Source organism: Pyrgilauda ruficollis, unplaced genomic scaffold (genome assembly GCF_017590135.1).
Source record: "Pyrgilauda ruficollis isolate IOZ18807 unplaced genomic scaffold, ASM1759013v1 scaffold36, whole genome shotgun sequence".
NCBI lineage: Eukaryota > Metazoa > Chordata > Aves > Passeriformes > Passeridae > Pyrgilauda > Pyrgilauda ruficollis.
In genome coordinates this window covers 6,764,056-6,836,144 of record NW_024525045.1, presented here as the reverse complement: position 1 = coordinate 6,836,144, position 72,089 = coordinate 6,764,056, and the positions used below count along the sequence as shown (strand labels likewise).

Sequence of the window (72,089 nt, the reverse complement as noted above, 5' to 3'; positions counted from 1 at the left end):
TTTTTCCAGTCAAAGTAACATTATTTCAGATGACTTTGTAATTTTCTGATATATGACTTCTAGGGAAGTTAAATATTTGTTTTCCAACCGTAGAAGTTACTTCCTGCAATGTTTCTTTAAAGCTTTTTAACAAAATTAAAGATGTGGCATAAAGTGAGAAAAAAACCCTCCCAGAAAATCCTGGTTCTTTACAAATCTCTGACATTTAAAGTTTGTGCAGATTTTAACTAAGGAAGGAAATAATTCCCATTCCTCCAGTTTTCATCTGTGCTTTCCAGCATGGTCACATGTACTCACAATCAGTAAATCCCACCACAGAAAAGCTGCATGCAAGCTATCACAAAAACATTCTCTTATGCACATGACTTAAACATCCATTTAGTCTGCACATTAATTCTACTGCCATCTATTCCATTAGTACTCTTAAAAGCCAAACAAGCAGAGCTGCTTTTTGTTAAGGTTTGCAAATATTTCTATTATACTATTTTTTCACTGGAGTATAACTTTTGAAACTTCTAGAAGAGAGGGTCAGAGTTGTAAAACCTTCAGGGATTTAGGAACACAGAGAAAAATTGAACCTCTAGTGAATTTGAAGGAATACTCTTTTAATATTCAGCCATATAGCTCCAACCTTATTCTGTATCATATCTAAACTTGTTTTCTGAACTCGGTTAAGTGCCGTATTTGCTGTCTGGTGCTAAACTAATTCACTGCCAAATCATACATGCACTCTTGTCACCAGCAGTTGGCTTTTTCACAAAATGTGTATTGAACAAAAATGAGAAAATAAAAATTAATCAATAAGCATTTGAGTGAACAAATGAAGTTCTATTACTATGCTATTTTTCTTTGATTTAGCAACTACCTCATGATTACACATCTCACCTTGCAGTGCCCACGCAATCAATGTGTTTGTACATTGCACCCAAGAAAAGGCAGTCTTTTACATAGCTTGCCAAACGGATAAATTACCAGTGTAATGTATTTTGTCACTTTACTGGATTAATCTTCCAGGTATTACAGATGTCCTTAAAAATCAGGATTGTATAATATAATCCAGTGTATTCAATAAAGCTATTTTCTAGAAAATGTTCACTTCACCAGAGGGGTTCCAGTCAGAATTTAAAAAGACAGTCCATCCATTTATATTATTCCTATTATTTGACTTCATTTTGTGCTAATTTCATATTAATGAAGTCTTTGAATGGAATATAAAGCAAACCTTACTGTCAAACCCATGAATATAAATCAGAATATCACATACCAGGACCTATAAGCATTCCTATTATGTATGTATGCTCATGAAGATAATTTTGGTGCTGCTGAATATGGAAATATTTAATAGGAATTTGGAGCTGAAGGGGAGGCAGTCTGCAATGGTAAAGTGCCCGTTGGAAGTTCAGCCCCTTCTGACACTGCCAAAATGCAGCAATGGGGAGGAATAGTGGTGCCCTTTCAGGTCTGAGCTACAGCTCTGCCAGTTTAGATTACCATGAGATAAGTACATCCTGAGCTGTCAGTGAGCATCATTAAAAATGTTGTGAAAGAGTTCAATGGAATGTTTAATGAATATGCAAATGTCAGCTAGGAAGAGAACTCATTTTTTAATTTGCTGATTCGGGTGCAAGAATAAATTACTGAAAATAGAGGCAGGAGTAAGCCATCTGTAAATTCACCTGAAAATGTTCTGTTCACTATCTCATTACAGGACAGGATGCCCAGGGCATCTTGCCTGAGGCCAAATCTATTTCTTCATCTATGAGATAAGAAACTTCAGTGTCCTAGTGTGTATGGAAAATGGTTTGGCTCCTTCTGTGTCCTTCCACAGAAAACATTTTGTGCGTTCAGAGCTCACCCAGGAGTGAAGCTGCGAGATGTGTGAACAGGGGAGAAGGGGGTGGGAGGGCTCGACAAAAGCACAGTTTGTGTGCTGCTGGTAGGACGATTTCAGGCTTGGCTGGGTTTGCATGGGAAGAGGTTTCTAAGGAGAGAGTGACTGTCCTTCAGCCACACCCCGGAGGAGGAGGAGGAGACAGTGAATGCCAGCAAACCATGCTGGGTTCAACCACTCCAGCCCAGCACGAGCTGCAAGCCTGTGCACACTCAGGAAACCATCTACAGGTGCCAGGACACTGAATCCCAGTGTTAACTGAACCCCAGAATTAAGGTTTGGCAAAGTTAATTAAACCCTTCAGTGGCTTTTGTGCTGTGGGGATTTTCCCTTTCCATGTCTGATGCCTGAGACTTTGGGGCTGTTGATGGAGGCAGAATTACTGAGTTCCCCCACTCCAAACTTCTGAGAAATTAAGAGGATGAAAGATATCTAATTTAATTTCTCTGATAATATATTGTCTTCCTCCAAGCAAAATTACTTTTTTTTTTTTTTAATGAGGGCAGGGTTAGGTTTCTCCTGTACAGTGCAACACAACAGGCTCATATTGATGCTTCATTGGGAAATTTGAAACAGATCCTGTTGTGGAGAGTGGTTTAATTATCTTGATGTCATTACATAGCAATCATAAATGAAGCCAAATCTGAAAATAGCAAAGTAATATTGTTCAGATGTGGAACAATCGGGTATAAACTGAAGATGAGTTTTCAAATAGCTTGTAAACTAAATTACCTGAATTGAAAGCAAAGTCTGTGTGGGAATCATCAATGGGTTTTAATAAAATGGCCTGAACCTGAGGGTTTAGGGTCTATGATTTCACTTCTTAATTGCTTTTCACACCAAGTGGTTCATGTTTAGCTGGAGTAAACTGCACATTAAAACTGATGGAGAGCAATTAGGTAACTAAGTACCACTTTGCAATTCTTCAATTCACACCAGAAACAACTGAGCCCTCTAACTCAGCAGGTGTATTTTCCTCTTTCTCTCCTTTCTTGACATATAGGTTTTATTTTCCTCAAATCCCAGATATAAAGAGTGAAGTGTAAACATAACAACAGGGATTTCAAAGCAGTCTGATACCAGGTAAAAGCTGTATTTGGTATTAGGTATGCTCCAACTGCTGAGGAAAAAGTGGATTATTACCATGAATAAACAACAACCAAACTTCAACACAATAGTCCAGTGTTAATGGAATAAGCAGAAATTTAGCTTGTCACACATTTATTATACTCTTGATTTCCATATATCATAAGAGTAAGCCTAGTTGTCTTCTGGAGAACTAAGAAAAGCAGAACCACTTTTCAAAGCAGAACCATATAACTTTGAACTGACTTTGTGTGATGAAATAATACTGGCAATAAGAATTTATGAAGAACCTATGAAATAATGCTCCATCAGATTATTAAAATGTATTGTTTAGATGAGATGGAAGCTGTGAGAAGAGGGATATATAGTACAATTAGAAAAAACAGTGGAGCATAACATAGTAGTCCAGTGACAAATCTGTAGGCTGGGAAGAGCACACCAGAGCAATGTTTGGATTACAGTGCAGTAACAGCAATAGGATCTGTGCAGCACAATTGCCTGTTCTCAGGAAACAAGGTTGAGGAAATTAATTTGCTCAAATGCAGAGTTAATAAAATACCTGATGCCTCTGGTGAAGTTTTCCCAGTTGATTCTTCAGAGAGTAACAGAATGAACTAACTTACATTTCCCCCCAGTGAAGAGAACCATTCAGACAACAAGCATGAAGTTAAAAATAAGCTAAAATGATTAAGATAGTAGTAGAGATTTTAAACAGCTTGTGAATGACTGGTTTAGATTAGAAAATAGGAAAAAATTCTTTACTGTGAGGGTGGTGAGACACTGGCACAGGCTGTCTAGAGACACTGTGGATGCCCCATCCCTGCAAATTTAAATTCAGGTTGGAGCAGCCTGGTCCAGTAAAAGGTGTCCCTGCTGATGGCAGAGGGGATGGAACAAGATGATCTGAGGTCCCTTCCAACCCCGGCCATTCTATGAATGTTAAAAATAGAGTGTTTAATTCTTAATTTTGCCTTCTCTACCATCCTCCAGCAATTCAGCTAGGAGGTTTCATCAGCTTGGACCAGCACAGGCAGCTGTGTGCTACTGAGGGTACCCATGTGATGCTGCACAAGGAGCTATTTGGCTCAAATTATGTTTAATTTTAGAAAATCAGATTCCAATTATAAATTTTCATCTGGCTGATGCTTGACTTGTAAATGCAAGTGCAGCCTTTAAATAATTCTAAGTAATACCTTCTGTGAAAGCACTGAATTTTAACACAATGTAGGGAATATACTGGACTCCAATGCCTTCCCAAACTCTTCATTTCAGATATTTCAAAATACAGTTTAAGTAACTACATTTACTTTTCAAGTGAAACCCACTAAATTAAGCATATTAAAACTTTGCTAAAGTTTGTGATAAACTTTAGGAAGACACCATAGATGTTCATGGTGGGGGACATGCTGTCCAGGTATATTGATGAATAAGTAGATATCTCACCCCCTTTTCAGACCTGAAAGGAGTCATTCCAATATTTTTTTCCTCTTGCAAGTCAATGGAGAGAACTGAAAAGTTCAAAATTAATTATTTCTTTCCTACTGTGTAAGTGCTAAGTTAGGAAGTGCACAACATCCTGAGAAGCAGAGAAACATAATTTAATGATGGTTCTTTGAAGGGAAACTTATTAATGAGGAAGTGAGCACAGAAACTGAGCTGCTGCTCAAAGGGTGAATGAAATGCTGGATTTCATTTTTATTGCAGATATCATCTGTATTCATGACTGTTCCAAACTAGGTGTTGATTTCAACTTTTTCTAATCACATCACAGCAGGAGAAAATAATCTTAACCCAGCTATAACTTCTTTTCTAAGTCAGCAGTCAGTTGTGGGAAAAGCCCCTGTCACACAATTTCTTCAGTGCAGCTAATAAAACTATAGATTTTTCCTTTCTCAGGCAGTAGAGATGATCAGAAAGAGACTAAAAAAGAGAAAATGCCCTCAGCAAAATGGGGCTGGAGAAATTCTATTCCCAGTTCCTGAAAAACTACACATTAAATCTGTCATTTCCTTCCAAAACCCTCCAGTCAAAGTGTTTTTCAGTACTTTATTTGAAAGCTGTTAATTAAAAAAAAAAAAAAAAAGCCTAAATGGACAAGACATATGGAATGATATAAAATTCATGCTGATTTTTAAGTGAAGTCCCATTAATTTTATAGTTTTTTGTGAATTACTGGATTTTATCTTATTTTGGGTTTTGTGCTTATTTTTTTTTCCCCTCCAAGATGATCTTTTCTTTTGCAAGCAACCAAACCTAAGATGCTCTTCATGGCCCTTGGCTGCTGTGCCAGCTTTCAGCATTGTGTTAGCTTAGTGCAGAACCTGCCTTCCCCAGTGCTGGAGTTCCTAACAATTCTCCTCTTGCAGACCTCACCCTGCAGGTTCTGGGGGCAATCCAGGCTGAACTGCCCAACAGGGGCAACCCACAGCAGCTGGCTCAACCCAGGAAACCCTGTGGTATCTCAATATTAGATGATGGCTGAGTGGAAAAGGAGGAGAAGCTAGCTGGCAAAGCAGGCAGCCACACTTACATGCCATTGTTCTGCAGCCATGAAGCACCTGTCGGGACCAAGTCCTTCACAAGTGACTTGAACATTTATTATAGTCATATATTTATATATATATAGTTATATTATTATATATTTCACTTATATGTTTATTATTAGCAAGCACTCAGTACAGGTAATTATTGCTGCTCCTCTTTCAGCATGTACCTCTAGATTCTGAGGCAGTGCATTCCCACAGCATCAACATGAGCAGATAAAGATGATTACACGCATCTCTTCCCTCATGCTGAACTCCCCGTTTCATCTCTGTTTTGTTAAATACAGCCTTTGATTACTGGAAAAAGTAATTATCAAACGTGTCACAGGCATGCTGAAAATAATTTTTCCAGCACAGAGTAGCTGGTTAGGTAGGTTAATTTGCCTAGGCAAGATCTCTCCATCTTTTTATCTTGAGCTCTCATTTGAAATGCATGTTTTCATCACTTCTATTCTAGGTTTCACCTGAAGAATTGTGTCACTGTAAAGTTAGAAATAAAGCTTTGTACATCTTTAATTAGTTCTCCTTCCAAATTCAGGTGGTTGAAAAGCAGGAGGAATGTCTGAATGGGCTGTGGTGTGACTTTGCCTGAACAGTGTCAGTGCTTTGGGAGCGACAGAAGTTTCACACCTCTGAGAGCAGCAGCTCACCTGAGCTCACACATCCCTAACGATTCCCACACTCTGCAAGAGCCAGATCAAACACAGCATTTGCTTCCCTCTTCTCCAGAACAAACCCTGTCAGCTTGGCAGGGCAGCCCAGACACACCAAGCAGGGAAGTGTCATAAACCCATTAAGTTCCTACATTAACATGATGCTTGAATTCTCAATCAAACAAAGCAACTTAAAGCATGTCCCACTACAATTCTTTTCAAAAGTATCTGTGATGCAAGGATATAATGCTGCTAACTCAGTTGAGAGACCAGGACAAAACATGACTCTGCTGGGCTGGAAAAGGGGAATCACAAAGAATTTTTCTTAGTGGCTTTGTTTCAGAAAGAGGTTAAAAAGATGTATTTGCTCTACTAGATTGCCTGGGTAATTGTCCAATCCCATGTTAAAAAATTATGCAGAAATGTAAGAGTTATAATTATAAACCCTCAATAGTTAGAATAATGAAAATGAGATGGCTGATGCTTAATTAGGTTGAGCAGGTAGAATGGTCGTTCTGAGTCATTTGGCTGATTAAGAAGGCATCCAAGGAAGAATAAACCTCAGTTCAAAATACTGAAACATTTTCATACAGTTACCTGGCAGGGACCCAGCGACACTATGCCCTGGATGGTTAAGCAGTACATTTTTATGCATGTGTGAATGAACAACATCTAATTCTCAGTTGTTGGTGAAATATTTATTCTTCCTTTAAAACCAGACAGGGCAGTAGCAGTCATGAAGCAGACACTGTCAAATTCAAGGCTGTTCAAATAGCAATTGCCATACATGCTACGTGAGAAATAACTGACAAACTTTCATTTCAGCCAAAAGAAATCAGTCCCAATACACACTTCCTCAGTTCCAGCAGTGGAAGGGTGTGGGAACAAACCAATGAGCTCTTGGAGGAAGGTGAGGGTGAGGATTCTTACTCTCAGAGCCTGAGAGTCAGTCTGAAAAACAATATAAGCAAGGCTGGTAGCTGATGCAAAGCCCAGAGAGATAGCAGAGAGAGTGTTTGTCTTGTTACTGGGAGGATTCACCTGTGGGACTGGATGAAATTTGAATTTCCTACTGAAATTTGGGTGGTTCCCACCACCTGTTAGGAAAGCACTGACCAGCTCAACCAGAACAGTGGATACTACTAACAGCTTTTCATTTTGGATGCAAAGCATCATTTGTTTCACCTGCAGAAACAAAGGGCAGGGCTCTACCTGAGCCTACAAGTTTTCATCTCTACTCAAGGCTCCAATTCCCCCTGCTGCAGTAAAATTCCTGACATGCTCCAGGGCGGATTTGCTTTCACTGCAAAGCACTGCACTGTGCTTTGCAGAAGGTGTTGGTATCTCCTTGTCTGAAGTTAGGCATGCTATCAACAGGTCTTTTCTTAGGCTGAATATTTTTGTGGGAGGAAATTAAACTAATATTCCTTTTCCTATTCTGGCTGTCTACTAAAAATGGAAAAAAGTTAAGGTGTTAATTTATACCTAAAACCACTAGAAGCTACCTGCTCGTACTGCTGTAACTGAACATGTTGACACTTCAGTCTACACACTCAAAATGGGGGTGAAAACAGATTTTTCTTAACCAATCATTGACTTTGTCACTTCCCCTTTCATTGATCTAAAACGGTGCTCATTTATAAACATCCATGTTGCTGAATCTATGTCCTTGCTCTAGTGAGAGAGCAGAATGATTTAGCATATTTTCTTCAGCTGCATTACTAATTTATACCTACACTGGGCAAAAGGTGGCTACAGGAATAGCATCCTTTTAGGACCAATTTTTAAAGATGCAAAAGAGGAGCTGGACTTACTCTTAAAAAAAGGTTTCTGTTACAGAATAGGTGTGCAAATCATCTAAAAAAAAAACATATAAAAGAAAATTATTACTCCTTTACATGAATACATTTATGAAGGAAAGATTTTGATACTTACATAAGAATCCAAAAATTCTTCCACAGAAATTAAGTTGGAGAAGACAAACATTTCTCATTGTACCATAACCCTGTTTAGCCTAATTTGTGTTCACTGCTATGTGTTATCCAAGATTTTGCCTTACCCAGCTATTTATAATCATTACAAATATTTCATGATAAGGCTTTTTCCATAGAAGAAATTTATAGTATTTATATGCTAATTGAGAAAATGGAACATAAATTTGAATAATAATGAAATTAAATAGCATTTCCACTATTAAACTATCAGCTGTGGGCAGCAATTCACTTTTTATTTGCAACTTGCCAGATTTTCCTTGGAAAATATTAACTTGGTAATAGAAGGACTTTATTACTACAATAAAATATATTAAGTAATATCTATTAAATCAATAACTTAAAAGATAATTTGAACTCTGATTCTGGATATGTGAAAATTATTCCAAGAAACAGATGCAGAGTTTTGCTTTACACTGAATTTGCTCAAATTATGTAACAAAATACTTTTAGAGAGCCCTGTAAAGTCAGGTTTCCAGCCTCTGTGGGAGATGAGTTGGTTTCAGGCCTGGTGAACACTTCAGGAAGCCCAGAGCCTCACAGGGAAATGGAGAGTATGGATAGGGAGATAGTTGTGCAGCACTGATACAAAGCAGTTCAAACTCTTTTGCTTGTTTTTTGGATTCTCTGCTTTAGTTTGTGGATGTCAACAAGAAGAAAACCAAAATTGTTATATAAAAGCCTGCAGAGTGGATTCACACAATCATTAAAGTGTTTAGATTTTCAGAGTAGGGCTTTTTAAGGATGCCAATTTAAGAAACTGAATTCTGCAACCTGTTATTGCACAGAGCACTGAAATGGAACTAGGAGAAACTGAAGCGTGAACAGGCAGGCAGCTGGAGGTGACATTCAGGAAACGGGAAAGGACTGAATCACCAGGCAGGGATCCTTGCTCAGTGCATTTCTCTAGGCTGTCTCAGGCACATTTTCAACAGACTACTGAACAGCACCACCCCAGGAAAAATGTAGTAGAGAAACACATGATTACATGGTTAATAATCATATTTTCTAAGTAATCACATGCCTGTGGCAGTACCATGGACATGGCTGGCTCTTTCCACCCTGTTGCAGAAAACTGACCTATTTTTTTCTTAAAGGGAAATAAGAGATGCAAACACTCCAGTCCGATGCAGAGGCAAAGTCACTTTCTAAGACGAGGGAAAGAGCAGAGACATTACGTAATGACATTTTTTTCTGTTTGTTCTACTTTTCTATGGTGTCATCTGACACTAGGGGTGATCTGACAGCATTTGAGCAAAGCAGGACTCCAGAAAATGAAATGCAGGAATTCTGAGGTACAGACTAATTTGTCTGTGGATGTTACTGGGTAACAAAGCATATCCCCTCAGATATCTACAACAGCACCCAGATTTCATCACTTCACTAAGACCTGACACTCAGATTCTCAAAGGAGCCATCACTTCTCTTATTGTAGACTCTGTTTTTCTTTACTTAGGATTCTCACATGCAAGTAGGATACTTTACAGGGCCATAAAAGTATGGAAATGTATTTGAGCTGAAAAATATTGTTACACTATTTTAAATATTCCTTATGCCATAAACAGGAATAGTGCTCTTATTAATATTTCTCCCATTCAAAACATGTTTATGAGAAACTTTATCATCCGGCATATTTTACAAACCATTTAAAGAGAAAGTGGGAAGATAGTTACAAAAGTTGCAGGACTGAGATCTTCAGGAGGCTACTATTTCAGTGACCAACCAAATGGGACCTCAGCCATTGCCAAGGCACAAAATATACCAATTGCAGAAAGAGAAAATAGTAATTATTCCCTGGTTTGAGTCCATCTTACTATATATTGCTAGAAATGCCTTTTTCTCCAATGAAGTATTGCCATCTCTTTTCTTCCCCCTGTTATCTCTATATAAAAGTAGAGCACTGAGCCCACACCCAGTGTGACTGCTGAAGCTAAACCTACTGGCCATGATTTGTTGGTGGAAGAAATACATTCTCCCCTTGGTTTTAGCACAAATCCAGTGAGAAAATGAGAATTTACACATAAATTGCAAGTGAATCAGAAAAGAGAAACCAGGATCCCTCTTAGCACAAATACAGCCCTGATGAACTAGTTCTTACAACACTGTTCACATGTTCATTACGTGCTACTGACCTCTATTCACTGTCACCTTGCGGGGGTGTGACACACAAACAGGAAATATGTATGAAAAGCTTGTCTGATGCTTTAATGATTCAATCTTGAAGCCCTGATAGCTCCTAAGCCATCCATGATGTGCTGTCATTGAGGAAATCAGAGAAGAAATTTGTCTCTCCCTCATGCAGTGGGGATAAACTTGTTCAACTAGGAAACCAGACCCCAAAGAACTACCAGGATGCATTTCTGGAAGAAGGATTGCTGTGGTACTGTATCACTACACAGGGTGATTTTCTTAGCAGCAATCCTAATTCTATAATATTCTTCAAATGCATCAAAACATGCAAACAAACATGTTTGAATTTCTCCTCTGAAAGGAGAGCAGTGCAGCAGGTTATTTTTGATGGAACATTGGCTCATGTGTGAATATGAGGGAAAGAAATGCAAAAGCACTAAATCGCCAATCCACACTGGTGCATGAGAGACTCAGCCATTCACAAACATCAGGCTTTTTCTTTTCTCCTTGAAAAGCTATGCAGGGCTGCTCTTTCCAGATTAGCACAGCTATTTTGTTTCCATGACATTGCAAAATCTTTCTCATTTTCAATTGTAGAAACAGAAGCAAGGAACTGTACTTGCCATATGTTTGCAGATTTTTGCATAACAAGTGATTTCTGCATTATTCCAGATGTTAGTGAAGATTAGTCATTGTTAAACCTGATAGACATTTAGGGAAATTTCCCCTCATCTAATGCAGTGAAGATGGGCAGAAATTCAGAATCTCAGGTGTCAAAGGCACAAAGGGATTTGGTACAAACCCTACAGCTCTTTCTGCATTTCATTCTCTTCCAAGGCTGCACTAGGGAAACATGGTAAACCAGAAGGAGAATGGAAGAGACGAGTTTAATCTATTGCTTACAGGGCATTTGGTGAACTAATAGGAAAATGCCCTCTCTCCCAAAACATTAGTTGTTATTTTTACCTGATAATGTGTCTATTAATATCCTGTCCCTGACTTAGGTTCTCTGTCCTTTGGATTTTTTAAGACCATAATCAATACTTGGCAGCATTTTAAAATAAAGCATACAGTTTAGAAAATAAAATCTTTAGTCATCTCTGCAATGATTTCTGAACTTCTTTTTAAAGCATGTCTTACTTAATGCATTTTAAAACAAGCTGCTTCTATCCAGAGTGCCCTTGTAAATGAAAAGTAAGATCAGCAACAAACTCTACAAATCTGTTTCTGAGCTACTGCAAACAAATGCAAGAATTGAATAAAGACTAACTCAGTATTTTCACTCCCCTACTTGAATCTCAGCTGGGAGGAAACAAAAGATTTCCACAAGTGCAGCTGGGAGGCAGGCATATGGGACACAGCTATGTAGCAAAGTGGATGGAAGATAAAAATTCTTCATTACAAATTTAGATGCTTCTGTCAGTTTAAATCCCAGCTCACAGTCAGTGCATGTTCACAGCAGCTCATCAGGGGCACACTTGGGTGAATCCCACTCACCCTGATGGAAATACTCGTTACACTCAGAGCTACTTGGGAGCAGTTACTGACCCCAGAAATGGTGGCACATCTCAGTATATCATTCCATTAGTCACCACCCACCAAGGAGCACCAGCTCAGGGAAACAGATTCTGCAAGCTGGAATAACACTGCTTCTTCCTAGAGCAAGAGCAGCATCGCAGCTGCAGCAGGAGAACCTCAGCACAGCAAGTAAGACAGCTCTGAATGATTTTACTGCAGCTCTGCTAAAAGTCCTTTTTGGACTTCCTTCAGTCTTCTGAAGAGTGGTTAAATAGACACTCACTGCCAGGAGCATAAACTGTTTAATATCCACTGTAGAGACACCACTTTCCTCAGATTGCTAGATATGGACACGACCACTGCAATGGAAAGGTTTTCATGAAGTTGAGGAGGAAGAAGCTGGCAGTCAAACCCTGGCAAGTGACCTGGAAGTATCCAAGGGCAGTTTGTCCTTTCCTTTGCATATAACTGGATTGCTGTTCTCTGTTCTCACTTTCAGTGTTTTTCCTGAGGATATCACACATCCATGCTGACCACAAGTGAGTGTGAATGCAGTTTTACTGAGCCCAGGATCCCAGTTCCTCAGTCCTGCAAGTCACCTCTACTGCCGTGAGCTTTATCAAGGTCAGAACTTGCACTGCATGTGTGGATGCCAGGAACCCAGGTGGAAGAAGTCTGGATGTCTGGATGCAGGCAGTGCTCAATCCCTCCCAGCTATACAGCAATCCTTAAATGCTGGCAGGGCCATGGTTAAAGAGGGCAAATGTGCACATGGAAGCTCAGCAATCTCTGAAAGCAGAGTAACATTTGCACCACTTTGAATATTTTCTGTGGTTTTCTCTATTAAAAAGCCTGTGTGGTCCCAGCTGAGAAGATGAACAGATATGGAGACTTGGAGAACAAGAGATCAAGACTCAAGCTCTGTGCTGTGCTGCCAGGAGAATTTTATGATTTAGGATTGTACTCAGGTCACTCAACACAAGCCTCTCCTGGGTGCTGTGATTTCATTTGTGATGCCCCTACAGAGCCAGAACTCAACAGGCTCAGGCACAGACCATCACTGTCAGAACACCAGAGTTCTGAGGCCTGAGTTTTGAGGCAGATGCTGTGTATGGTCTTCAAGGTTGCCCATGTTGTAGAGAAAAAGTTTTCTATAAAAGTTAACTTGCCTTCTGAATGTCTGTAGCATCTTCCTCCCTTTTGGACTACAAACTCAAACAGAGCATCCACATTGAAGGCCAAGGACACTTAGGAACCTGATTTACAAATTCTACGCAGTGTGAGGTTGAACACTGCACATTCAGAAACCAGGAAATAGCAGTAAATCCAAAAATAGAGTTTATCCAACAAAAAAAAAATCCCACAAACAAACCCAACCACCCCTACTCTTGCCTTTATAGGGAATGGAATTTTGTCTTGGTTTGAAAGACAGGTGTCTGCTAAGGAAGGCAGGACCCTCCCTTGGAATGGAAAACGTAAACCCCCTCCCTCTGAATTATTATAATTTGAAATTAAAGGGCTCTCAGGCAAGATCAGAGGGTAGGGATAACAGTTCTCTACAGGAATGTATCCCAAGGCAGACAAACACCAGCAGCTCTGGCGCTGACCCCGAGCAGACCCAGACCCCGTGCCGGCCCGCGGGGCCGCGGCGCTTCCCGCCGGTGCAGTTCCGGGCACGGGCCGATGAAATGGAAGCGTTCAGGCCGATGCCCCGCACAGCCATTTCCTGAAATAGAGCTGATAAATCCAAGCTTCTGATACTGCTGTGCCAGGTTCTGCTTCAGAGTCTTCAACCACTGTCACCAAGACCTCAACCCGCCTTTTCTTAGTTCCATTTCCTCCAGTGGCGTTAAAGACATTTACTTCCATAGAGTGCCTTATGCTGAATTTAGCTAAAAAGAATCCACCTGTGACAGATTTGAGATATCTGCGGCTACAATAGTTTAATTCCTCAATTACTTCTTTGACTGACCAGTTCCATGCACTAAAACTGTCAGGTTCACTATGTAGATATAAGCAAAAGCTCTGCCAAAAATCTGACAGACTGATTATTTGCACATTTTTAGAAATGCCTTGTCATGAGACCTCAGTTTGAAGAGCTCAGACTTTGACTCTTAACCCAAAGGAATCTCCTTCTGGCTTTACTTCTCAAAACAAATACAAATGCTTCCTATTCCTAGGAAGAGCTCTATTTCAGTGAATTCAGGCTTGCTTTAGCTAAAGTGCAGTATTACTTCCAGCTGACCATTGCCAGCTGTCTCTGCACTAAGGATATGTAAGGGATCACTACCTCTTTGGATGAAAATGCTCCTTTTTTTCCCAATGTTTGCCCTTGTTTCCAACCACTGCTCTGCTGTGCCCTGGTGCACAGGAAGTCTGCAAACCACATCACCTTACAGGTGTGTTCTCCTCACCTGTGATCTCCAGGAATCTGACAAGCTTAACACAGGGCTGGTCAGAACCTGGAGCAAGAGTGAGAGGACAGATTCTGTTTGCAGTGATATTAAAAATGGGAATCTGGTCTGCAAGGGGCTCTGGAATTCTCTCACAGAGCAGCTGGCTGGTGCCTCATGAGGTACCTGTCAGCCACAGATCCCACTGAGACCTCAACACCACAAGTAGCTGGGTGGGAGTGAGGGAAACCAGGTCTCTGTGGAATGTGATCCAACCAATTCTCTGTCCCTTTTGAGAGAGGCACAGCATGGCACTGAAACAGAAGGAGAGCACTATTTACTCAATCACAGCAGTAACAGCCTGGGTTTCCTTTCTTTCCCTGTCTCTGAACCAGACTGAAATATGCTGTTTGCAAGAGTTGATGAATTCCTAGCTCCAGCTGGGACAGCTACAAGCTGTCCAAAAAATAAACTTGTACTAGAAAATATTTATCTTTGGCTACTGCAACAAGGGGACACATATATGGTGTGAATTTAAGATCAAATCCAGGGGATCCTACCTGCACTCACATCAACAGCCCCTGACTGGACAGTGCCAGTGTTTGTTTAGTCCTGGAGTGCAGCAAAGCCACCAGTTGTAGGTGACACTGAGGGGCATCTGTGTTCAGCTGTTAAACTCCCTGCTTTACCCTGAGCACCTCTGAACTGCACCTCAATTCCAGGGTTTGTTCTCATGTGTGTACTAAGAAAAGCCTTTTTTAATCTACTTGTCAGCAATCTTACAGCACCCAATGGTTTACAACACCAGCAAACTGAAGGCAAATCCCTCAAGTCTTTGACAAGCAACCAACTACCACCTTATTTTGTATCATTATATTCAAAGCCTTGTAGAAACAAGCAGTCACACATTAATTTTGGTCTCTGGATTCTCGTATAAAGATTTTTAATATATTTTGTTTGAAAAGTGTGATAAAACCCAATTAAATGTATTTGCTTCTAACTTCAGCAACAAAGAGATGATGTGCCATTTTTTCCAAGTTTGCTGGTGAGCAGAGGGAGTGGGCTTGTAGTTTCACAAAAGAAAATTTAGTCCAAATCAAACAACTCAAGCAGAAAAATAATTTATAAGCTTATCCTCCCCTAATGAGGAAAGAAAAAGATGGAAACACATTTTCGGCAGCATAACAACATTAGCTGGAGAACATTAAATAATTAGTTGGCAGTGGTGAGCCTTTGATTCAACTTCTTTGCTGTGAATGAGTTTTGCATTGCAAAGCAGGTTTGTAAAATTTAACAGCATTTTCACATTATAATTTTTTTTCTTATGTTGAGTACCCTCAAAATTAGTTGGGCCCACTGGAATGCTGCTGCATACTGGCAAAATAAAAAGTGGAGGCTTTCAAAAGACACAAATGGGAGTTAAACACCCAAGTCCTGACCTTCAGGATGACTTTCATTGGGAACCAAGTATTTAACTAATATTTATGTTTGAAAAAGAAAATTTAACATTTAAAGCACAGCTTTAAGAGATACCCACTTGCAGGTGTGTCCAGGTGCCCAGACCATGGATATACAGTCACTCCAATCCCTGCCCCAGCTGCTTGTCCCATCTCTGGCTTTCACTGCAGCAAGATACCACATATAAGCATTCTGATGCTTTCCTGACAAAATAATCAGTTGATTGTTAGTTAAATGATTATTCCAATGGATTTGTGTTAGAAAGCAGCGCCACGGAGATGTGCACAGCACCACATCCAAGAGCAATCTCCCTCCAAAAGGGAATGGTGACAGCAGATGGACCATGCTGGAAAGGAAACTCTCCATCCTGGCCCAGGAAGAGGCAGGCACAAATACAGCTTTACTTATGCACTGCTGCTTCCAGACCAGGGGAATGGCCAGCTCCAGGAACATTCCTTGCAGGGCAGTCAGAACTGGGTGCAGAATGGTCAAACACCACCTCCCAGTCTGAAAAGGGGAGAGCTGGAGAGCTTCAGATACTCATGCAAGGAAAAGGAGGCCCTGTTCCCTTCGAGCTACAGCGCTTTCCCCTTCACTACTGTGAAGGTCACAGCAACACCTATGACAAGAAAATATTCAAAGCTGAATTCACAGCTCCCCTTCAGAACAGCATGCTTGATGCAACAAAATTTATACTTTTTTAATACTTGTTCTCTGGGTCCGCTTATATTTTCATTTCAGGACCATTGAGGTTTTGTGTGGTGATTTTAACAAGCCTGCTTTTCATTCTGCATTGTGGTGATAGTTCTTACATTTTGCAACAAGAAACCAAAAGTCTCTCCAGCAGTTCTATTAATAAAAATCCTTATAAGTAGTACAGCTGATCTGATAGCTTCACTAAGATTAAGGAAGCAAGCCAGCCTTCCAAACAAGATTTGGAAGGAAGCCTATAAATAGTCTGAGTATTCATCCATTCAGCTGCTCCCCTTCTCCCCCCCTGCAAGTGCATCCCATGGTGTTGTCCTGTGTCCATACCAGGCACGATGCCTTTCAAATATTTTTGGTTATTTCTCACTCTCAGACTCCTCAGCCACATCCCAGTTAATCATCCTGCATAAGAGTTGTTCTTGGAAGTGTCTGACCCAGAGGAGCATAGCAGGGAAATGTGCAGAGAGCTGATGACAGTGCATTGCCTCAGACAAAAGCCAGTCTTGTTCTGAAATGTTCTGTGTTGAAAAAACAAAGATTATTTCCAATGTGCCCACTTATCCCAGACCCTGAAGCAATTCCTGGTTATATCAAAATATCCTTTGTCTCAGAATAGGGGCAAAAATGCAAAAGGTTTTAATCTGCAAGATCTCAACTGAATAATGACAAAGAAAAATCCTTACTGAAAGCAGTCCAGCACTACAGTCACAGAACTGCTACTTATTTGGGTTTTGTATGATTTCAATGATAAACTAACTTCACTTCATGAACAAAATCTCAAAGCATGAGTATAGCAATCAGATATGACGAAAATATTCATAAACTGTTAGACAACAAAGGATTTATCTCAGCTTCACGGGATTCCTCAATTCCCCAAACAATCAATACAAAATTCTAATAATAAAAAGAAAAATTAATTATGATTTGGCTCATTTAAATTTATAATTTGACTGCTATGCACCTATAATATTTTTCTCCATTTGGTCTTGTCAGTTTAATTGCTTCACTTATGCAAGGCTTGTGTTAGGACTTGCAGTTGGTTGGGTGAAAATACCTTACATGAGGGCACAAGATAACAGCCCAAAGGACAGAGAATGCTGGCATAAATTAAGTTACACTTAGGCAGCTCTAATTTAAAGGCTCTCTGAGCCCAAGATGTATAATCCCTTTTGAATGAAACAAAGTCTCATCTGGAGGAATCCAGGAAACCACTCTAAGTACAGTGTCCAGAGAAGGCCTTTGTGAAATTAGCAGAAAGCTATTTCTGTCAAAGGGAAAAGTAAGAGACAGCTTTTTGTGGTTCACTAAAATACCTGTAAATCTATTTCTCTTTGGCATTGAGAGTAGTGCAAAAGAAGACAGATTTTTTTTTTTTTTTTAATAAGAATCAGTGATTTAACTCTCTAAAGGAACAGTTTTCTCCCCCACAGGAAGAGATTTCCCCCCTCTCCCCAACCCCTCAAGACTCCTTCTGTCGGCATTAGCCTCAATCAGTACAGTGCAGTTACCTGTTTTATGAATTATATAGTTCCCAGCAGGAAATAATGGGAAATGGAAAACTTTCTCAGAAAAAAAAAGGGAGGATAACAACTCAGCTTTTTCAGCAACAGCGATGAAATTTGTAATAAAGACCAGCTGCCAGTGAATTATTTTATTATCAGACAGATCAATTGAACGCACCTCAAGTTCCACACACGTTGTTATTTATATCCACAGCCTGTCAGTGCATGGCTAATTCCCACTGAGAGGGGAACATGATTTACTGGTGGCTGTGCACAGCTGCAGAGCCAGGATTGGAAAGTGTTGACTCTCCCATGACTTTAAACAACCCCTCCACTGAAGGACTCTGTAGACTTGAAGGTCAGACACACACAATGCAGTAACATCAGGACAGCAGTTCCCCAAACTTACAGGAGCAGTTGTAGGTGTGCAGCAATGAGGGAGAGCTAAAAACCACTGAAATGTTTGTTCAGGATAAGCTTATACTGTGCTGCTGGAAGAGCAGTAGTAGCCTGGCATGATGGCATCAAATGAGAAAGATTTATTTAGTCAGGTTAGGAGGGCAGAATCAGGCCCACAGAGGGATGCAAGCAAAAATATTACAAGCAAAAATATATCAATGGTGTCATATTTTCATATATAACCAAAAGGAAATCTAGTGTCTATAGAGCCATAGGAAAACTTTGTACAGAGTGTGTGAGTCAGTGCTGCAAACCAGCAATTGAGATCCAAGATACAGCAAAAACAATCCAAGAGAGTCAGTCTGAACTAACTGCTGGGGTGCACAGAAGCTGGGCCAGCTGTGCTGTTTGCTAACTGTAAGACACAATTGCTGGCTGATTATTCAGCTTGTTTGTGCAAATATGATGAACTGTTTTAAAATAAAAATAAGACAGCATTTTTACTACGCAAATCCAAGAACAAGGCAACCCAGGGCACTTTTCCATATGCAAGATGCTACTCAAAAGCAAAAGCAAGCCAGCAGGAAAAGGGAAATCAAGGAAACTCTCTCCAATATGAAGTATCTATGACAAGTGACTCTTTAGAGGGCTGTTGGCACTTACTGTCACTGGTGATAACAATTTCCATGGACTCTTGCTAGGACAGTAAACTAGAGCAGTTTCAACACAAGAAAGCCAGGTTTTGAGGCAACCTCCCAGTGGAACAAGTAACCTAATTAGTTTAAAGATGAAGCCTGGTAGAGTAATGGATGGTATAGGCCACAAGCTCCCACAAGAACCTGGATTTAACCACACAAGAATCCCTCTTTGGTCCTGCATTGCTAAGTGAGAGGGGACAATTTCCTACATGCAGGTAGGTGCTTTGGTTGCTACTGTAGCCTTGCACAGAAGTCTCAGAACAGTAAAAATACAGGTTTACACCAGGCTGGCTGAGTGGCAAGGCCCTTCTGGGGAGCTGGGCAAGGATAGCTCTGAACTGGAAAAAATGACTTATCTTTCCAATGGTCTTTAAGCTCCTACTGTGTAGGCCTCTGAGGCATTTTAAGCCATAAACCACCTGCAAATCACACAGTTTCTCAGTAGTAATACTAAATCTGCACATTAAGATCCCACTTCTGCAAATTTTATAAATCCTTGGGAGATGCATTATGATCTATCTAAACAGCAGTGCCACAACACAACAAGGTATTAGATACCCTCATATCATAAACAACTTACTGACTTACTAGAACTGAGCAGGTTTATCAACCACAAGAATTATCCTTAATATCAGCCTGTACAGAAAATACCATCAATGAAACTTTACTAGAAGTGTGACCTACTAAAGACTCTCTCATTCAAGTCATATCCACTTCCAAATGTTTATCAGTCATGTGAAGAAAAGCACTAGCATCTCTATACACTGATATATTCAAGCTTTTTGCAGGTTATTCAAGAGCTGGGTCACGGCTTTGTTGTTTTTTGTTACAATTCCCACTCCGAGCCATGTTTTTATATTGACTAGTCATATAAAATAACACCTCTTTCTAGTGTCTTACAACCTCATCTCTGCAGGGCAGTGACATTTCAGACAGAGCTCTGCAAATGGACTCCGTAGGAAGCACAGTAGATAGCTCACTTGATTTGTTAATTCTACCACTTGCTGTTAGGTGCCAAATACATCTTAAGCAGCGTGGGTCAAGATTTTCTGATTGACAGGTTGACATAATCAGAAACTCCAAACACAGAATGAACCTCAACCATAATAAGCTTATGTAACATAACAAAATGTTACAATCCAGCCCCAAGAGCTTGATCTCAGTAATTTATATGTACGTCCCTTTACACTTAGTCACCTTAAATAAGAAGCAATTCTCCTAATGTTTCACATACTGAGGGAAAATATGAGAAAGCTCAAGTATACTTCCTTTCCTGTCCTATGGGACTCCAGATGTTATTTATGAATGTGAATTTATGTGGTACTTCTGTTCTGTAAGTGCTATGACCCATTCATGGTTTACTGTCGGTGACCCTACTGTGCTGCACATAATTCTGACTGTAAGATATTAACATTGTCTTTAACCTTCAAAGTGCTTTCTCAAGCAGCATCAAACTTTTCACCATGTTAGAGACTTTTGTTCATGTCAGGAGATATTTGATTCCCTGTAAAGAAGGAAATAATCAGCATAGATTAATCTTTTAGGCATTCATGTAATTTTACCTTTGTTAATTCTTGACTTCCCACTATCGTGGAAAAGCTGAAGTGGGGGGTCCACCGAGGGGTGGAAATACAGCTGGGAGAACAATGCCTGGAATTGCTTTAGCTGGCATGCAATTCCCAAAACACCACACCACTGTTTCTGCACTGAAATTCTTATGACTAGAAAAACAGTGGGGAAATCATGTTACTGTTCTACATGGAAAAAAAGCTGCTTTTGATAGAAGGGGGTAAAGTTGCATAATGAAAAGACATATTTGGGCCTGAACAAATTCACCACTTTGCCCAGAGGGAGAAGTGCAGTCATTTACACTGTGAATAGGAGGGTTGGCTGACAGAAAAAGCACACTGTACACTGGATCAGGTTTTCACATCCTTGCAAGAGTGTCAGTTTCCATAAGTGAAAATGGGTACTCTTCTATAGCTCTCTTTGCAATACTCTTGATCACCCTCAGTCCAGAGATCAGAAATGGCAAGGTCAAAAACAAGTCCCCAGTTTCAAGTCAAAAGTTCAAAATGACCTTTTGCAAAAATAGAAATCTTTTCATTAGTCCCTCTGGGCCTCCTGGACTTATACTGCTTTTTCACAAGGAACCACTTGGGAACACTTCAACTTAACAAGCTAAATTACAGCTTTGTTAAATCAGATATTACAGGTAGAAATGCTTTTCTTTCCACTAACACTCCTAAATCTTCAAAAATTAAACCAGGAGACAGCTAAATCAAGAATGTTTGACTACATCATTTTTTAAATTTAGTTTGCAGAAAATTAATTTGTATGCATTAATAGTAACCTAAAACATTCTGCATTAATTGGAGCCTGCTTAGAAGGCAGCTGACATTCCAAAGGTGCACATCTGTCACTTGCACAGAGGTCCTGCTCAGAGAATCACAGAAGGGTCTGGGTTGGAAGATACCTGAAGGATCATCTCATTCCAAACAACCCCTCTGCCATGGGCAGGGACACCTCCCAATAGACCAGCTTGATCATGATTAACACTCAATGTTACAGTAGTAATATTCATCATAATCCAAATTCCTTCAACATAATTTCATAGAAGACTATAGGTGAGATTTTAAATCATCTCATATTTGGTCTCCTCATTAGTCCTTCCTGTAGAAAACACCTCTACACCTACTTAAGCATAATAAACCATTTTGAGAACACTACTGCTAAATTATTTGTTCCCTGCAGTGAAGCGAGTTAATAATTCATTTTTCCTTATCCAAAGCTCAGCTCACTAATACCTCAATTATTTTCCTTTACCTTTATTTCATGTAGAAGAGTGAATTAGCCAGGGTCAAGTATGAAAAACACTGTCTAGTGGAGGTGTCATGTCCATGGCAGGGGGGGTGGAACAAGATGAATTTAAGGCCCCTTCCAACCTAACCCATTTCATCTTTCTCTTATATATTGTCCACCTATTATTTTTCAGGGTGATTTTGCTGATGTTCCACTCTTACCCTGTGCCTTTAGCAGAGACTGCCAGGCTTCTTGCTCAGTCCCAAGAATGCTGTTTAGTCTGTCAGCTCAGAATGCTTGTGGATGTTTCTGCTACAAGTTGTTTGGTTTTTTGGTTTTACTTTTTTTTTTTTAAGTTTTTTTTTGTTTGGTTTTTTTTTTTTTTTTTTTTTGTAATGCCACTTCAGTTTTCTTGTAGAAAATTTGCTGTATTTAGTGAGATAATAATGTTTTCTCCATTACTGTTTTCATCATCAAAATCTACCATTGAAAGAAAAACAGAAACACACACATCTAGTAAAGAGGTGCTGAGTCAAATTAGGAGGACTTTTTGTTTCTTGTTAACAGCTTAAAGTCACCCTTTATCCCTCTTATGTCTGGCTCAAGCAAAGAGGGAAAGAGTACCCCAAGAGGCCTGGGAAGTGCTGCAGCTTTGTTCCATCTCCCCTCCCAGCTGCAGGTGGAGATGGGGCTGAGGAGAAACCAGGTGCTGGGAAAGCTCCTCTACTCCTTTTTCAGAAATGCAAACCACATTACTCAGTGTATGTACTGTGTAAACTGAATGCAGTTCAGAGCCTTGTTGATCCCAGGGACTTGAAGAACCAGTTGAAACTCCCCAGTTTCCCAGATGCTGTGTCTTTGCCTGAATCCTTCTTTAGGAAAGAATTTACAGTGCTGAATCTTATTTCCTCTTCAGGAATTGGAAGCATGGCAGATACTGCCACCACGTGTTGCCAATTCTCCATTTGAATAACAGGTTTTTCCACAGCTAGGGATGAATACAGCTCAAAGTTTCACAAAGATGTATCTTTCTTGAGATATTTGGGAAGAAGGAGAATGGTCATATAGTTTTATCTTCTCTGGTAGGTCAGAATTCTCATGCTTTTACTCACCTTTCAGCAGCTTTCCATATCTGTCATCTCTGAAAATCTCATCCCTCCCAAATTAATGCTGATCACCTTTCCATGGAGGGTGAGAAGGGTGAGATAAGTGACAGCCCAAGTGAAAAGTTTGGATCCTGAGAATTACAAGAATGCTTCCACAGAAATATCCCATCATAGCTGATGGCCACTCCAGTGTTCCTCCCCTGCCATAAGGAAACAATCCTTTACACTGGGAAAGAAAGTTCAGTTCTGGCTGTTCTGAGCTCTGGGGAATGCTGGCTCTAACTGGTTCAGCCCTGTGTGTCCAAATGTGTATGTGGTTTTAACAGATCTAAGCTGCTCCTGCCCAAGAGGTAATATTCCATTCACATCCCAGCTATAAAGTTTTGGCAGTGGTCTCCTTGGTTTATAACAATTAGGAACTAGGGCAGATATTCTTCTCCCTAATGGGGAAAGGTCAATATTTTTTATACTGGTTTTGTGATTTTTTTTTTTTTTAGTATTGCAAAGAAAGCACTTTAAATCTTTGTTGCCTGAATGAATTAGGGAATAATGCTGGACCACCCTACAAGCATAGCTGAATGGTTGTAATTTTTCAGTATTTCCCCTCAAGCAGTCTCTCTGGAAAATGTGTCAGTGATAATAGATCATTCTTGTTTCAAGTAATTCATAGCAAATTTCCAAGTCTCTAAGTATATACAGCATGAACCCAGCTGGAGCTCCCCAAATCACCTTGCAAGTTACTGCAAAGGCCAGAAACATTTACAGTGGCAGTGCAGGATCACAGAACTCTAAACTTTTGCTGGTAACTGCATCTCAGAAGAGACAGAATGGAAACAAATACCTCCAGAAATGACAATAAAAATAACAGAACTATAATGAAAATTTACCAGCTTAGAAACAAATTTGGCTTGCCTGCCTTTAGCAGCCAGAGGGGGAAAAAGTTATTTGCACGTCATTAAGGATTTTCTGCAGGAAGTCGCATTTTTGGTCAGTGAAAGTCTTAACAGCAGGATCTGTCTTTAACTATTTCCAGGGAATGAGAAAGGAAACTCTTCCCCAAGCAGACCTCACTCCTGGATAGACTGAAACAGAATACGTCGGAAAATCCATTGTGACTTCCTTGAAGAATGACCCATTTCTGGGAACAGACTGACAATTACTGGGCTTTCTTAGCAAGAACAGAATAATTTCTTCAGCATTCATCCAAAGGAAAAATACAGAAACTGGGGAGCACCTTTTCTCAGGAGGTGTGCTCTCCCTTCAGCATTCATATCCAAAAGGCTCTTGCTGGTGCTCATTTTAGCCAAAGTCTATCCTGAGAGAATATTGATCAGTCTTAGGAGAACTGGCCTTTTCTCTTTAGAGGGAGGTGGCCTGAGTTCACAGAAACATTTCTGCTGCATTCTTGAGCAGGCCTTGAGGAGCTAGAAACAGCACAGAGTCTGACGTGGCCTTGAAAAGCATCTATATTACCTTCTCAATGGAAGAATCTAGCACAGCTAAACTGAGATAAAAATTCTGCAAAGTTGTACTTGGAGAGCTTTTTTTCTTTGGGTGAGAACTGCTGACAAAGGGGACACCTTTTCTATTTAAAAATATTTTTACACATCTAACCCAAATTCACAAAAACATTAATAAAACCAAACCAAATCACATTACCTACTCACTTCTTCCACTCTACTTTTACCTGTTTCTTCTTGTTATGCCAAGGATATTATTTTCTATTGCTCTAACTCAGATGTGTGCAACTTCCAGATTTTTATGCTTTCCAGCAAAATTCTCAGCCTTGCAACTTGGCAAGGACAGCTTCTTACCAAGTTCCCTTGAAAAGTTTACAATGCCCACACCCTTCCCCCAGTCAGTACCCCAAATCCCTGCTTACTGCAGGGATTACTTACTACTCCCTCACTGCATGCAAACAGGAATGCACCAGGATGAACCAGCTCAGAATATTCCCTATGCAAGCCATGTATTCTCTCCTACCATCTCAGTGTCTGACAAGGTCATTCTGTCAGTCCTCAGACACTGGACTGAGAGAGAAATATAATGCTGCCAGAAAAGCATCATGCAGCACTGGACCAGGACAGATTCACATCAGCAACATAATAACTTACATTGTTCAGTTACAGTGATTAACTGCTTGAAGATATCCATATAGAGAGGAAAAAAAAATGGACCACACCAAATGATTTTGACAATACCAAGACCAGTTTTTGTCAGTCTTCTTCAGAGGCCATCGAGAACTTGCAGTTTTCACCAGCAATCCAACAGTGCCCACCACAAAACGCTTGCTCTTTTAGCCAAGATCTTACCCATGTAGGAATAAACAACAGATTTCCTTTGTGGCTTCACATGCCATAGTTGCACAAAACCCCCATAGAGATTGGCTCTCCTGCATTTACTTCATGTGAAACACAGATGATCACAAATAATCATCAGCTTATTTTAACACCAGCAGTTCTTGCTTACTGGCCAGTTAGCTTTATGTCAGTAACATACTTTGCAAAAGAGGGGTGTACTCTAGAATCTGCTATAGACATGAGTCTGTAGTTTTCCTATTTAATTGTTTTCCCTTTAAAATATCTGTTCTATGTTATCTAGTCTCTAATTACAAGGTGACACTACTACATGACAGATATTTGCTGCCTCATCTGCACATTGTATTTTGGAAGTTTGGGGGAATAACCAAGTCTCAAAACAGACTGCTTTGCATTTTGGTTATACCCTGGACAATTCCAACTTGCACATCCTCAGTCCCATCCCCAGTGTCTGCTACAGAGCAGGGTTAGGAAAAGCTACCAACCTTCAGACAATGGAGGAAATGTTGCCTTTGTAGAAGTTTACCTGGAATTACCAGCATTTCACCATCCTGAGCTTGTCTTGGAAAGCTTCTAGTCAACTTCACACAACCTCAAAACTGAGGTGTCTGCAGTAATGAGTCTTAGGAGCACCCCTTGAAATATTCCATCTACATAAAAGAAGATCCTGTGCTCCAATCCACCTTTCACAGTTCAAGACACCATTCTGTTTGCATCAATTTGCTCATGAAAACTGGATTCCAGTCCTGGCATTTCCTGCCTTTTACAGAAGCTGTGCAAGAAGATAAGGATGTTCTGAGTCAGCACAGAGCACAGTGGCTGGCAGAAGCACATACAAGATGAGGGGAGTGTTTGTCTTTGGGAATACATTATACTGCAGTGTAAGTGCATTCATTATCAAATTTAAGGGCTTTCCTTTGTGAAAGACATCATTGTCAAGCCTCACGTGCTTTTGGGCTGCATCTCTGTCAGACTGCACTGCTGCATTAATGCCAAATCATAACCAATTAGCATTTTAAAAACACCATGTTACACACAACCTTTTTGACCGTGGCAAGCTCAACATAACCTCTCTAGCAGAAGGGGTTGTAAACAGCATGAACTTCAAAACATCCCCACAGACTTGCCCTGAGCTCTGCCCTGCCAAAGTGCCTCCTTTGCAGGGTAAAAGTGAAAGATCAATTACAGACAATTACAGCTATGCCAGTCAGAGGCGTAATTTCAGATGTGTCAGGGATAAGCACACGGGTTGCCTGTACTGGTTCCAGCAGACTGATTAGCTCTAAGCCTGGCTGGCCTGGGAGTCAGAAAGTGTGGCAAGGTAAGGCAATTCACAGTAACACCTACTGAAAGAAAAAAAGCTACCACAGATATGCTGATTAATGCAAGTTTTGAAGTAGTTTTGAATAGCCGAAAGAATCAAATCAGTGAAAGAATCAAATCAGACATTGGAGGCTGCAAAGACTCAGTTCCAGAACACACTGAGGGGGAAAACCAGCACTCACCAAACAAACCTGGTGTATGCATTTGCAGAATGAGCTGTGAGGCAGCTCAGGACAGACTTCAGATCAAACACCAACTACTGTAAGAAAAACAATTATCGAGATCTAACAATGTGTCAGGTTCAAGGACTTGGTGGTAGCCTCACATGCAATTAACTCTTGAGCATTTTAAGGAATTACTGCCCTTCAGTTTTGTCAGCAGTGGCTTGTGCTAGCTGGCACTTCGTATGGGCATGAGTTTTGTGGTCACCAGCTCCTGAATCTCAGTTGACAGAAGGGTCGCTTGCTTCTGCAGAGGTGACTGTATTCAAATCCAACTGCACCAACACATACTGTTGGTTTAAGTCATCCATGAATCCCTCCAAAAAGGCCACACTAAAGGTACAATACACACACCTCACTTTCAGCTACTATAAAATGGTACAAGATAAAATGATTCACTGGGTTAATGAATTTTTCATTTTTAATCACAACTGTGCAGGCACTGGTATGTATCAATAATAGAAAAATTCAAAGGTTAAAAACAGTGTACAGTTTAGCACAGCAGGCAACATTTGAATAGAAGCACATAATTTTAATTTGCTTTGAAGTTTAAAGCAATCCAAACAAAAAGTTAACTATATAAATACAGAGTAAATGCACATAGTTTACAGCCAACTACATGTATGCAAGAATAATAGCAAACCTCACATGAGTACTGAAGTATTCTCAATCTGTCACCTGTGAGTGTTTAGCTATGACTCTGAGAGCATAGTTATGTTCACATATGCAGGGTAGGCAGACTCTTAAATAGAAGAACTGAAAAAACTTACATAACTCAGTCTTAACGGACAAAGTTGAAAAAAGTAGTACATTTACCTAGGCACACTTCAGCATTCAGCTTGTTTTCCAAATCTGAACAGTTTAAACAGGAAGCAACATTTATAAAGGCTCTCCACTCTTGTCTCTGGAAGCATTCTTTTACAATGCTGCAGTCTGAGGAATGTTGCAGATGTCGTACAAAAAACCAGACTAGCAGAAACTGTCATTAACAAACAAACAATCCGCTGTCATTAACACCTCAATCAGCAAGGGAAGATGCGGAGTGCGTTATGTAAACAGAGATAGGGGCAGAGATGGGCAAGTGGACAGGCGAGGTCTCAGTTACAACTACAACACCGAAAACCTTCACAGTTCCCTGGTGTAAGCCCACGGCCAAGCACGCAGAGCAGAGGGCGGGTCAGACAGCGTGGATCTCCAGTGCACCGCTCGGCGCTGCGGGGCTGGGAGCGCTGCGGGCGCCGCTCGGCGCTGCGGGGCTGGGAGCGCTGCGGGGCTGGGAGCGCTCCTGGGCCCCGCTCGGCGCTGCGGGGCGGGGAGCGCTGCGGGCGCCGCGCTGCGGGGCTGGGAGCGCTGCGGGCGCCGCTCGGCGCTGCGGGGCTGGGAGCGCTGCGGGCGCCGCTCCCGGGCCCCGCTCGCCGCGGCCGCTCCGTGCCGTGACTCCCGCGGAGGGAGCGCCACCTGCCGGCCGCGCCGCGGAGCTGCAGCCCCGCCCGCACCAACCGCGGCTCCAACGGCAGGCAGGGAAATGAACGAATTCGTGACTAAGAGCTCTTCACGCGTCCTATCGTCTAGCACACACAAGTGGGACATAAATACATGACACCCAAATACAAATCAAGATGACCAAGTTTAAATGCGCTGCTTTCAGCTTTGTAGTTAAAGATGTTATTGAATGAAGCATCTTGTTATTTCCCTTGAGTTTTTATAATAAATATCAAGAAAACTACATAAATAATTTAATGATCTTTGGGAAATATATCAGAGGTAATTTTGCAGGTACTTGTAGCTTAAAAATAATGAAAAATCCCAATAAATGTTGGGGTTATGTTTGGTTATGCAAAAGAAGCCAAATCACCCCTGAAGTTTAAAACAAAGCTGGAACACCCTTTAAAGAGGTGGAGTAATAAGCTGATTGTCTGCTTTTAGCTCTTATCTCCCATATTCAACTGTCCTTGTTAAATTGTACTTCTTACCACCTCCAGGGGCTCTGCTCTTACCCAGAGAAGGCACACACAGTACCCAGGGAATACCCAGGAGACAAACACAGAACCAAGGGACAAACAGAGGAGATAAACTCTCATTAAGCCTAGGCTACTCCAAGTATTCACTGTATTCAAGAACTTCAAAGCTGAGTATGGTCTTTGCCAGTTTAAGTTTTGGCTATGACTGAGTAATCTAGATAACCTGAAGAGTGACCCACCTTCTACATCACAAAAATTACAGTAAGTCACTATTACTGCATTTATTTATCTGAACAAAAGCATCACATCAAGGCTTAGGTCAGTCATAAATACTCCAGCCTTTTCCTAGGGAGACCACTAGAAAAAGCCCACTTTAAAACACATTTAAGCACTCCTTTCACTTCTTTGAGACAATCAAGCTCACTATGGTCACCCCTTGGACCATGCTGTCTTTAAAATGGGAACATTTTCCAAGCAGGGAGGTCAATACAGCACTGCAAGGTCAATGTACTTACTATGGGTGGCTTTTAGAGGGTGAGCAATTAATACAGAAAATTACATGAAATACTCAAATACTTTGACACTGTATGGAAAACACGACAAGAGTCAAAATAAAGGAAAGCAAACGAGAAAAACCCAGACTGATTGTTCTGTAAGCTTTGAGGTTTTATAGAGAGCCTACAGAACCAGTGCAACAGAGATGCTATGGATTTACAGCATAAACTCCTGCACAGCTTACACAGAAATCAAACCACATGCTTTCTTTAAAGCCAAACTGCATATTTCAAACACGGTTTGATTCCAGATAATCAGTAAGAGCAAGAAACGTCATAAGCCCTAAGAAGGCCACAAAGTGCATAAGTAGTCATTCATAAAATAAAGCCATTGCACATGATGCACAGTTCAAGTGTACTGAAGTACCACACTGGAAGAGCTGAGAGCACAGTTCTGTCCAAGCCAGTGTAGCAGCATTTATATGGAGAAAGCTATTGACCCCAACTTATAAATTATCATCTTCCTCATAAGGATAATGGATGCAGGCTGAGAAGGTATCTGTCTGGAAAGGTGTAAAACTTCCTGTAACATTAAACTGCTTGACACTCCAGTTGTATGATTTTGGAAAATTCTGTAAATTATGACAGAATAAACCAGCAAAGCCTCACTGCTGAAGGCAAGGCATTATTTTGCAATTGGCTTACAGAACAGAAGCAATGCCTGAAAAATCAGACAATGTGGAGGACAAGGTTATAGCTCAGTACACAGGCTCAAGCTGACGGAAGTGATACAGCATTTATCAGGGGGAATGCTTTCAAGAAAATATTATTTACAATTTCTTCATCCTTCTGCACAGAGCCTGTCTGCAGTGACAAGATCTATCACATCATCAACTAGTTTCTGCTCTCTGGTCAGCTAGCCACAGTGATATGTGTTCTCCCCCAGTACTCCCATATAAACACTGGTAATCCAAGACAGGATTTGCCAGATATTTAAGGGTAATACAGTTTGTGCTTAGGCAGCATGAAACTGAGTGAATCCGGTCTTCACAAATGGGAGGGTGGACTAGTTGAGACTTATCTCATTACAAATCATTAAAAAGGCTATAAAGTGGCATTCAGCAACTTCCTTAGCTGTGTGAGTGACCTGAACATACTGGCAAGGAAAACTGATGATACAGGACAATGTTTCATAGGCCTCTCTTAGGAAAAGTTCCAGAAAAGAAAAAGCATGATGCAGCAGGACCAGAAGTCCACATAGACCAACATTAACAGACCAACAACCTGAAGAGTTGAACAATCAGACTCTCTCATTAACCTACAACACTGCTCAAACATCAAGGGGAAAAAAAAAAAAGAACAATCAAAACCAAAAAGCTACAACAGGAATCACCTTTTGTAGTGACAAAATAACTGTTCTGGGTCCCTGCACCATATTTTGTCTTGAGGTAGCAACATGGAAAACTTCACACACTTACCACACTACCTCAGTCTCTTTATGAATCTTCAGAGCAACTAAATGGAAGTTTCAGGTATAGAAAGCTATAAAAGTACTGTCTTGCCCAATAGGTTACTGTGCAGTAAAACAGAACAAAAATGATGTAGTTGAGAGCAATCACTAAGAGAAGGTAACAGGACTGCCCAGCAACATACTTCACGTCCCCCCCCTCACCCATCAGGTCTCTGAAGATGACTCAATGGCTTTGTCTAGTTTAACACATGAAAAGAAAAGAATAATTCTGAATTAAGAGATGTATGAAGGCATTCCCTAAGGGGAAGTTCCCATTTGTCACATTGACATGAGACCACACAATAAAGGCAGCAAAACTATTCAGAGTTGCCACAATCAACCTTCTGTTTTGTCCACAGCTGCTTGCTCCTGATACAATGCTCCTTTAGCCCACCACATTGGCATTGACATTCAGTGGTCCACTCCAGTCTTTCAGTCTTCCGCCTTCTTCCACCTTGTCACACTGCTATCCATCAAGTAAGTAGACTACAACTTCATAGGTGGACATCATGATAGCCGTGTTTGGAATCTGTCTGATCAGGTGTGTAGTTAGACCTCGGTAAAGGGAGCCATACCCTTCCTCTCGCACAAGCAAAGAGAGTGTCTGGAAGAAAGATCTGTATTTTGTTCCCTCTTCTCTTAGTCTTGTTCGTACAACCTCTGTACAAAGAAAACCAGTGGAAAAAAGAAATTGAGTGGTTACATTCACCACTTCTCATTATTTTTCCAGCAACTCATCAGGGATTTTTAGACAAAAATACCCCTTCCAAGTTCTCAATCTCACAACTCCTCTTTAAAAAAAAGGAAGAGGAAGACAGTAGAAAACCAAGAAGAGAGCAAGTATTAGATATTTGACTAAACAAGGCAAGTTCATTTGCTTAGCTACAATCCAGAAGAGGACTGTTGCTTGGGGGTTACATTTTAGCTCAGAAGTTGACCTAAGTTCAGTGCTCAATTCATTAACAAGCAATGTATACACAACTACTTTGCAGGAAAATCAAGTGCAACTGACACACAAACTAGGCAGCCTGCATCCCTAGAAGGGACACAAGAACTTGCTGGCACATTATGGAGAATTGCTGAGTATATGGAAAGATTCCAACTGAAAAAGTACCTCTTTGAATACCTTGGGCCATTCCCTGGCCAATCCCTTGGGAAAATAAATGTTGCCTAAGAAAAGGTCATGCTGGATATCCACTGTAAAGTACTTCCATTTCTGAATACTATACTCACGTTGACCTGCTAAATCTAATATTCAGACAGGGAAATCTTTCTTGAGCAAGTAAACCAAAGTTGGCTAGAAATCTCACTGAGAAGACTCCCTTTGATGGATCTGACTCAGGGTCTCAGCTGCACATGTCCCACTTACCATGGGGATATGCTATTGATGTTGCACATGTTTTGGAAGTGGCAGCAGCCATCATCATTCGAACAAAGTCTGATGCTTCTTTTGCTGATTCATCCTCATTGTCCATGGCAGCAGCAGTCTTATGCTCCAGTAATTTTTTCTTAATACTCTCATAAATGACAAAGTGAATAACAGTCTCAGATATGCCTGCATAGGACGCAGACATTCCCCGGTAAAAGCCTCTAAAGCCATCCAAGTGATAAACTTTGCGGGCACACTCAAATGCGCTCATTCGCTTTTCTCCACGATTCCTACAAAGGAGAAAACAAGTCTGAGTATCAACTGGTGCAACCAGTGAGACTGGAAAATTAATTAAACAGGTTTGTAATGACAAGAAGACTTAGGAAATACCCAGCACTGATGCTGAGAGGCTCCAAGTCACTTGACTGTCTCAAAGGCCTTCAGCACCAAACACAAGTAAAGCATTACATGGAATCCAAGCCGAACTCCACACCGTGACTAAAGACAAAGTATCACAGTGACATGTTGAGCAGCTTCAGGCCTCCCCAGCTCTCATACAATAAAGGACTAAACTGCTTGGAAACAGACTCCCAAATGGACTATCAATGTCAGCGACTCATGAGAAAAATGACCATTTCCTTTTGCAAAATGGATATGCCCTAATTGCTGCCTCAATAAAGAGCTCCACAGCATTGAGCGGCTAAGAGTTGAAACAGCAGCCCTCAGCATTACAGCTCTCAGCAAACAACTGGCACAGCAACCAGTGCAACACTGGGAGCTGTTGTTTGATTGAACTAAGCCACTGCTGATGTCACGGAAAATGCTCATTAGACATACCTGTTTCAAGCAGTATTTAGGAAATGAAGTTTTATTCCCAGCTTGCTCACTGAATTGAGTTGTGCATACTGAAGTAGTTGGAATACCGTACAAAGCTATGCAAACCCATGACAACACTGCATGAGATGTGCTTCACTACAGCTGCAAGTGCAGGCACATGGATTGTGCCAGCAGAGGTCTGCGTGAGCAAGTCACAGAATAAAAATAAATACCTGAGGATTTTCAAAGCCTTCTTCTAAACATTTGCTATAATACTGAATCCATATTTCAGGAATGTTTAGTTCAACAGTTAAAGAGAATGTATTACTGAATGAAAATGTAAGCATATGGTTGGTAGAACATGATTTTAATGAAACTGTTAACCTTGTAATTCATTCCAAATTTGCTGGTCAGTCTACTACAGTGCCTCAAGCACGTCTCAGAATGGATTAAAAAGAGAAGTGATAGTATAACTTGTAGCATCAACTTTGCAAATCTGAAATGCTGAATATTTAAGAATTCATTCTATTTTGGAGTGCAGAACAGATTCACAACACTTGAGTACAATGTTATCACAGCAGTGAGGTTTCCTCTTGTCACTTTACCTTGCATCAAGCTGTAATCGTGTCTTTACCAACCAAATAGGATTAGTTGTTGTGATAGCAGTAAAGCCTAAAAAATGTAAAAATAACATAATTAGATGTAATAATACCACAAGAACAGATGCATCTAAGTTCCAAATGCACACAGTTAAGGTACAGTGGATGCAAAAACTCGGACTATACTGATTTTTCTGAAGCCCCCATTTCGTGAATCCATACAGCCAATAAACACTTAGATTGTTTTTAAATTTTACATTAATATTGAGTAACTTTGATTCTTAGCAAGAGATGCCCCATATAAAATAAGCCAAATTAAGTACAGTTCTCTGCCTATCTAATACCAACCCTGTTCTGACACCAAAGAACAGCAATGCCAACTAGACAAATATCAGCCAATTGGGCAAAAAAGTCAATAAGAATGCATTGCAGAGACAGCAATAGCAATTTGAGATGCTATAAAACATTGCCTCAATTTACTTTGTTACCTGAAATACAATCCGAGTTTAAAAGCATGCAGACTGAATAAATACTACTTTTGGTGCAGTTAAAAGGCATTTATTACTGCAAATTAGGAGACCTTTTAATACTGAACTGTAAAGAGCAGTTATATTTGAGTGCTAATCTTTTATTTAGTATTCAAAGCAGAGATTGTTGGCCGGCCTTGGAATACTTTTAGAAGCATATGAGTGTTTAAATCGTTAAAAGTAAATACTATGACTTCTAACTATTCAGACAGACAGCAACTACTCAGGCTTGCATAAGGGCCAAGGGTTAAAGCTTTGATTTTCAGTCCACTAAAGAAAACAGAAGAAAAAGAAAAAAGGAAACAAAAAAAAGAAAAAAAGAAGAAAAAAGAAGTAAGAATTACTCTTACTTCTGCACAACCGTGGAGAGAGAGAGAGAAAGCAGAGTGAAAGGCAGCTCTGAAAAAAAGTAAAATTTAAAAAAATCATCTCAAGCTGTAATATCACACATGCACCATCAATGAGGTGTCATGTCTGCAGGAGAGAATAGGAAAAGGGAAAAGCTGGAACATGGCCAGGCAAGAGATGATAAATTTAGACACTTGCTCTCTAAGTGACACACATGGCTGGTTTGTAACTACAAAGACACACTGCCCTCCTGCAAGGGGATGGACTGGGTGTGTGGGGAAGGACAGAGTTACCTTGCTCAGTGCATGGCTGGGGCACAGTACTTACCCAGCAATAGGCTATTGATAAGCTCATTTATCAGATCACTAACAGCTCACAGAAATAGATTTAGCAGACTGGTTGCATACATGTTACTCCTGTTCAATCACAATCTAGGTTTACATGGCACACAAAGGTCTGCAATACTCAGAAATGCCAGGGGATCTTAACTGTTCTAAGGTTTTATCTGTGCCCACCCTCAAAGCTTAAACAGGTCATTATGGTTTTCATTTCAGGTTCTAAAAACAAATTATCAGATTTGGCATCTACTAAGATTGAGCTGGTTCTCTACACCAGAAGAATAAAAGCAGATTGGAGGCTTCTGTTCAATTTTCTGATTAAACAGATTTTTAAACTGACTCAAACTGCTTAACTAAGCAGCTTCCTATGGTAGATAATAAAGATTTGGAGTTGGCTTTTTTTTTTTCTGATTCACTACTCATTTTTTCTATATCTCAGTACTTATGTATAACCTTCACATAATGGAGTGAAGTCCTAACAAGCCAAGAGTTCTATATCTCTTTAATGGAGGCAAATAACAATGTAAAAACTCAAAGCACTGGGGAACAACTCTGCCAAAACAAGGCATGAGATGTTTTAAAAATACCACATGTGTAAAACAGGTTCTTGTTGTTCAAGCAGCCATAACCTTTCTGACCTGTCACTTCAGGTCACAGAAACTCCACTGATTCCAGTTGTGCTTGAAACTGAGCTCAACTACACTGAAAGAAAACTTCTTGCATGGTTTTATTTCCTTACACTAGCACTAATAAAGTTTTAATTTAGTTTGACTTCCAATCAAAATCTCTGTGGCATGAAGTGCACTAGGAAATGCACAGAACTGCAACAAAGGCTTTGAAATAAGGCAGGGAAAAATATCACTCACTTTCCCTACCAACACATCTTCCATGAAATACTTCTCTAAAAACCAAAATTAGTTCTTAAGTCTCTCCTAGTTCTTAATTACAAGTTAGCAAAGCCAAAAATCCTTTTGCATTCCTATTAAAGTTGCACTTTTGGAATTTTGTAACTCTTAGACTGTAACATATGGCCTTTCTCCTTCATATTCAACTCAAAATAAGGATGTCTGCAAATCCTCAGTCTGGACCAGGCAATGCATAGGCGCCATCAGTGGCAGTGGCTGAGTAGAGTGAATCAGAAATTTCCAGTGAAAAGTGGTTGGCAAAGGATGCAGCCCCTACTCTACTCAAAACTGCATTCCTGGGGTCACTCTAAGCATTATTTTGATGCAGCACCTCCAACACTAGGATCAGACACTCAGCAACATGGCCAGTATTTTTTCCCACGGCTGTCACAGGCCTCAGTTGACAGTTCAAACTGAAGTTTTCAAATCAAAGGGCCTTCAATAATTCAGGTTTCAAGATGTGATGACTACAGGTCAAGTCTTACAGCTAAAGTAGCAAATGCAGTTAGTGAAGAAAAATTAATTGGGTGGTGCTGACACCAAGGAAAGCCCTCCAAAACACAAAACATACCATTTAGGATCCTTGAGAAGATAAACTTTGATATTTTAAGTACCAAAAATCTGTAGCAAAAATATTTGTTAAAACAAACTTTGGGGGCTTTCAACAACTGCCATGAAGCTCCACCAATTGTTTCCTTTTTTCTTTTTAAAAGCCTTACTGATCTTTATAGTACTTCACAATGCCTATCGATGTGTTTCACCCTCAAGGAAGATCCCAGATCCGTGACATGTATAGATAAATCTGGCAATACTACAAACTCCTGTGTTTTTATTTTATTGTATCCCAGCTTCAGACAGAATTATCTCAATCTACTTTTTCAGCTATCCCAGCCACTGACAGGTAAGATCCCAGGTATTCCTATTATGCATCATATTTAAAGGATAGGGTTGGTGCTTCTTAATCTACAAGCCAATGTAATCGATACAGACGCATGTGAACATGGAATGATGAATTAAAATTTAAAAGTAGTAAAATAAAAACAAACCAAAAGAGTAAACAGAAAGAGACAGAAAGGATTATATACATATATTAAAAAAGAAAAAGAAAAGAGGTCTTTGAAATAAATGTGACAACACAGAATATCAGCTGCAGCATTTTAAAGGCAGCTCTGGAACATAGGGGAAAAAGCTCCCAAAATGCCTTGTTTAACCCAGTAGGGGCCTTCAGTTGACCAGAGCTAAGTAGAGTAGCAGCTCTCAGTGAAAGGTATTTCCTACCTTTCCCTGAACGGCACAAAAAAAAAATCACTCTAAACAGAGTTAAGGAAAAGTGATGTCTTTGCACAATGCACATCATCTGAGTTCAGGCTAGAAGTGTGTTCCCCTTACGGTGTTTATTCAATAGATATCACAAACCCAATGTGTGGTTCTTACACTAGAGGCTGCAAGAGACGCTCAGTTCAGTACTCACGAGGTTTAAGTTAGTCCATATTGCTGCAGGAAGTGACCTGCGGAGGGGGAGCATGAGATGACACGATCTCACTCTTTTCACGGGAGAAATGTACAGTAAATGCCTAAAATAGACACAGGCTTTTCTGTATCATAACAACAAGCAGTGACCTCATCAGACACAAGTGTACAAATCGAATCCCAGCGGAAGGATTTGTCAATTAGTTATGGGAAATCTAACTGTTTGCAGGTAAAAGTTTAGGAAAAAAAAAGAAAAATAATCAAAACAGGCCACAGATATTAAAATAGATGTGTAAAATGCACTGAGTACTGAAATTTCTGCTCATTTGCAGCAATTTAAGTTTACACCTCCAAATACTTACCTATATAGAAAATTTACAAGTGAAACCTCCTCCTTCCCCACTCCCTTGAAAATACTATTCACTAAAGCTAGCCTAGTCTTGAGACAGAAAAGATGCCTTATGAAATCCAACTTTCTAAGATCAGTGAAGTAAATATGCATTTTATTTGGTATGAATTAACTGCGTACACAGCACTAAAAACTTAAAAAGTAATGTATCTCTAAGTAATAAAGTGGGCCCAATTATTTTTAAATAAAGAAATAATAATAATAATAATAAAATCTCTATTTGGGTTGGTTTGCCAGTAAAGTTCTAGAAAAAAACAGCAAAAGCATACAAGGCAAAGTAGTTTTGCAGCAGATTTGCAACCATGTTGTCTGATTGAGGCTGTGAATCATTTAAAAAGCAAACAAGAAAGCCAAACAGGAATCAAGTAACTCATTCAGTTCTCTACAGCTTTTCTTCTGTGGTGAGAGAGGTTGAGTGCAATGAGAAGGCAGAGTTTATAGTGAATCTGAGAATTTAGCCTAACTTGGAAATGTCCAGAAATCAACTCTCTTCACACAAGCAAACAGTCTTGTACCAAGCTCAGATATATTCCCTGCCCTAGTCTGCAAAAAGAGAACCACGGCTATGCTGAGGAGTAAGCAAAAAGGATTGCTGAGTACATCTTCATGTCAACACAGATATTTTAGGCATGAAGGGGATGTGCTTATATGCTGGAAACTAGCACAGCAAGAAAACAGCATTCATTTCTGTCTGCATAAGGCATCAGTTACTAATATGTAGATACTTCACTCTCCTGAGAATAAAACAAACTTAGAAGAAACTTGAAAACCATTAATATATATTTTGAGAATGAAGAATCAGGCCTAAAACCAACCAACAAAAAAAATATGCTTAAAATACTATACCTCAGCTTTCATTCCCAAAACCACCAAGTGCATAAAATAATCCTTATTTAATAAGGACATCAGTCTAGCCTGAGACCTGTATTAGCACATTATACAAATAAACAGAATTTAAAGTTGACTGAAGTTCACTATTTGCAGTACTTTAATAAAACAATATCACAATTATGTTGTTTAAAAACATATTTTTGCATCATTACTGTATTTTGCAACCTACAGGAAAAGCTTTGTTAAGTGCAAATCTGACTTCATGCTAATTAGGTATTAGACTTTATGAAACAGGAAGTCATATCCAAAAAAACCACCAACCCACCAAAAAACCACCAACAAAACAACAATCCTCATTTAAGACTGAATTACTCAATTCCTTACTGAAACCAATGGCAGCTGAAAAAGAAAAACATCAACACTGATTATTTTTTTTTGCTAATTCTGAAGTATTCATCCACCTCGCCAATTTTGCAATTTTAGGTTCCAAAGCAAATATTGCAATGATCCTATGTATTAACTTGTCAACCAAGTAAGAGCTCACATTTGATCTTGTCCCTGTTATTTTGCCAATTCTTTAAGGTGATTTGCATCACACAGCAATACAAACCTTGCAGGTAAAACTGTTAATAGCTGGTTTAAGTGCATTTTCTGAAATATATTAGAATTACAAAAACAAGGTTAGCACATTCCCAAGAAAGCACTGTTAATTTTAGCTGCAGAGTTCTTTTTATATATCAGAATAACACCAGAAGAGAGAATTGTAATGTTGTTTGTCAAAGAACCAGAGAATTTCTGTACTCTGCAGTGGCAAGACCTATGGTGTGAGCCTGCACTGAGCATTCTGTTTCACTGACTGTGGTTTAGAAATACAACTGCAGAACCTGGGAAGTATGAGAAGGTTAACAGCCCCAAGAGCTGTTCAGTCTTAGGACTTGTACACAAAAGTAAAAAAAGGCAAACAGCAATTAAGGCTGAAATCCATTTCCCAGTCTACTGCAGCTGCATGTACAAATGCACAACACCAACCTTCTGGAAGGGAAGCAGCTACAGAGCTTCATGACAAACTACAGCCTGAGGCTGCAAACACCCAGGAAAAGGCACCACAGCACATCTCCACAAATGTGCTTTACCGAATGAGGGCAGGAACTTCCAAAATGAGGAACACTCAGAATCTTCATTTGTCTGCAGTACTGCATGAGATGCACAAGTTGCCTTCAACTGAGGACAGACTTGTTTATACCCCCCACACTTCCCCCTGCACCCAAATTAAGGGCATGTTTTATTCACTTGACAAGGACCTGAAGACTCCTCATCTTTCTTGATGCAATTAACTGATTAGGCTGAACTCTTCATTAAATCCCCTTCCATCCCATTCTCCATGCTGTTCACCAACAAACAAAAACACTCACTTCTAGATGATAAAAAACCAAACGCTGCATTGTCTTTGTCTGACTTGGGCAAAATAAAGGAGCTCTTCTTACACCTTAAAGATTAAAAGCTGTCACAACATTTCATGTGCCAGAGATGAACATTAGTGTCATTTAGGTATAAAGCTAATGTCACTTACATTTTATACACTATGTATCTCTATGTATCAGATTAGCAAGCATTAAATAGAAAACAAATCCTGTTCCTTATTCTGACATCACACCTTTATCAGTCCATTCCAGATTGCCAGTACTCACATTCTACAGATGGGTTGTAAAATTTGATATGACTTAGGAACTTCAACAATTAAATTGTCAGAATTCATCTGTAAAGAGCCCATGGCCTATAATAACACCTGAACATTTGTTTTTGTGCTAGAAAGGCAGATAACAGGCAACAACAGATAAAGTGTTGCCAACCAATGTTTTGATTTTCTCAGCACGAGTCCATGACCATAACTCAGCTAAGTTGCCTTTAACTCCTCCTTGTGAATGATCCCAAAGCACAGAATATTCAAATCAAGCAACAAATATTTCCAGCTGCTAAAATACACCAAAGTTACACAGCAGATATAAAATAGGAATTATTTCTACAGAGATGAAAATACATGAGAACTATGAAAAATCTGCTTTTCTCTGACATTTTAGTGGCAGAGTGAAGTTCTCACAGACTGGTATATGAGCAAAGGAGGAGGGATTGTTACATATAATTTACATAACTGCAGGCACATTTCTGAAAGAGAAAAATAAGTCAAATATACAAAGCTGTAGCAGAAAGTGGGGGTAAAAAACTGATTAGGAAGAATTAAACAAGAAGTCAGTGCAAACACTGTTTATAGTTTACAGAGCAACAAGTTACTGTTTTGAAAGGTTACATTTTTCATTTCACAAATTTACAACTGAAAAAGCAGGCATGAAGGTTTTCTAGAGAGGAGTGTTCACACACACTGTTATTTATCACTTAGTGCAGTTTCATGCATATATTCTCCAGAGAACCTGTTTAAAGACAGGCCAAGGCAGATAACCACTAAAAAGACCTCATTCAATTACTGAGCATGTTCTGTTTTGTTGGGGTTTTTTTTTCCATATTTATTGTCACCTCTCATTTGCAGATATGACTGTAGGATGAAGCAAAAAAGTTACAGATCCTTACCTGCCACACCAGCTGAAATCATGTGTACCTGGGTAGAATCTGGATTGAAAATATTGTTCAACTTTTCCTTGCAATTTGAGTAAGCAGCAAAATATATTGCTCTAAAATTAGAACAAAATCCAAGTTACATTATGTTTTACATTTCAAAATTCTCAAAGAGCAGCACCATTGACTTAAATGACTGAAGATTATCTTGGGCTACAACTTCCTTCTCCAGTAAAGAACTAGTGAAGGATTAACTCCTGCAAAACAGTGGGACTACTTTAAGAATGGAAATAAAGACTCTACACATGACACTTGACTTTTTTTCCCCACACAACAGCTCCAATTGTAATTAGTGAGGGGAAGGACAGATAGTTTGAAATATGGTAGTGATTTTTGTGACACTAGGAAGTTCAGCCAGGGAAGAAAAACACTGAAAAAGTTTTAGTATTCTTAAACATTAATAACAGAACAAACTTTCTCTAATGAACCTAAACACATTTCAACAGCAGGACGATTTGTAGAGAGCTACCAACTATGTAGCTTCTTAAAAAAAACCGAACAACTTTCTAATTACTATAGCATTTAACATTTAAATGTTGATAACTTGATGTTATAAATATTTATACTTTAAATGCTAGAACAGCTGTGAAGCTGTGATTCACATTTTGTTTCCAGACTTCTGTATTTATAATAGACACTGATTTTTGTCTCTGAACACACCATGAAAAACGTTGTAAACTTGTGCTACACAAGTCTGTAAGCTGGTATCCAAACAAAGCTAGACAAAGTCTCAACCAATTCAATATATTACAAAAAATGGTTGTTTTCATTCATTAAAGCTAAAAAACTTATTTTAAGCACATATAAACCTCACATTTCAGGTTTTAACTCAGTTGTTTTAAGTCCACAGACACCCCTCTGCAAGAGAAAAAAATGAATGTGCCACTTTTCTCAAGCAGAACATTAACCTCATTAGTTGTGCTAACATGTTTTTCTTTATTACAAAGAAGATAAAAGTGCTTGCTTTATGGGTGTCATTTCTAAAATGGAACCTGAACTCAGTTAAGTACACTGGATGTGTTATGAAATATGCTTCTCTACAGCTTATTTAAACAAAGAGCTGATGTAAAATCCACTTAGCTAATGCTTAATTGAAATGAAGTACTGGTTGAAGACAGAAACAGCCAGAGGGAAATGAAGATGTGCTTATAAATAAGGTTTACACACTACATCAAGCAGACATTTTAGCAAGCTAAGTATTTCACCTTGGGGAAGAACCAAAGGGAAACAGAAGATTTAACATATAATTAATTGAAAAGAAATATATATATTTTTTTTTCCAACTGAGCATGGACAATAGTCACTTATGCTTCATTGACAATAGTCACTTATGCAATGGATCCCATTCCTGGGTAAAAATTGCTATTAAAGTGATATCAATATTGAAGATTTGGTAGAACAGACTGATCTATTGGACAAAAGTACAGGCTTTCCAGACAAGGAAGTGCTGATATCCCACAGGTGTCAAGAACAGAAATGCTACTGGGTTTACTTCAGCTTTTCCAAAGGGCAGTGCTAAGTTAGTGATCAGAAAGCACCTCTGATATTCCTAAATTCTTAAAAATTTGTTAAAATAAAGATAACCTAATTCTTTCATGAAATTTTTTCTTATTTATGCAGAGGAGCTAAAGAACATTACCTCATCAGAGCCAAAGTTCAGTTTAGTAGTTACTTTTCAGAAACATCCAAATACCTCAAACCAGTAAAGTTAAGATAATCTCCAGCTGAGTGTGCAGGAGATAGGAATGTTTTCTCTTCAAACAAAACAAATAAACAAAAGCAAGGGAATAAGTCAAGGAAAGAATAAAACCTTTGTGGAATATATTCCCTCTGCATAAAGGCTCTTCTCTTAAAGAGAGAAGAAAAAGAAAAAAAGAGCCAGGAAACAACTCCCAGTATCCTCATCCAGGCCTAAGCAATATATTACTTTTACACAGCTCTGTTTTATACTCTTCCCATGTATTCTCCTATTTTTGGACTGAACTTCAGCTGACAGTTCTATGTAAGGATAAACTCAAACTCTGGCATACTGTGCTCTCTCTCTGCCAGCACCAGCTGAGGAACTGGAGTATTTGTGCTGATGCAGAGCAACAGACAACAGCAACACCAGTGCCAAGTAGATCAGATTTACATCCTTGGCCCTGCACTGCCCCAGTACCCTTTGGGGCCCAGTCCACTGCTGGATCTGTTTTTCCTGGGACAGCTGGCGAGTCTCTCCTCCTACCCAGTGTCTCACCCTTTTTATAACAGGCTTCCTCCTGCAAGGGAGCACCAGGCTGTGCTTCACCAGAACTCAGGAAGGCAGGCCCAGTGTTTTAAGGCAACAATCACATAATTGCTTCCTGAACATGATGAATTAACTGAAAGCTAAGCCTACCTTTGTATTTTCCATTATCCAACCTTGTAGTTTACATGTGCAATTACTTAATTTTGTTTTAACTGGACAAAAACCCTGCCTAAGGGATAGTACACAACAGTAAATACTATTACAATAGCACATAGGATGGGAAATGCTGAGAGCTGGAGTTCTAGAGTACATAAATGGCTCAATTCCTCAGGCAGAAAGTTACCCCAGGAACCAAAGGTTACTTGCTGCTAATTAAGTATTTACAACTGCAGATGCAAGACTTATTTCAAATACACATTAAAGCCCTTAATGTATTTCATTTATTGTGCATGTTTGTATTTACCTGGAAGGAGCAACGCCAACTAAATTAGGACCCAGCCCTCTGAACAGAGAACGAGGGCCCTCATTTTGCAAGATCATCCTAGAAAACAAGAATACAATATTGTAACACTCAGAGCAAAATTCAGGAATGCACCAACCACCAAAACTACCTCGTGAAAAACTTTCATAGTTACTGGCAATAATACAGTGCATACCACAAAGAAAATTAATAATTTCCTAGAATCAGCATAAGAAATTACATTATTGCTCAAAATACCATGAAAACCATAAACTAAATGCAGAAATAAGACTTGAGATCTCAATACAGACTTAACTTGTATGTAGGAACACATACACATACAGAGTTGTCTGTTAGAAAGTTAAAGAAAGTGTCCTTGAATCAGGGAGAAAATACTAAGCATGGAAATGTTTCCATTCATGTAAGTTGTAGATTGTTCAGGAGGCAAAAATACTTCATTCTACACTACATTCCTTTCACCACCATTCAGCTCCCAATGTTTGTGAACTTTTTTGAGTGGGAGGGCCAGGGAGCAAAAGGCAGGAGAGGAAAGAAAGAGACGTTAGAAGTCTAGTTTCACTCAGTCATTGCTGTCTGAGAGCGATCCTGGAAGATGTTGCTCTACTGCCTATGACACCCAGCCAGGGACACGTTTGGCAATTTATTATTTTCTCCTCTCAAAGGGAGACCTCAACACGGCTTTGCATGTGCTACCCCAGTGTGATTCCACAAGACTCTGACAGGACACTAAGTTTCACGGCAGAAGTTTGTATCTGTAAGGCTGTTTTTCTATTTATCCTGCCTTTCTCATACCCATAAAATGCTGAAATCCTTTAAGGATTCAACTAGAAGCCCATTATTAGCTTTATTCTTTAAGACATGGTGATTATTTTGACTATAGCAAAAGAAACCTGAAAACTTCAAAGTGAGAAGTGATCCCTTCTAGAGGCTGGTAGGGATTCCCTCCTATCAGTTCTGAGCTGCTGCCTGTGTGCTCCTAACCAGGCACTGCTGCTGGGCTGTGGAGCCAGTGGTTTTTTGGCTTTTAATTCATTGCAGGGAAGATAATCCTTAACCTACCCATGCAAGGTAATTCACTGATAGTAACTGAGACAGGAGTGCAACCCATGCAGAGTCACAGCCACAGCAGAGTCCTCACATCTCCTGTACCATGTCTACTATAAACACAGATCAGGAAAGATTGCTTGGGTGACAGCAGGGTGTAACCTTGCACATTTGTGGAATTTACAGGAAACATGGTAAAAACAGCGAGGTGAGACTTCAAATAAGGCATTATTAGTCCTTTGGTTTTGCATTATGGATCCCACATAGTTGGGGATTTTAGGAAGAGCTGAAGACCTATGCACCAAGGTACCCTGGCACAGTAAGAGACTATGCATGAATATTCAGTTCTAGTGAAATCAGTCTGCCCCACAATCTAGATGCTAATCACATTGGTATTTTAAAAAGTATGGTAGGACATGGGAACAGAAACAAAGACTATCTGCATCCCATTACCTGAAATTGCTCTAGCAATTACTTTAGAACCAGATTTAAAGTTAATTCTTAACTACATTCCCAGATGCTACAAAACAGAACCTTGTGCTTACTGATTTAGAAGCATTGGCCAATGCACACAAATAGTTCTATATATTTCTTCCTCAAAGAACCGTGCAGGTTAATGACAAGTCAATTACTCAATAAAGCCTTGTATAAATGGCCATTTTGTTTGGAATTTACTATCGGAACAAACAAGTGAAAGCAATCTATAGCACTAAAAGAGATTCCAAGCCTATTCTGACTTCCTGATTTCAATGGTGCTGATTCACCATTGCTCTGCTGCTAAATCAAACTAAAAGTTTACCTTTGCTTCCACTAAGCAAATATAAACCAGTGGTTCTGCAGTTACCACTGTTATTTAGGAATACTGACATTTAATGTGTCCACCAACATCCCAGCTTTTTGTCCATAACAATCAGCTATCCTTTCACTATATGGGCAGCCTTGCTCCACAGCAGTAACTGGAATACTGAACACACACTCAGACACCTTGGAAATACAAATTATTTGGACCTGTCTGTCATCATGAAAGCATTTCTATGCCTTGCCATGCTGAACCCAATTAACATGATCTGTATCCACTTAAAACACTACTACCACATCATGTGTTACACATGTATATATGCTCATATAGGTACACATGTATTCAAAGCAGCAGGAATCTCAGGGTCTTTGAAACTTAGGAATGAAGTGTACCAGGTCTAGTTGCTTCTTTTGGATCTACAGTCCCAGAATTTTACAGGGCAGCAAAGAGCTAAAGAAAGGTTGCAACAGACAGGATTATCATGGAGGTAGTTACTGATGCTGTTTTGCATTCAGACACCAACTGGAGGAGTGCCAGAGGCTGCACTGAAAATAAAACACAAACTTCTTGCATTAAAGAGCAGATCAGAGGGCCTGCACTTGTTTATTTGCCCGTTAAGGGCAAATCCATGGTTGGAAGAGCAGGAAAGTACTCCATACAGCCCCAACTGACTTTATGTCACATGGAGAGCCTGCACTGGGAGGCTGGTGAGATTTCCATTAGCAAGACCCCAGGTTTAAATTGTGCAACATGAATGATGAGAAAATGTAATATGACATACAACACAGATATTTGAGAAAAAAAGAATTTTGCTTTTGTTGCCAGAGAATAGAGTCACCTGTTTTTCTGAGTTTGTTTCCTGACAGAGATGCCTTTCAAGTCACCTCCACTGATGCTTAAGATGCAGAAGTGATTCTACAGCAGTCATTTCACTGAAATTCTGACATAATTTGCCTGAATCGCTCTGCTTTTAGACTGAGTAATGTGAGCCTTGAGCACTGCATGGAATTTGCTATGACACAATCAAAATCTGACAACTATGAGTCAAAAAATACCTAATGACAGTAGGGGCATGACAGTGACAAAGGAACCCAGTTTAATTTCCCCACTAAACAGCCCTAGTACTTTAACCAAGAATAACTATGTCCTGTAAGCATGTATTTTTATTATCACAGTCCATTGCCATGTCCTGTGGGCCATACAAGCCTTTTAACTGTAGCCTTACGACTTTCCTGCTGGCTCCTGAGCTACACAAGCACTGCAAACAAGGAGAGGTATCCCCTACTCAGTGAGGCACTACACAACACAGATCACTGCAAAAGCCAGCCTTAGCTATTTCTTACTAGCTCTAAAAGAATTTTAGAAGTCACACATCCACCAGAAGATATTCAAAGGCAAAAACTGTGTGGGTGGTGAAAGCTGAAAGAGACTAAGAAAGTGAGTTAATTTTAATTGCCTCCATATTCAGTAATTTCTATGATTTGGACACAAAACAGTTAAAAAAGTCTTACACTAACACTTTTTCAGGATGAAAATGGGACACTTAAACACTTAAGTGTTAGTGAATTTTGGGGATGCAGTCTGGAGCTGTGAGTTGTACAAGGCATATATGCTCTGGCTACTTCAACATACAAACTCAAGCATGAAGGACATTCAAAAAATTGGAAACACAGTTAAAAGGCAAAATATGGAAAATCACGCTCTTGTAGCATCATGGCAGATATAAGTCTGAATTTTTTATACAGATTTTGATCTCCTCCCTTCCCAAAATGAACCCAGTGCGCCAGGTACACTCACTTCAGACAGTGGAGAGGTCCAGGAGAAACTCTGGTTACTCGGTTGACAGTAGCACCATTCAGAGTGTTGAGATGAACTTCAGAGATGTAGAGAGTCACAGAAGAGGACTGCAGTCGTGTTTTTACAACTTCCAGTGGACATGTCAGAATTGCACCAACAGTACCTCCACATCTGCAAAGATAAACAGGACAATCAAGTTTTTAAGAGAAAAAGAAACCGAAGGATACATTCACATAGAATTGACATTATAGTCAACACAGTTCCACTACAAAAAGTGAAGAACCAGTGGAAATATTTGTGACAATGACAGTTATTCACCCTTGAAGGCAAGCAAGCTGCTAAGTCAGTCTGCAAGCCCCACAACTTGAAGTGAAAATTTAAACAGACAAAACGTAGTGAAGGTGCATAGTACACACTGTTCAAATCAGTTCTGGAAAGTAGCTCAGTAGCTTCAATGTTTAACTTCTTATGATAAATTTTACCCTTTTTTTAATGTTTAATATGCTCCTGACCACAAAAAAGGTGCCAAAAATCCCTAAGGGCAGAAAAGATTTATGCACTATGCACACAGGACTATGTGTAAAAACTGGTCATGTCTGTGGTGTTGCAATTTAGTAACATCTTCAAAAGCCCAACTGTATTTTGGTCATTGTACCATGAAAGCAGCAATGGTCCAAGTGCTTCCCTAGCTCTGCCCACTTCAGCAAGGCAGACCAAGTACTGTAGAGTACAAACTGCAAAGCCAGAAGAGCTCAGGTGGCTGACCAGGTGAAGACTTGCTGGCTTTCCTTCAGTTTGCTCTCACTCCTGAGAGCAAACCAAGGCAAGCCATGCACAACTTGTGCTGACAGCAGTTCCTGCCCTTCTGCTCAACCACAGCACAGCCAGAACACTCTGCCCTGCCCAGCTCTGCTCACAGCCTTCCTGGGCTTCTTCAGAACTCGGTTATTAATATCTACAGTCCTAGCTCTGCAACTACAGCCTTGGAGGGAAAAATAGCAAATCCACAAATTCTGAGCTCCAAGACAGTCTCTTGAACCTTTCCAGAGATCAGTATTCTTAACATTGCTAAATACTCTTCTTAAAACTATGGCCAGGACACTACCTATCTCCTTTAAAAAACAAACAAACAATCCAACCCAAAGAAGCGAAACTAGATCTCAGTTCAAGTATTAATACTAACTACAGCTCAGTCTGAAATCCACTAACACATAAATACGATTTGTACTAAAGTCCAAGGGCCCATATTTGCTTCCCCAATAAATATAAATATAATAACATATACATAACTAGAAGGGCTTGATTCTGACAAGATAGTTATCAGCTATTTTTTTTCTAACACAAGAAGCTCAAACACCCCCAAATAATAAGCTGTAAGCCTGTTCAAGTAATTTTAAAATGCTTTCCAAAATGAGAAGGAGAGTTCAGTCCAAATTAGGAGTAATAGCTAAGACATCCTATAAATTTTTATAGGAGGGTAGTCTGATGACTCTCTTCTACCACAGAGAATATCAAAAATACAGCACTGCATCCTACAAACCTAATCTGTTTGTATGAACTGAACTGAGAGGTGCCAAGTAGAAGTTTGATGTTCACTTAACACTCCATTTAAACCCAGTGACCTGGAGGTATCCCATTACTAAGCCTAAAGGCATCCTGCCGGTCCCTAGCTCCAACATTAGGCTGAGGTCTTTTCTCTTTCAAGGTTTAATTGAGGTAAGATATCGAGTTTCTTTGCCAGTCTGGAAAACAGTGTTATCACAGGAAGATGAAAGACAGTCTTTCAGCGTGTGCTGCACACATGCAGTTCCAGCCTGACACAGACATGAGAGCAGCCTGCTCTGAATGAGCAATTCACTTGCTTCTAACAGTAAGCTACAAATAGACTTATTTTAAGAGTTGCAGAAAGAGAGTAGACATGCTAATATTTATTTTAGCCAGGGCTGGAAACAGTAAGAGCCTGTAACGTGAAGGTTCAAAGCACGAACAGCATATGAGAAGCACACATTGGTCAGCTCCCAAAACAATTTGACCTGAAGCTACTGAAGCTCTAAAGCTCTGAGACAGACAGAAAGCTGTCTGTTTCCTGCAGTTCAAGTCAGACCCCACTCCATGGTAACATGCCTGTGCAGGCAATGAAGGAAGTTGGCTTTAGAGTTTACTTCCTTTCCTGCAGCTCCTCCATTTCTGTTCTCGAACTTACTCTTGAAAACTTTTCTGCATTTATTTTGGACAGGTTACACAAGGTTACTGTTGCTTGTTTTCAAGCAACAGTAATCACAAGAGAAAGCACAAGGTATGATTTATATTAATGAGATAAATGCTATGGAAGTAGGGAAGAAACGAGGACAAAAAAACCTTGATCTGCATTCTTGAACAGGGCTTGGAGTTTGGAGCCCTTACCCTCTCTCCCCCCCGCTACACCATGTTTAGAAACATTTTCTAAAGTTGAAGATTAACACTGACCTGGAGATCATGCCCTGCATGCTCCCCTGCACCACACCCAAATCACAATGCCTGACTGCAGCACTTCTATCAGACATTCAGGGCGGATGGGCAGACACCCTTCACTCAGCAGTGGATTACTGGGGAAGGGGGCTGATACACAGCTGTAGCCACATTTCTCTTCACAGAGAAAAGCAAGGCACAACTTCCAAAGGATAATTTCTGGGATTCACATTCTCTGAACCTCAGAGAAAGAAAAAACAATTCTTATCTCATTTACTGCTCCTATGTTGTTCACAAGTGGAATGCATTGTGGAAGATTGCTTACCTGAAGGGAATTGGTAATTGGATTCAGTTTAGATGTAATGTAATATAGAGGAAATATAATATAGAATAATATAGTATAATAAATTAATTAATTAGCCTTCTGATAAAATGGAGTCCTCCTCGTCATTTCTCCCTGCCACGGGGGTCACTTGGAATCCCATACACAGCTACTCTGTGCTTGCTGTTTTGGCTGCAGCAGGCACTGGTCAGTGACAGCCAGCAGACACAACAGCAGCCAGCACCATGCTCACATGCATCTTAAAGCAGCAGATGCACCTGCCTCCCTTTAAGAGCTTTTTCCTGCACCACATTCTGCCAGAAACTTGGCAGTTTCTTGCTGTTGTGTTTCCTTCGTTAGGCTTTTCTTAAACAATTTAAGAGGTCTTCAGTGAACCCAAAAATATTTTCAATGTTTTCCACTAACTATTGATAGTTTGAATTAAACTTCTTCTCTGTCCCTGACCTTCAAGATCTCAAATTTCTTCTTACAGCTGAAGAAAGCGAAGAAGTTTACAGTGCTGTGTGGTTCTGTGAGTCTTGGCAAAATCCCCAATTCCTACTTCTGTCAAAGTAACGCATCACTTTCCCAGCCCTCAAAACGCCCCATATAAGAGAGACAACATCTGAAACTGAAGCAGCGAAAGAAATGTTTTGATATGTTGAGGAACCAGAACTTTCTCAATGGTCACAAGATCCACTGAGTTTGAATTACAAAGGCATAATCCAGTAACTACCCTGACTTGTCTATTTCACTTGACCTTTAAGATAAACACCTCAAGGCTCGACAAAAATCTGTTTACGAAAAACTCCCAGTAAACAGAACTTGTGGGTAAACAAAGAAGAAAAACAATTAAAAATATGCACTCTGTACAAATAAGCAACTTTTAAGAAGCATAGCAGCTGTTTTGTTACAGCATCAAGGACAGTGTATTTTACTTAAGAAGTGTATTTCCAGCCTTGCTTATTTAAGACACTACTGGGAATACCACCAGAGACAGCTAGAATTTTGTGCTCGAGTCCTGGCAGGTCATTAACAGCCAGCCACCAGGTCCACCCTACAACAAGTGCTCTGTAAATTGCCAGCAGATTGCTGCCACCTTTCCTGCTCCCCTCCTCACTGGTTCAAATTAAGGGGAATACTTTTAGTTTGCGGTTTAACATAAATTAGCAACTAGAACAGTTCAGAAAAACATTTTTTTAACAGTTCAAAAAATATGAGACTTCTTCTCAACAATGCAGGTGGGATTTTGTAAATTACTTCAGAAATTTCTACTCTCTAAAACCACTCTGGGCTTGAGTTTCTCCAGTAATGCATGCACCAGGCCCCAACAAGTGTGACCTGTAGGAACATTTACTAATGTGTAACTTTTTCTCCAGGATTAGATGAATTTCACCTGCTAGAGTAAGTAGGTGAACAAACACACTCCTGCTGACACAGTATAAATGGGAAGTGAAGAATGGCAAGACCCGAGACACTCCTATGTCTGAATGCTTACTGCATTTCCAGTGAATGCTATTCAGAAGACCACTTGCTCATCTAACCTATCCTAAATGTGATATTTGCCTCTAATCAATGTTTACTACAATTCTTCTTCACCTTTACCATGTGAGTGTAAAAAAAAAATTTGCAAAGCTGACTTTCAGCAAAAATACCTTGATCATAAAAGGATATGAGAATCCACCTGTAGGCCCCAAGTAATTTGAAAGGGAGAAAAGCAGAAATCAGTAGGTAGAATCACAAAAATAAATACATAGGTTAAAAAAGAAAGACTAAAACCCCACTAGTAATACAGTCAAGCTAGAGAATTAAAACTTCAACTTGAGCCTTCTTGTACAATTTAAGAAAAGTCACATTCAGTGGAACAAGACACATGGACATCACAAGATGTTGTTATCATCTGCAGGATCACAGCAAATCTAAAAGAAAAACAATAAAACTAAGAACAGTTGTCTACTTGACAACTTTTGGACAGAAGAATCTAGGAAGATGGCAATGGAGAACATTTCTTCTCCAGAAAGCATATACTGAAAAGAAAAAAAAAAAATACAACAGAAGAAACCCCACAACATATTTAATTTGATCCCAGCTGGAGATTTAGAAGACCATCATCTCACTGGTTTAACAGAAACAAATCTGGAACTATTGGGCTTTAAATTCTGCTAACTTTCAACAGGTACAGCTCTGACAACCATTTTCCTCAGACACATCTGCATTATTTGTGTGACACTCCAAGTAAAAAAAGACACACATGCTTCAAAAATCTAAACCTGTTTGGCACTCAGATCCCAGGTTCTCCTTCCAGACATGGCTACACAAGAAAGTTTTTTTATTGCAAGGTTAAGGTACCTGCTAAGGAGTCACTGCCCTTGTCCAGAGCAGCTAAGTGTCTTCTACTGGTACCCTCCAGCCCTGCAAGTACCCCCAGCATGCATGAGGGTCTCAAACTCAGCCACTGGACTGTCTAGAAATGCTCTAAAGCAGACTGATATTCCAAACGCCAGTGTAGCCTGACTTCCAACTCACACTGTCAGTACACATTTTTTTACTTCCTTGAGATAATAATGTATTTTATGAAAACAAAAGCCATGGCTGCCTAGTGCTAGTTTCAGATTCACCTTTCACAGTAGGTTTGTAACCATAGCCTCAAAGACTTAAAGATAAAGCTTGACCCTGTTATCTTGGGTCTACATTAATTCATGTATTTTACCAGCTACTTATCTTTCCTGTACAAAAATGAAAGTTCCATGCAAACACTGGCTGTCAAATGAAACAGCACGTAAACTGAGCTCAAAATTCTGTCAAAAAAAAAAAAGTACCCAAGCCACCTACAAAGAGAACAGAACTTTTTCTCTCTTCATCAGTTACTGCAAATTCAGGTCCCAAGTCTCTCAGCAGTTTCATGCAGATGCCTTGCAACCAGAGTAGCTTTCACATCAACAAAGCTGCAGCTTTGGATATTACATTTATATTATCAGTCTTCAGAGAGTATAGAAGGGCTTTAGCAAGTACAGCTTTCAGAAACAGCATTTGTTAATCCTGAATTTCCGGGTTTTTCTACTGTTCAACTAGAGTACTAGCAGCCACAAACCCTTAATCACTCTACTCACCAATTATGTTTCTTTGCTGAAACTTAGTGCAAGTTAAACTCACATCCATAAACTACAAATACTAACCAAACTTGTGGTGTGTAATGAACAGTGTAAAAATAAAATCCCCCGATGTGTTGCCACATAGAAACTTACAAGTGAAAACAGGAAAAACACCAGCAGGGGATCAAGCATCACTGGGTTCCATTATCCAAAACAAACATCAGCATGAACAGTGTAGCTCTTATTAAGAGATGGGGTAAATCAATATTTACAATAAAATTTGTATTAAGTGAAAACAGCTCAAAGCATCGAGAAAGAAACATGAGAAAAATACCAATGGCACAGTTTCTCAAGTACTGACAGCAATTTTCATGCAATTTAGTAACCCCATGGAGCAAACCCCAAGCTTTAAACAAACACTGTCTTATTTTACACAAAAGTGTATCTGAATATAAAGACAACCTCAAGTTTGGGCAGAAAGGCACCAACCTCCTCACTTGCTCTGAAATGCATCCAGGGTTATGCCACTAATGTGTTTTAGGGCAGAGAGGAGCTGAATGCTTGGCAACTCAGTTACGGCTCAAGGGGCTCTTTCCTGAAAGGGTGTAAAAAAGCCCCCATCATCCCAATACCTGCTACACATTATTAACAATCTGCTGAAATCAGAAAAACCCAAGGGTCTCTTACCTTTCCTTCATACATTTCAGCAGAGTCTGATCTTGTTGAGAATTCAAACACTTATGGTAAATACATCATCTACATCTTAACTGTTTTAGCCACCGTAGGGATTTGCTAAGAACCTCTGTCAGGCAGAGTATGATTACAACTACAGACCAATTTGAGACACTTCTATAATCAAGATAAAGAAGCTCCTCCCTTATACTTCCTCACACATTAAATTAGAAAACAGCCAAAATACTGCAAGAAGCACCAAGAGCAAAGAAGCAAACCTGAGACTATCCAAGCGTGAAGTCAGAAAAGCAGCTGTCTACCTCCTAACCCAAGCCCCTCCTTTTGCTGAGGAAACAACACTCACACAAGTTCATTGCTCTGATGGAAGCTTCTATGATACACAATTACTGTCATAAGCTTTTTGGAAATTAAGAATAAATCAGGAAAACCTGAACACTATTTTTGTAGCTAACACATGAGTTTTCACTGTATGGTTGCAAGGCAGTACATTCAAAACATATTAATATTTTCTATAAAGGAAAACATTAAGGTTTCCTATTACTTTTTAAAACACAGCCATAACTTACTACTTGAACTAAAAATGTTCATCTACATCCTACATTTCAATCGCACAGCTTTTTAATTTAAGAATGAAGAATGTTCAACTGCATCCTTGAATAAGTAGCACCTGGGTTTTTACTACCTACATAATGTCTATAGTAACAACAGTTGCTGTTTGACTAAGTGGGACAAAAAGAGAAGATACACAAAAAGCCCATACAGCCTAGGCAGCTACAGAGAAATCCCAGGATAGTCCCACTTATGTTACTAAACCAGCAATGTCATCTGTCAAAGTTTCATTACAGAAAGCAGGAACTGAAGAATGAACTTGAACGTCTGAGGAAAAAAAAAAAAAAAGGCATCAGCAGATAGAGATAATCATGTTGTTTCCACAGAGGCTCTGGTGCAACTTAAAGGCAAACAAAGCTACAAAGCTTCCTTCCTCTAAGTTTCACTGAAGACTAAAGATCACTCAGGTGATCTGCAGTGCACCATGCTTGCAAAGTCATGAGATGACCCCAAAAAACTCTTCTACTGCCAAATGTGACCAAATACACAGTGTTAGCTTGGCTGAACTAAGGTTACAGGAAACATGTGGCTCACACTCACCCTTTTCCTCACAGCATAACCCCTGACCCAGCTGGCCAGCGCTACCCATGGACCAGACTACTCTGCAATAAATAGGAATGTGCAAACTGAGCTGAGCAATCCTCATCTGCTCTCAAGTTTGAGGTTTACAAACCTGTTTCTCACATAATGCACAATTCTGCTCAGTAATCTCCCCTGTGCAGAGCTGTCAAGCTGAAGGGCTACAATCAGGCACCACTCACAGAATCCTTAGGGCTGGCAGGGACCTCTGCAGGTCATACTGTCTGATGTCCCTGCTGAGGTAGGGCCACCTGGAGCAGGTAACACAGGAATATGTCCAGGTGGGTCAGAATGTCTCCAGAGAAGAAAAGCCCACAGCCTCCCTGGGCAGCCTGTGCCAGTGCTCTGCCACCCTCAATATAAAGAAGTTCTTCCTCATGTTGAGGTGAAACTTCCTGTGTTTTAGTTTATAGTCTTTGCTCATCGTCTTGTTGCTGGGCACCACTGAAAAGTCCGGCACCTCTCTGAGATATTCACATGCATTAATGAGAACCCCTCTCAGACTCGACCAGAAAACAGGCCCAGCTCCCCCAGTCTGTTCTCATAAAACAGATGCTCCAGATCTCTCACCATATTTGTAGCCCTCTACTGGACCCTCTGCAGCAGCTTCTGATTTTTTCTTGATCTCCTGCTATTGCTTTTCTGAATGCTTGCAAGGATGCAAAGTCTGCAGGAAAGAATATGCACTACTACATCTTTGCCATCCTGCTGCATAACTGCTCTCCTCTTAAACAGGGCGCAAGAAATTAAGGGGATGAAAAAGTCCCCCCACAGGCACTAGATCAGGTGTACAATACTTCAAAGCGTGCCAGAAGTAGAAAAAGTTCTGACATGTGTCCAAGTCACTCAGACTTGCTCAGAATCAATCACTATTTTTCCACCTCAAACACCTCAGTCCAGAAGCAGCAAGTTCATTTTTGTCCGTGAGGAGCACAAAGGGAAATCACAGCTCCAAGCTCTCTCATGGGATGCAAGGAGTGTCCTCTATCACTTCTCAACAGTCACGCTCACTACCCAAACAAACTATCAAGGACCCGCAGCTTTCCCTTTTAGGCTGCGTGCCCTTCCCACCCTACCCCTGGAAGGACCACAGGCTTCAGGAATATAGCCCATACATTTTGAATCCTAAAAACATACATTTTGAAACTTCTTTAATAGCTGCGAAGATACAAAAGTTACCTCAAACCTAACCAAGGCTACATCTTTATTTCTGAGTACATTCTTCCCTCCCATTTCTTCTGCCTTTGTCGCTGGAGAGCTGCGTGTGCCACAGGCCCGTAGGGAAGGGCAGCACACACCGGAGCGTTAAAAGGCGTGCCATGGATGCAGCGGCCCCCGGGCAGAGCGTGCCCAGCGGGCACTGCCAGCCCGCGAGGCCGACAGCGAGTCCCGGCAGCCGCTCCCTACAGCGGGGAGGGAGCCCACGCACGGCGGGCCCTGCGTGCTTCTCCACGAAAACGCCAGAGAAGGGACAAACCCGGCAACTGCGATCAGAGAGAGGGGCTGGTTTTACGGGAAGCCTCCACCCCCGCCTCCCCGAGGGCCCGCGTTCCACCCGTGACACAACGCAACACCCGGGGCCGGGCCCGGCCGCGCGCAGCGGCCCGGAAAGGCCTCAGGGCACGGGGCGGGAAGCAGAGCGCGGCCCGCTCTCTCCTCCCCGCGGCCCCCCGGGCACAGAGGAGCGGGGCAGCCCCCGCAGCCCTTCCGAGATGTCCTCAGGCAGCCGTTCCAGGCCGCCGCCACCCCCAGGCCAGCCGGCGGCAGACACAGGAGCGCGGCCAGACCCGTAGCCCAGGGAGGAGAACGGGAAAGCGCAGGAGCAGCTCCCGGGGCTTCACCTACCCGCCAGCAAAGAGATGCACCAGGGTGTCTCTTTGGCTCATCCTCGTCGCCTGCACCCGGGCGGGAGGAAGGAGGTGCCGGGCGCTTCCGCCCCACACTCACGGCGCCGCTCCTGGCAGGGCTCAGCATAAATACGGGCGGGCCGGCTCCGCCTCCCGCTGCCGGCGCGGCTCCGCAGGCACACGGGCCGTGAGGGAAGCGGGGCCAGGCCAGGCCCGCCCCTCGCCGCGGCCGCTGCAGTACCGAAAGTGCGTAGCTATGAATATGCATGAACCCCGCAAACAGAGGCTGCTATTGGCTGCGACAGCGTGACGTCTGCGAGGCACAGGGCCCGCCTCGTGAATATGCAACGAACCTCCTCGCCCCCGATTAAACAGAGGCCGGTTGGCTGCGGCATCTGACGTCATGCCCGCGGTGCCTCATAAGGTCGAGCGAAGGGCTGAGGGGAGCTCCGTGAGGCGGCGGCGGCGGCTCTGCTGCGTGTGGGGCGCGGCTGTCCCGGGCACTGTCCCGGGTGTTCCCGAACTCTCTGGACACAACGCTGTTCCCTGTGCTCTGGGATGACCCTGCCTGAAGAGGGGCGAGGGACCAGATGCCCCACTGTGTTCCCTTCCAACCTGTTGTACCCGCTCGGGCTGAGAAGGTGGCAACCAGCAAGTGCAGAAAATGTGGGGAAAAGAGTATGAAAAACAGCCCCAGTGCCCTCAGCACCCCAGAACAGAAGCATCAGTAAGGTGTGTGGTGGCCTTAGTTCTTTGTTTCCTCTTATTCCCGAATTCTGGGTCATCCCCTCAGCTACTGAAGCAATCCCATCATGCCAAAGAGGCACCCAAACACTGCTCCTTGGGTGTTTCTGAAGGGAATATCCTGGCTCATGGAGTGGCTTTCATCTTGGTTTTCCTCAAAAACTAATGGATAAGTGATGCCTATATAACTTAGATCAAAGTTACAAGGTGCTTATACAGCTTGAATTATAAGATATCAATATAGCCTAAATCATGATTTTTTAATGTATCTATATAACCTGATACCAAAATAATCTAAATCATGACTTTTTATGTATCTGTATAACCGGATACCTATATAACCTGAATCATAGTTCTTTATACAATGTAATGGCTCATATATGGTGAACTAGTTGCTTAATGCTAAATAGACAAAAAAAGAAGGTGAAACTCGCCAGGTGGATAGCTTTAGAGATAGAGAAATATAGTACTAATGAAAAATTGGCAAGTGCAAAGCCAGTTAGCCACAAAATAAAGAATTTAGGCTGGTTAAGACCAGACACACCAAACACCGTAACTGTACATGCTCAAAGTTGAAAAATTCTGAATGCAAAGAAGACCCTGGAAGCCTTCATCAAAGACCCCCAACAAACCCCAAACTGGAAAGACACAAGTGTAGTGCAAAAGAGCTGCCTAATAACCATGAGATCATACAATGTAATTAGCTCTGGTGCATATGTGATGATGTTATAGTGACATAGGACTCCCCTAAAGAGATACAGAGGGTTAAAGTGCCCCAAAAAAGGGGTTTGGAGTCCCTGAAAGAAGTACAAAGGGGTTAGAGTCCTGAATGAAGTCTGATGACTTTTCCTATTGGTTTTGGTCTTGGAATTTTGAGTTTGATTGTTGTATGTGTTGTTTTGCCTATTTAGTATAAAATTAGTGTTTCTTTTCTGTGTGTGTGCTAACAACTGTTACTGCCTGCTGTGTGTCTGCCAAAAGTTTTCACTGTCTATATTAGTGCCTTTAGAGCTATTACTGTTTGAGTGTTTGCCAGAAATTTTTACAGTTTGTTTTGCTAACGGTTTTAATCCACGTCCCACCCTGCTCCAACACCCTGTTTCATTCCTCCCATTTATAGGACCCCAATTCCTTGTTTCATGTGTGGAATACCGTGCTGGTTCAGTGTCCTGTGGTTGTGGGGCTCTTGGGGGCATATTGAGTGTTTTAATTGTAAAAGAAAATATGAAAGTCTGCCACATCTCCAATATCCACTGTGTTGTGCATGGGGGGCTGAGAGCTGACGAAAGTAAGATTTGTGTTCGTGCTATAAAGTACAGTCATGTACAATTGAGGTTACATTGAAATGAGTAATTCCAGCAGTAAGGAAATAGTCAGAAAGAGCCCTTTAGAGTGTGTTTTGGCCCATTGGAGGGAGCTAGGAACCATTTCAGGAAGTAACCTAAAGAAAAGTGATTTATTAAAATATTATAACCAATTACGCCCCCTTTATCAATTGGACAGGGGAAAAAAGAGCCTGTGAATGGTACTTTAAATAAAAATAAAACGTACTTAGACTTGTATGAATAAGATCTTCATGTTCATTTTCTTTAGTCTTTGTAATACTTCAAGAGCTTCTAGAAGAGTGAGTGAATGTAGACTATTCACAAAACTGTGACCACTAACTTCATGTTCTCCTCTTTGCATCTTTTTTATTTCTAGGAACTCAGCTCTTACAATCTGAGAAATTGTCAGAGACTATGCCATATTTTCTTTAAATTTCACAAGGTAATGTTTTGTGTAATTGCACTTGGTGTGAGTTTTCCTGAGGATGTGTAACATTCTCCTGTGTTTCTTTCTGATGGAATAAGATGGAGTAATCATGCACTGCACAGGGAGCAGGGTGGGAGTGGAGAAGGAATATTCCCCCTGGAAGTCACAGTTTTCCAGGGCTTAACGTCTGTTCTGTCTCAGGGCCAGAATTAGTACCAACACAAATTGTCTGTGCCTGAAGAACTGTCATAGGTTGTAAATTCCAGGGGATGGAGTGTTGGGAATACATCAAAAACTGGAATGGGTAAAGGTAGGGGCAGCTCAGATGAGACCTTGTTACACAAAGCAAGGTAAAGCCCGAGGGCTTGGCAGCAGCAAAATGTGAGTGGGCTGTTACTCCAAGAGGGGAAAAAAACAGTGAGGTGCTCTCACAAGGAACTCAGGCTAACATTAGACTTTAAATTACAACTTCTGTGCTTTGGAAAAGGACTAGTGGGAGATTGAGGCTTCCTTTTTTCATATTATTTTCTGTTCCATGGAAGGCATTTTTAAAAGCAATTTGATTTAACATTTGTAAGTGGATGTAGTACAGCTTGTTAAACAGCCAGCAGTAATCTCCTGATATGTCTGGCTTAGAAATGAGGCTTGAGCTCATGCTTGTTGATGACACTGAGAAATCAAGCTGCTTCATTATTGCTAATGAAGGTGGGAAGGTTAAATTTAGATCTAGAGTAAGCCTCTAGAAGAGGAAAGGAAGAAACTGGATGGGTTTCTTTAATACATGTTATATGAGGTCTATATAATATTTTTTTTTTGTGGGGGGAGTGGATTTTGGGGCTTTTACTCCCTTTTAAATACAATTTTGCTGATATTTTATCTAGTTTGTTTCCATAAACTGTTCAAAACAGGGGAGATGGTGGCTTGGTCCTCACATACTGCTCTTTTTCTCTCTGCTAGTATGTTCACAGAGCTTTTCAATGAAGGGAATAGAAATTCAGACATGTAAATCCCAAAATCTTAAGATTGTCCTATAAATAACTTGCCTTCTGACTTGTGTGACTCAGACTCCTGTGATAAATACCACCAGAATGAATGGCGAATTTGGGATTTTTGTTGTCATGAGTTGAACATATTTTACGTTGTGAACCTGGAATCATAGCAAGATATTACAAGGAATATTTTAGCTCATAAAGTGTGCTGATTCTGAAAGTGAACAAAATGAGTGTGTTTGTACTGCCCCTTTGAAATGGTAGAAGTGAATTTGTGCAATGGTTTAAAGTACAAGACATCTGCTCTATCCTAGCAAAAGCTGACCACTCTGAGAGATTTAAAAAATGCCTTGATTTTATCAATGCATTTCTACTAATCTGTTTACTATTATATTTTTAACCGTTTCACAAATAAGGAAGCAGAATGAGACAAGACAGATGTTTAATCAAAACCACTGGACAGATGAGTGACAGATTTAGAAATAACCTTTTGACCAACAAAGCCAGCAGGGAGGGTGTGATAAACAATTTTGTGTGGGCCTTCTTTTGCTTGAGAATGGAGCAGCCTCTGTTCCTTGAGGACATAAAAACCTTTGTAATACACATTTGTAAACACATATTTGGAAGGCTATTGCTCAGTTGCTCTGTTTATCTAAAATCTGTACCTTAAGTAATATTCAGAAAATAAAGGAGGACAGGAAAAAAGGATAATAAGTAGGGAAAGAAGAAAAGAGGAGCAGCTGATCTGTAAAAAAGGGATGGGGATATCAGTACCATGTAAATGAGGACTTGGGGAGTGGTATATGGATTTTACAGTCAGGAACATGCAGGTACTCACTAGAGTAAGTTGGCCCTCATGACAGCTGTGGTCAGCACTTTGCATGACAGGCTGTCAGTTTTTACAGCTGATTTATTCAGAGAATCAAGTGTACAGAAAAGTGATTGAGATTATCTGCCAAATGGATGCCTTATCATATCAAGGAACACTTAAAAGATTTGTTTTGTTTAGACTGGGTACATAAAGGCTAAGAAAGACATGATTTCTGCTGAAAAAAAATCTGTCAAAGCAATAAACTACAGAAACCAAATCAGTAAAATACTACATAAGCTAAAGGTCAACATTAGCAGAGTCACCAGGAGTCATGAATAAATTGAGGTAGAGAAGAAAAAGTGAGAGTCTGTGATGTAATTTTCTACAGCATCTGGAGGGTGGAATGAAAGTTCTCTAGTATTGTATGCACCCTATGCTCAGTTGAGTCTCAAATTGTGGCAGGATGGGTGGGTTACCTTGTCAAGGCATCTCTCTTTTGAAAGGTGTGAATCCAAGATGCAGTTCTGTTTTAGCCCATCACCACAGCAAGGGCTTCTGTCCTTAGCTTATTTTGAGAGAGCTGTGTAAACAATGTTCCATAGCTCAAGAGATAAATTTCCTGATGTGAAAAACTTCAAATATTTGAGAAATTTACTCACGTCTAAATGAAACAGAACTTCCTTTTATTTTTTAATCAAAAGGCAGAGGGAAGTGTGACTCATTTAGAAAAGGTGAGTGTGTGACTGCATAGGTTTTACAAATATGGAGTGGGCAAATCCAGGGAGCTTAGCAGTAGTGTGCTTACTGCCTGCACCCGGCTGTTGTGTTTCTGGGAGAGGCTGGGTCCCAGTGCAGAGGGATCACAGCAGCACAGATTGCTCTCTGGGCTGTGCTGGCCTTTGGTGTTTCATGTGAGCAGCCTGCTTTGGACAACTGAGCAAACCCAACAAACATCTATCTAGATGTGCATGGAGGCTGTGGAAGTGTTTTCAGGCAGTTGCCTAGGGAGTGAGTTACCTTGCTGCTCTCCCTTGATAAATATGGTTTAATAATTAATGTCCTTCTAGAAGAGATGTTACTTCTCTAGCTTGTCTAAGCCTGGACAAGGAATTTGCTGACCTAGGTGTACATTAGAGACATAAGCTTCATTATTGCTAATGAACCAGTTAAAGAAATATTGTCAGGAGTTTGTTTTTTGCAAGAGATAATTCAGTGAAAGTTTTGGTGTGTAGCTGCGCAGTATAGTTGGTTTCCTGGATATTATGCATATGACACAAAGCTCAGTTAGAGCCTCAATTTTGAAGTGTAGAAATCATAACTAGAAGGAAAACTGTTACATCAGCTGCTACTACAAAGGCAGAATGTTGAGTATTATCAACAGGTTGTTTATCCTAATGGGGCAAGTATTATTTCAGATTTTATTTTCATTGTATGAAGTTACAGTGTTTCCTGTAGGCTATGGAAATGTCTTATGTTCCAGATTCTTCTGACAGTCTCATTTACTTCCAGAAATGGTGGGGGAACAAAGTTTATTTGGTTTTTAAAAGGGGTCAGATTGTAATTGATTTTCTGCCCCTGAACAGCCTGTGGAACTGATGCCTTTGACTAGAAAAAGCACTTGAAGAAATGGAAAGAACCTACTTACAGTGAAAGCAATGCCAGTTTAAAAGATGTTTAACAAAACCAGAGGGAACACTTATAAGTTGCTCTCTTTTATTCAAGACATTGTGGAATGCTTTACTTTCAAGGATCCTTATAAGGATTCACTTGACCTTTAAAACAAATTAACAGGATTATGATGAGCAAGTAATGATTCTGGGACAGGGCATCAGGTCAAGCAGGTGAAATCCCCTGGATTTCTGGGGATATACCACCATCTCAGATATAAAGCCCTGGTAACTCTTGATTTGTCAGTGCTGTTATTTCCTCTCCTGTGAAGCACAAGCTCACTTATTTTTTAAAGTGTTCTCTAATCAAACACAATGAGTTATCTTTCCCTAGTTTTTTGAAAATACTCTACAAAATCTTCTATGCATTTTTGATGAGTTTTAGGCACAAAGAACCTCAAGTAGTTTCATTCATAACATGCCGTATGTGTCAGCCTTGATGAAATCACAGCTTGGATGACTTTGATCTTATCAGCCATGTGGAAAGAGCAGTTTTTGGTGATGTGTAATGAGTGAGGTTTGATGGTGGTGGCTTTGACAAACTAATATTTCAAATTTTGACTGGATTTGGAGTTAGGTTGTTAGTCACTGTGGTGGGAAGAACTGTATTTAATTTTTTCCTATGACATGAAGTGATGAGGAATTTCAATCTATTATATTTTCATGATAAAACGTATTTATTCCCATAAATGAAATAGAAGTTCTGCATAACCCAGTGTCAATGGTGACCTAGATTTCATGCCCCCTATTTGTAATCATACTATGAAATTTTGTCTCTCTTTTTAAAAAGGATCTTTTCAATTTCTATCTCTCAAAATACAAGAATTTCTGGCTAAGAATACACTCTTTATTCTTTCTTCCAGTTATATTTGAATCTTATCTTGATTTTAGTTTGCCATGTGTTCACAAAGCCAAGCCTGTGTGAGATTGTGCAATACACATGTGCTTCAAGTGTCTCCAGACAGAATTCAATGTTCCCAAATCTAGCTGTGCAGTACAGTACTGACTTTGTTTTCTGTCTTCTACAAGTCCTGAGTTCAGATTAGTGTAAGTTTGATTCCTTGCTTGTCACTATATTTTATCCAGAATGGAGCACAATGTTGAAATTCTGAGATATTTGACCATACTTTTGCATGAAGTAGAGTCTGAGGGGAGCTTTGCTGTGTAACTTGAGGCTTATGTCTGTCTTCTCTTAGAGCAGATGTTGTAATATTTTTTAAGAATACTACCAGTTACTCTAAAACAAGCTCTCTTTCCTAACCACCATCTGTCATTGCAGAGGGAGGAAGGAAGGGACATCCCCACTGGAATCAAGGTGCAGTAGGAGTAGGAGCCCAGCTCCTACTGCTCATTCCCACTGTCCTTCAGAGTCCTTTATTAATTTGTTGGTGTTAAGAATAAGAATACTCAAATAATGAAAGTCATCATTCTGGATGTTGAAATAATCCTCAGAAATGGATATGGACAATTCTAATATCTACGGGAGGATGGAAGAGGGAAGCATTACAACTTCATTCAAGGAATTGTCAGGTTTATATGTAGACCCTGCATCTCTGGGATGGTGGTAGAGATACTGATAGAGGGCTTCTGAGATAAATGTTGGTAACAAAATGACAGGTTTTTATTTTAACAATATGTAAAGATCTCTTTGAATGACTTTAACCTCTGGTCTTTTTTATTTATTTTTTTTATAGAACAAGCACTGAATAACAGTACTGGGGTTGTCTTCTTAAAAATCTGAATTTGTAACATTTGGAGGAAAAATTACTTGCTGTTCTGCAACAATTAATTCCAGAAAAGTAACCTAATGGTGAGTTGGATCTAAGGTTATTATCTCTGCTGCTTCCTTCTGGTAAACATAAACTTAAATTAAGAATGTATTATTTACAGGGCTTGACAAGTACCAAGGATTTATCACAATAAGAACACTGCCTTCCTGTTTTTTACAAAAACAATGAAATAAGGCCTCTAGGTTATAATTCAACTCCCCTACAATTATCAGGCTGACACTTTATAAAAAAGCTATTGAAGGAACCCTCATTAAGAGTGTGTTCAAACCACCTTTGAAATTTAGGTGTGAAAAGGACTTCAACATACATTGGTGAGCAGTACAAGAAAAAGGGTCCATGTTTTTTACAGGGACCCCTCTTTCCATATTATGCAAGAAAGTTACTGAAACAGTTGCAGTGATACATTTAAATTATTGGAGGGTGAGGTGGGAATCCTGAGATCTGAACAAATGTTCATGATACAAGTGAGACTTTTAATGTCACTTAAATTACATTTGCTGTGAACAGATGGGATTTTTGTTTTCTAATTCTCTGGGTTGCCTTTAGGAATTCCATCCTAGACAAAGTCCAAGATACAATTTTTTTTTCTCAGTCACTTAGTCATAGAAAAGACTGAAGGTGTGAGGATATATTGAAAATTGTTCTCTTTTGCATTTCTTGCTTGTAGTTATTAGTGATATTTTCTAACTGGAGGATCTGTAATTAAAATCAGATGGCAAATATATCCTGGAATTTTTATGCATGAAAAACTTGCCAGCACTGCCAGCTGCTGGTGCCATTTCAGAAACATAGGGGATTTTTTGCTTGTTATATCTCAGTGGGTTGTTGTGGAAGTTTATTTTCAATCTCAGCCTAATTCTGTGAAAAAATAGATAGAATGCTTAGAAATATAGCTCCACAATTTTCTCACTTTTGTCCATGCTTTAGAAGAAAGAATATTACAGCTGGAGTTGGATGTTGCTTATATATTTTTAAACAGTACTGACTGGTGTGTAATGCTGGAAAGGAGCATATACCATGATGTTAATGATATGCAATTAGGTAGCAGTCTGTAAAACCCCCAAAACTATTTGGTGATCAAAAGACAGGGTTGTGTTCCACCAGGTCAGATGAATATATCCATTATTTTGACTACAGTTTCCAAGGAATTCATTAGCTGTAATTTGGCATTGTAGTCTCTATAGAGGCTCACCTTAATTTGCTTTAATGATAAAGTGACTTCTCTCACTGCACTGGAGGTGATGCACTGGGGTGTGGGTGTGAAGGAAATATTTCAGCTGGAATAAAACTGAGCATCCCCAAACTGTGTGAAATCTCCACTCCTCTGTGTGGAATCTAATTCACACAGAATGTAATCAGCTGCACTTCAGTGTTGGCTAATCTTCAACTGCAATCAATAAATCAACCTGGGCAGGGAGAGAGCAGGTGAATCAAACATGTACTGTGGTGTTTGCTTTTGTAGCCTTTTTGAGAGGTCAGATAATGGAGACATCAATTAAAAGCAGGATAAACAGCAGGGTTCTTCCAATGCAATAGTGTTTCCCTTTCTTAAATGGGAGTGTGAATTTAGCTTTAAAGGAAGCAGCCAAATCATTTGTTGTGTTTATAAGCAATATAATTCAGACATTGCTGGTGAAAACTTCAGTGCTCAAACTTCTTTCATAGAACAGAGAGTGTAGATTTTGAGTGAATATATCACCTTCCAAACCTTCTTTAGAGAAAACAGTGGTTTGTTTTTTTTCAGCCTCATTAATTTTCCAGTAATTTTTTTTCAGTTATTTTAGCATGACTTCAACAGTCAAAAGCTCCCTGTGATGCACATGTGTGTGGAGGAAATACTTCCATTTGAATAAAACTGAACAAACTTCAATGTGTCACTTCCAGGCTCTAGTGGGACCTAAGTGTGCTATTTCCTAAGTGTCTTTGCCAACAATGATCTTTTCTATGGTGGGTGAGACTACAATATTTATCCATTGACCTTTACTATTAATATCCTCTTTTCCTTCACTGTTTTGTAATCTAATAGACTTGATAAATACCATGGTTTTATCTCTGTTTTTGTTGTGTGGATATTTTGGCTCCCAGTCATGTTTCATAGGCCCCAAGCAATGATGTCTGCAGCAGGCAGAGGTGCCATTGCTGAGATTGTTGTTTGACAGAAAAGGAAAGTGCTGAATCAGAACATCTGTTGAGAAGTGCTTTGGCAGGGGGTTTGTCCTCAGAACTGGGAAGTAGGTTGTTCTGACTCCAAGAGCTGGTGATCTTGGGCTTGCAGAGAAGAGAAGTACCTCTTTATGGGGTTGTGTTCTGCTCAACAACAGATGCGTTCAGCTGGCTGTAGTTCAGAGGATTTACAGGAGCCTTATTAGAAAAATGAGCCAGAAGGCAACAGACTCTGGTAGTTGATGGTGATTTCTTACATTACACTGGATACTGCACAATAATTTTGCAAGAAGGCAGAGCCAGCTGTGAGATGGATGGAGCCACATATGTTTCCTCACCCAAGAGAGAGGTTTGTGTACAGAATTGCAGTCAGGAATAAGGCTGAGTGAAAGATTTTGAAGGTTATTCACACAGAGATGTCTGGATTTGTAGATAAATTCACTTGGATTGGTTGTTTTTGTGTTAGCTTTCTGACTATAAAAGTTTTATTGCATTGAAGTCTATAAAGCAGTAAATAGTGAAGAAGTACTTGAAGATTGTTCCATTCTGAACTCAAGAACCTTGCATGATTTGTATTTGTGGTCTCTTTCCCAAACTTGAAATGGTTATACCACTTGAAATGTCTTCCCATTTCCCCAATGGCACCTTGCCCCTACCAGCACCCAGAAAAGCTTAGTGTGAAGAGAGATGCCATGTTTTTCTTTCCTGTGCTGCAGCACTGAAAAACTATACAAAATGAGGTTAGAGCTTCTACCGTGCTGAGCTTCTGCAGCAAAGCAGGGAACAGACACCAGCCAGGCTCCTGCTTGCTTGCTGTAGCATCAGGTGGAGGGAACTGGGCACAAGTGATCTGCAGCACTTTGAATGCTTCACTAGAACTGTTTGACAGAACTAAGTGATCAAACTTAATAGGGCTAAGTGGAGAAACTAGCTCTTTGCTTTGGAGCTCACTGTCCTTCTGTGAGAGTGCAGACAGTGGCAGCAGAACAGCAATGACAGCAGTGTGAGCTGCCCCTGCAGAGCCTGGCTTCTCGCTTCTCACAGTTTCCATGTGTGCACTATCACCCCACACGTGAGATAGCTCTTCTGATTTTAAGCACAGATAACTAGTCCACATCCCAGAACTGAAAGAAGCCCTGAAGGTTTTCAAATCACCTCCAGACTGCCCGTTTGCTCATCTTCTCTTACTGAGAGGTGTTCAGAAAACAGGGCCAAAATTGCCTTTTTACTACTCTGGTTTACTATACTGGTAGTGTTTCATTGTGGGCATCAGGGAATGCCTCTAGAGACAAATACTGTTTCTCACTAGAAGTGCTCCAGACAAGCAGGTTGGAATCATAGTGCTGATGATATCCAATATTTAAGGTGAACTTCAGAAGGAAGTGAGTGGTAACCTTTGGAATGATTTAATTATCACCCAAAAATGCATTTGGCATTTGTATATGAAATACACAACTGGCAAAGTATGTGAAATACTTACATGCCATAGGTCAGTTCAGCTGAGCCATCTACTACAAGACTAATTCTGCTGGGCAAGACTTTTCTGGTATTGCTGAAAGCTTCTTGCTTCTACAGGAACCACAGTGCAGGACATTAAAAAGCTACAGATGTTTTAAGAAAGACTGTGGTGGCTGCCATAATAATTTCCTATAACAACAACAAAAACCCCAACAACAAACAAACAAAACCAAAAACAAATGAAGCAACAAACAAACAAAACCCCCCCTTCCCCCCCTCCAAACAAAACAAAAAATAAAGAAAAGAGAGAGAGAGAGAATGTGACAACGAGGTTTTGGTGCAGGGATTTTAACCAAAACTTCCAGTTTTCCATATAGAAGGGTGAAGTTACTAAATGTTATAAGAGAGGAAAAGAGTAGGACAACTTTTTGGAGGTTCTAAATTTACAGAGAATTCAGAGTGAAGTGGGACAACAAGGATCTGACCTGACATATTGTTTATCTTCTTTTCTTGGCATTTACTTTCAGATAAAACCAGCTGGTTTCAGAAAACTGGTACAGTGCTAAGTACTTCCATGACCTGGAACTGGAGCTGTTGTAATTGACAGCAGTTCCCTTTCTTGTATTTATCCTAATAAACAAAGTCCATTTCCTATCAGGGATGTTTTCAACTTCTCTAGATACACTGTTTTCATCAATATCTGTGGTTGTCCTGCTTGGAGCCCTTTGGACTCTGCACCATTCCTATTCACATGATGATCGCACATTCCTCCTGGAGACAAAAATGTGTGCTCATGCAGCTAGAGAGTGGAAACTTACTGGTTGTACAGAGCTTGGCAGGAGCTCCTGTTCCAGCCTCCTGACGGGAGCAGGGACAGCCTGCATTTCTCTAAGTGTTGAGCCAATCAAAGCCTTCTTGTCTCTGCACTGATGCTTCTCTCCCTGTTTGTTCCCTTTTCCATTCTTATTGACAACTATGCAAAACGAGAAAGCTGCTTTTTTCTGTGACTAGTCAGTGTTGTAGGCAAGGTTTAGAGCAAATGCAGACCCATTGTAACAAGATTTCTGCAAGAGCCCTGCAAGTGGAACTGCCCACAGCAAAAGCACAGATTATGTTTTATGTCTGACACATCCACCTTTTAACATATTAGAGCAGAAGATGGAACAGTTCCTTTTGGAGTCCACGCATGAATCAGCAGTGCAAGCTGGCTTTCTGCTGCCTGGAGATCTGTTTATGCTTCTTGTTTTAACTCTTTGCTAGCCACAATCCAGACCACAGAGGAAACTGCAGTGAATGAAGTTCCTTAACTGCATGGATGTATGTTTTTATTGCAGTATTAACTTACATAAATTATTGCCTGCAGTGGAAGCGTGTTGCAAAAGCAGCATCTATGTGGGGCTATATTGGAAGAGAACAGCTCAATGCATAATATTTTTCCCATTTTCCTTTTTGAAAATTCATACTAGCAAGCTTTAAGGAAGTGGTTCAAGCACATCTGGTGACCCCAAAGCCATAACTGTGCAGATGCTTTGGGGGAAGGCTTGGTGAGTTACTCCTGAAGGTTCAGAGCAAAGGCAGCCTGTTTCTGCCCTTCCTTCCACTGCTTGATGCCCTTTTCATGAAGTCTTATAAAACATGCATTTTGAATGGGTCATATTATAGGCACTTACACAGTCAGGGCTTCACATTGAATTAATGACCAGCATTAAAGATACGTCTCCAAATTTTCATTAAAATACCCAAGACTAGCTTTGCAACTGGGTTATGATAAATTTTATTTTGCAGCATGCATTTGCATCCAGTATGCCTGAATTTCTGATATATTAAACCTACCAGAACAAAGACTTAGTCATCTGTAATTGTATTGTTAAAACTGCCAGTCTGATATTTTGAAATTTAAGCAAAATAAAAGCAAATATCCTTATTACAATTCTCACAGGTTCTGAAGAGCAAGGAGTTCTAAAGAGCTAAGTCTGAGTTTGGCTAAGCTGTAGTGCAGTACTGAGTATAAATACACTGTCAGTAGATCTCTTGTAGGTATGAATGCCAAGAGAGAGGAGGAGTAGTGCTGTACCATTAGTTATGTTGAGATGTGCTTTGAAGAATGGAAAAAAAAAAAATTATCAGTAAAAAACCCATAAGGCCTGGGTTCAGTGGCAGGTTTCTGCTTTCCTAAGAAATATTTAAAACCCTATAAAACATAGAAAACCAGCTTGCACTTCCAAGAAAATAAGACAGATGAGCTAATACCTTTCCCCTCCCTATCCTTCTGTTCTCCTCCTTGGCTGCTGACTGTGGCCATGCTGTGGCTCACCAGCTCTTGTGCATGGGGAGCATTTGGGCTGGAGTGAGTGTAGGACAGGTGAGTGCTTGGGGTCTGTCCTCACACTCCCCAGTCAGTTCCTTCCTCAAGGAAGTGCATAGCAGCATGGGAACAGTCACTGCCTGCTCTGCTGGACCTAAAGTTCAGCCATGTATTCAGAGAAAGAAAGCACCAAGCTTGGGAGGTTTTTTAGCAGGACATTGATAAAACATTGATTTGTTGCAGATTTTCCCCTTACCCTCGCTACCCTCTCCTATCCCCACACAGTCATTGCCTTGAGTCACAGTGCATTTGTTATTTCCACCTGTGCTGCAGCACTTCTCTAAAAGGCAGTTTTTCCTGCTAGTATTTGCTCTTCTGAGAATCCCAAAATTTTGTAGACTGTAGTAATTTCTAAGTGACAGGATTGCCAGAACATCAGTGGTGAAGAGGCCAGCTTGGCTAAAGTTGGGTAGGATCTGGTTAAAACCTCTGTAACTCAAACAGGAAGAGAGAAAAAGTCAAGTAGTGAATGGCCAGGAAATCAGACAGCTTAAAGCTCCAGATGCTGGTTTTTTTCCTAGCATTGAGGCATTGAGTATTTTCACTTTCATTGAAATTTTTTTTTTTTTTTTTTCTTGTTGGTAAATTACTTTTGCATTGATTGCTTTTTAGGGGAGGAAATATTTTTATTTTTATGGAAAGCAATGAGTGGACTTTCAATTTTTAACACAAACAGAACTTGTTTTATGGACCATGCCCAGCATGAGAGATTATATATCAAAGTGTTTTCTTTAGTAGACTGTAGTAATTTCTAAGTGACAGGATTGCCAGAACATCAATGGTGAAGAGGCCAGCTTGGCTAAAGTTGGGTAGGATCTGGTTAAAACCTCTGTAACTCAAACAGGAAGAGAGAAAAAGTCAAGTAGTGAATGGCCAGGAAATCAGACAGCTTAAAGCTCCAGATGCTGGTTTTTTTCCTAGCATTGAGGCATTGAGTATTTTCACTTTCATTGAAGTTTTTTTTTTTTTTTTTTTTTTGTTGGTAAATTACTTTTGCATTGATTGCTTTTTAGGGGAGGAAATATTTTTATTTTTATGGAAAGCAATGAGTGGACTTTCAATTTTTAACACAAACAGAACTTGTTTTATGGACCATGCCCAGCATGAGAGATTATATATCAAAGTGTTTTCTTTAGCTAAAAATCCTGAGAACAAGTAAAACTCAGAGAAAAACTGAGAAAAAAAAAAAAAAGTAGCTAGAGACCTTGATTTGTTTAACTTACTTGATTTCAAGATCAAAGAGAGATTTATGGAGAAGAGAAATGATATGGAGACAGTTGTTGGAACTTTGGACTTGCCAACACTAACAGCTTCTGATATCCTTGAGAGGAAGATCCTTGGTAGCAGTGCAAATCAAGCTCACTGCTTCCATCTCATTGGGAAAAGCTTTGCTGAAAATATCACTGCTGTGAGAGAGGAGCAGAGAGAAAGAGTGGTTGTATGAGCTGCCTGGAAAAATCACAGGGG

At 40.2% G+C, this 72,089-nt stretch overlaps 1 protein-coding gene across 1 annotated transcript; it reads right to left on the bottom strand.

Moving 5' to 3' along the window:
- Positions 1-28,033: 28,033 nt before the first annotated feature.
- SLC25A36 (solute carrier family 25 member 36) lies at positions 28,034-57,054 on the bottom strand. Its single transcript, XM_041475630.1, has 7 exons — positions 56,882-57,054; positions 47,294-47,464; positions 43,636-43,713; positions 40,901-41,001; positions 33,496-33,562; positions 32,075-32,364; positions 28,034-31,365 (listed from the first exon to the last, which is right to left on the bottom strand). The coding sequence occupies exons 1-7, from the start codon at positions 56,920-56,922 to the stop codon at positions 31,172-31,174; spliced, it is 942 nt and encodes a 313-aa protein (XP_041331564.1). The 5' UTR covers positions 56,923-57,054; the 3' UTR covers positions 28,034-31,171.
- Positions 57,055-72,089: the final 15,035 nt, after the last annotated feature.

Coding starts and splice junctions, on each gene's coding strand:
- SLC25A36 (XM_041475630.1), bottom strand. CDS start 56,922: ATGAGCCAAAGAGACACCCTGGTGCATCTCTTTGCTGGCGG. Junction 43,714..47,293: donor GGACCTCTCCACTGTCTGAA/GTGAGTGTACCT, acceptor CTTGTTTTCTAG/GATGATCTTGCAAAATGAGG. Junction 32,365..33,495: donor CGATTACAGCTTGATGCAAG/GTAAAGTGACAA, acceptor TCTCCTTTGTAG/GAATCGTGGAGAAAAGCGAA.